Genomic DNA, 72089 nt, shown 5'->3' with positions numbered 1-72089 from the left:
TTAGATTGTATAATTTGTTTATGTGTGTAGATTGTAAGTGTATGCTATAGTGTAAGCTCTCTTGTACTGGCTCACCCTACACTACTGTAGGAGGCCGTTGTCCTTAAGGGATTTCAGGCTTTTCATATTTCATATATTAACAGAAAGTGTGACCAGATTTCTTAAATATCAAGCGCATAACAGTTTAACTTTAAAATAATAATCGGAAGAGGAACGGAAGCAAGAAGATAAATGAATGAATAAAATGGAGAGAAGTAGATGAACAAGGGGAGAAAATAAATGACAAAAAAGATGAAGTGAGAAGTGGGAAACAATAAGAGGAAGAAAATACAGAAAAAAAAATGCAGAAACTGATAAACATTTGAAGAAATTTAAAACTAAGGAAAACATCAAAATTAAAGAATGGAAGAAGAAATAAAACATCAAGGTGAAAAAGAGAAAGGAGAAGAAAAAGAAAAAGATAGAGGTGGAAAAGAAGAGAAAGGGAATGTTAGTATGGTTTGATAAGTGTGTCTAATGCACCCCCAACACTCTCCGGTTTGTCACACAGGCGCTCCACGCTAAACTTTTTGTCCTCTCATTCCCAGAACGAGGAGCTAGTGTTGCAATTCATAAAGTCCTTCTCCGCTTCCTTTAGATACGAATCTCCTTCGTTCCCCCGCCCCCCTCCACATATCCAGAACTCTCTCTGTCTCTCTCCATCTCTGCTTCCATTTTGCACTAAGTTTTATTTACCTTATTCCCTCCTCCACCTCTTGTTTATAACCGAAACTGTTGTGGATAGGAAGAGAACAGACTTGGAGGATCAAACTGCAGTGGAAATAAACGTGTTTCAGTCGTCTCCGGAGCCCCGTTGGTTACAGTGTTTGCGGATTCAAATTCGGTCTTTAATTATTCATTTTTAATTAAGATATAATTTAAGAATTTTAATTCACTCATGTTCTGTTTCATCAACACTGGTTAAATTAATACTAACCCTGGGTTTATTAACCTCAAGTTAAAATTATAACAATTCACTGCTGGCTAAAGCAGGGAGATGCACTATCACCTTTACATTTTAACTTCGCTCTAGAATATGCCATTAGGAAAGTTCAGGATAACAGAGAGGGTTTGGAATTGAACGGGTTACATCAGCTGCTTGTCTATGCGGATGACGTGAATATGTTAGGAGAAAATCCACAAACGATTAGGGAAGACGCGGAAATTCTACTTGAAGCAAGTAAAGCGATAGGATTGGAAGTAAATCCCGAAAAGACTGAGTATATGATTATGTCTCGTGACCAGAACATTGTACGAAATTGAACTATAAAAATTGGAGATTTATCCTTCAAAGAGGTGGAAAAATTCAAATAACTTGGAGCAACAGTAACAAATATAAATGACACTCGGGAGGAAATTAAACGCAGAATAAATATGGGAAATGCGTGTTATTATTCGGTTGAGAAACTTTTGTCATCTAGTCTGCTGTCAAAAAATCTGAAAGTTAGAATTTATAAAACAGTTATGTTATCGGTTGTCCTGTATGGTTGTGAAACTTGGACTTTGAGAGAATAACAGAGATTAAGGGTGTTTGAGAATAAGGTGCTTAGGAAATATTTGGGGCTAAGAGGGATGAAGTTACAGGAGAATGGAGAAAGTTACACAACGCAGAATTGCACCTATTGTATTCTTCACCTGACATAATTAGGAACATTAAATCCAGACGTTTGAGATGGGCAGGGCATGTAGCACGAAGGGGAGAATCCAGAAATGCATATAGAGTGTTAGTTGGTAGGCCGGAGGGAAAAATACATTTGGGGAGGCCGAGACGTAGATGGGAAGATAATATTAAAATGTATTTGAGGGAGGTGGGATATGATGGTACAGACTGGATTAATCTTGGTCAGGATAGGGACCAATGGCGGGCTTATGTGAGGGCGGCAATGAACCTGCGGGTTCCTTAAAAGCCAATAAGTAAGTAAGTAAAATTTTAACTCGTCCTTGAGGCTAATGCGTTACCAAGACTTTTCGGCAGAGAGTTAGCTATCACCAAAGCGCACAGAAGACATGGAGTAGACAAAAACAACTTGGAAGTGAAGCCGCGCTTGCGGATAGTAGCTATCACGATGCTACCAAAACATTAGCTCTCGCTTAGCATATGGATAGTTGATTGTGGTGTTACATCGTCGTTTTTATTCCTAGATCAACCAATTTTGAAGATGCCTACATGTGCTGCGTATGAAAGAAAACTACTGCAATAATTTTTCACAGCTAAATATGCTTGTGTGGAATGTACTTATTAGTAATGATTTAGCTAGGTTAGATTCGTATTGTTCAAGTATTAGTCTGATTAAGAGAAAGGATTATGGTGGGTTGCAAGAACGCATTTATTCCTTCGTTAGCCGATAACGGACCAATAAGTTCGAAAGACGCGTTGCAAGAAACATCTTCAGTGTTATTGGTCCGTTAAAGAATTCACTAACGTAGAGATCTTATTTCCCTCGTATAATAATATTCATTCCTCCGTTACACAGTCATCTTACGTTTATGTATTTTTTTCATCATAAAGTTACCTGTATGAGATTCAGGCATGCGATATTTTGTATAATAGATCTATATACACGATATTTTAATCATATTGCATATCGATGGCTAAAATACTCATATGATACCTCGTATCTGTATATTTGCAGGTAAACAAAAAAAACTTCAGAAATTATTTTCTCAAATTAAACAAACTTCTTATATATGTTTATACTTTACAAGATCTTCTATTCGAGAACAAAATATTAGTGCACTGTCTAATTTTGTGAACACAATAATAATGTAGTTAATCTAAATAATAATAATAATAGTAATAGTAATAATAAAAATAATAATAATAATAATAATAATAATAATAATAATAATAATAATGTATTTAACCTTAATTACCATTTTTGTAGATAGAGGTATCTCTTCTTAGCCAACGATATACGATATTTTGATTACTTATTTGTTTACTTATTCTTCGAAATAAAGACAACCTACATATAGAATGTATCGAGTCAGCTAATTCAGGTTCATGACTTACAGTATGTCGACATCTGATCACCAAATTTGAATAATAAGTTATTATTAAAGTAAGACCTAAATAATTACAATTAAATTGTGAAAAGGAGCAGATAAAATAAGGTTTAATGTCTTAATGGTTATCACGATTGGTTTAAACATGCACTAAAACCAGACGTAAGTGCAAGTTTGAACCAATAAATTATTGAGATTTGCGATAAAATAATGAGTCTAGGAAATTGTATATTTAGTATGTAGAACTACATTTGTTTATAGATCTTTCGTTATATTATTAAGTTTTGTACTTGTGAACTATATCAATAAAATCAATATCAATCAATACTTATTCTTCGAGTAGTGAAGTTATTTATTTATTTATTACAGACTCTAGTTCTTCGTCTGACGACGAGGTTATGTGCTCTGTAATCTGTATTTTTATTTTATATAAAATCAATGCACTTCTGCGTTATTTCTAATAAGAAATAGGCATAATTATGTTTCTCCCTGAAACTTCTGTTCCTGATTTCTTTCTGGTGTGTATTACTCCATATTTATTACATTTTTTTTTTCGTTGTTGGCAACTCTATAGCATCTAGCTACTGTGCTAACAGATGGAGATATTTGTCAACAATGTGACGCTGAAACGTGTGTTCTGGTTACTGCCCAGCGACAATCCTGATGTATTTTTATATTTGTGATAATTGGTTAATTAATATTAACCCGGCACACTTAAAATCACACTCACATTCATACAAACTTCCAGACTCTAGACACCCAGGGAATTCTTCTTCTTCAAGAAAAATTCACCGAGATCCTAGCCCGGGAATCGAAAACGGGACCTCCCGATATGGAAGCCACCATGCTGGCCAACAGACCACGGAGGCAGTCATTACAAATTTTGATAACAAATCAATGCATCATATCCTCTAGCAGCACTTTTTATTCAGTCACGTACTATTGCGTCACTTGTGAAATCCAAAGATGCTTGGTTAACGATCCAATAACTAGTGGCCCCTTAAATTCCTCTTCTGCAACCCGACAATCCACTAACTTTAAAGGTCCACTAACTAATGGAGGAATACATTATTTATAGGTCTGTTTTCTTGCAATCCAGCATAGTGTATAGATATTACTGTGATCATTTTTTTTATAATCACGGTAGTACAAAATCGAACTTAAGCTTTGCAGATTTAAGCATTTACGAGCGAAGCTAACCTAACTTAATCCAAGTTGGAAGTAAGCACTGGGTGCACCGTGTGCCGAGGTTTTTCTTCAAAGGAATGCAATAAAATATAAAGAAAAAAGGTGGAACTACAGTATGTCCCCATACTACACAATTCCTCGGCCTCATATCACTTACATAATCCCATCAACTAACCCATTAACCTTGTTACATACTTACTTTATTTATTGCTTATTTACTTACTTATTTATTTACTCACTTATTTACTCATTTATTTATTTACTCATTTATTTATTTATTTATTTACTCATTTATTTATTTATTTATTTATTTATTTACTCATTTATTTATTTATTTACTCATTTATTTATTTATTTATTTATTTATTTATTTATTTATTTACTCATTTATTTATTTATTTACTCATTTATTTATTTATTTATTTACTCATTTATTTATTTATTTATTTACTTATTTATTTATTTATTTACTCATTTATTTATTTATTTACTCATTTATTTATTTATTTACTCATTTATTTATTTATTTGTTTACTCATTTATCTATTTATTTATTTACTCATTTATCTATTTATTTATTTATTTACTCATTTATTTACTCATTTATTTATTTATTTACTCATTTATTTATTTATTTACTCATTTATTTATTTATTTACTTATTTACAGAGTGTCGAATTGAAACATATCCAGAAAAAATATCTATCACTCTCGATGCTAAGTCAGAATAGGAGTTCGCTTGCATGTCTTGGCCTCATGGGGAATAGAGAACGGGAACAAAAGACTGGATTGTTCCTCTTGAAGGCGAGACTGTTGAAGTTTGTGATGCGAACTGACGAAGAGATACTCAATTATACACTTTTATGCCTGTTTAGGTTAGGACATATTATACAATGAGTTTTTTGTGTCATTTTTATTTTAATCTGTGCGTTCTTTTGGAGAGTGGTTGGACCTAACTATAGATGAGAGGGGTAAAACCTGCAAAGTAGCACTTGTTTTAGGTACAAAGCACGTACGGTCAGACGACCCGTACATTGGATTTAAAAGATAATTATGATAATATAACATCTGTATGTATAATATTACTCAATAAATCCATCTACTTACTATTTATTTATTTATATTTATATTTATTATTGTTATTGTTATTATTATTATTGTTATTATTATGGGCGAATCCAGAAATGGATATAGAGTGTTAGTTGAGAGGCCTGAGGGAAAAAGACCTTTGGGGAGGCCGAGACGTAGATGGGAAGATAATATTAAAATGGATTTGAGGGAGGTGGGATATGATGATAGAGACTAGATTAATCTTGCTCAGGATAGGGACCACTGGCGGGCTTATGTGAGGGCGGCAATGAACCTCCGGTTTCCTAAAAACCCAGTAAGTATTATATTATTATTATTATTATTATTATTATTATTATTATTATTATTATTATTATTATTAAGAAATGGGGAAATTGCAGTCTAAGTTGTGTTAAAATAAATAATGAGGTGATAAAATAAAAAATATACAGAGACACTTCCTTTTTTTTTCCTGTCTGGCGAAGAAGGTCTTAAAACTCGAGGCAGGTGTTCTAATTATATCGGCAGCAAACTGAAGTTGACGCATCTCGTACCAGCAATTTCCCCTCCCAGTCTTATCCTCCAAGAGGCATAAAACGGGGCCCGAGCATATCAAGTTAGATTCTCCCCTCCCACTCTTTTTCCCACGTGTCATTTTAACAAGGTTTCACTCCTTCCTCAAAACCCTTCTTCTCCCACTCCATTCTTACATCTTATACTCCCCCTCCTTCCCTTTTCATTGTTGCCAAGTACTAAGATTTTATTATATTAACTTTTGTTAGTGCCGCATACATATATATATTCACGTGATGATACTCGTGTTATAATATGAGCAGAGCTTCGTGTATCCCTGCGCCTGCGGTTTGGAACTTGCCTAGGAATAGTTACAACTCGCAGGTAGATGGGGATGTGTCAGATTAGAAGGGAGGGTGTGGTAAGGAGGGCTCTCAGATTCGAGATAATCCATTGTGGGGATTTACTTTCTTTCGCAAACTCTTCTTGTATTGTTGTAAGTGAACAAACGTTGCAAATTTGCCACTCGGCGAGTAATATAATTAACGCTTGTAAAAAGAGAACCATACTGTTAATATATTGCTGCAGATTCTCATCTACACCACCGATAAGATAAGAGTATAACAGAATTACGCAACTCTCTATTTGGAAAGCTCTTTTCACTTTCTCATTATGAGTCACATTTATAGAAAGTACAGAAAGTTTTAATACAGTAGAAATAGATTTATAGTAATTTATGAGGCTCATTCTCAGTATTGCAACACAAGAAGAAATGCATCCTCCCTTTTAAGGGTATACGAGTATGTACATGAACGACCACAAATATTATCAGAAAATGCAGGCTCTAAATTTCTACAATTTTAAGAGGAAATGAACTCAAAATTGGACAAAAATTACAAGGTACCACAACAAGACTTATTAGAACTTAAATATCTGATAAAAGTATAAAAAGGTAATTAATCATATTTTTTAGAAAACACTTTTTACTTTAAATTAAATTTTAAAAAATTTGAAAATTTTCACACATATTATTCCACAACCATTACAGATAGAATTCTGATATTTTATACACTGATTTAACATGCATTTATGCAAAAGGTATACTACATGAATGCCCATTTCTTTGAAAATATAAAAAATAGGTCACAAAACATTGCCAATTTTAATATACTCATATTTTATATAGGACAAATAAAAAATTAATTGTATTAAAATAAACAGCTCTACATGTCTGAGAGTAGTCTACTTTTCATAAATAAGTGTGTATTACGTGAGGAAAAATACTAAAGATGTCAGAGAGACCTGAACAATGTTACGGTTATCAAATGATGTAACTGCAGAATTCGTTTTGTTTTTTTCATACTCTGATAAAACTGGTTTGAAAAATATTAATAGTAACCTTTTTTATACTTTTATCAAATATTTAAGTTCTGATAGGTCTTGTTGTGGTACCTCCTAAATTTGTCCAATTGTGAGTTCATTTTCTTATAAAACTTTAGAAATTTAGAGCCTGCATTTTCTGATAATATTTGTGGTCGTTCACGTACATATACCCTTAAAATAAGCAAGGTGTTATATAACAACCGGGTCAAATCACAGTTTTTTTAATGGTAGATTGTATAATAGTTTATTACAAAAATGTTCTGATATTTATAAACTGTATATTTTATTTTAAAGCTTTCTTCGATATTTGTGAACTTTATAATATTTTATTACAAAAGTTCCTTGACATTTGGCAACTACAATAATAAATTTTTTATCAGACGATAAACAACATTAAGATATATGGATCAGATGCGGAGACAAAGAGGAAGGCAGAAAACGGGAAAGACTGGAGAATGCTGGGTTTACAGTGAAAGACCTGTCCTTGGGCAGAACACTATGCGTGAATGAATGAATAATATATTATTACAAAAATTCCCCGATATTTATAAACTGAATAATATATTATTACAAAAATTCCCCGATATTTGTAAACTGAATAATATTTTATTACAAAAATTCCCTGATGGGCCTACTTGTAAATTTAATAATATTTCATTAAAAAAACGTCCTGATATTTGTAAACTGTATAAAATTGTATTATAAAAATTCCCCGATATTTGTAAACTGAAAATATTTTATTACAAAAATTTCCTGCTATTTGTAAACTGAAAATATTTTACTACAAAAATCCCCTGATATTTGTAAACTGAATAATATTTTATTACAAAAATTCCCTGACATTTGTACACTGTATAATATTTTATTACAAAAATTCCCTGATATTTGTAAACTGAAAATATTTTACTACAAAAATTCTCTGATATTTGTAAACTAAATAATATTTTATTACAGAAATTCCCTGATACTTGTAAATTGAATATACATAGATTTAAGACGGAAATAATAGAGATATTTTACAGAAAAATTTTCTAATTTATTTTTATTCTTTACTAATAATTGCAAATAATAATTATGATTAAATGGTTCTAACTACTTTATGCTTGCTGTATTGTTTACTATTTTGTTCTTTACTAATTATTATACTAATATAATTATTAACTTGTTCTACTTTCCTGTTTTTTTTACTAATTATAATTCATTCAAAGTTTTCTGTCCAAGGGCAGGCAGATCTTTTACTGGAAACCCATCATTCTCCAATCTGTCCTATTTTCTGCCTTTCTCTTTGTCTCTCGTATATCAACCATATATCTTAGTGTCGTCAATCATCTGATAACTTCTTCTACCCCGAACTCTTCTCCCGTTCACCATTCCTTCCGGTGCATCCTTCAGTAGGTAGTTTTTTTTTTCTCAGCCAGTGACCCAACCAATTCCTTTTCCTCTTCCTGATCAGTTTCAGCATTATTCTCTGTTCACTCACTCTTTCCAACACAGCTTCATTTTTTATTCTGTCTGTCCATTTCACACTCTCCATTTTTCCTCCATATCCACGTTTCAAATGCTTCTATTCGTTTTCCTTCACTTCATCGTAATGTTCATGTCTCTATCCCGTACAATGCCACATCCTCCACAAAGCACTATCTTTCTTAGTTCTTTTTCCTATTACTGATTACTAAATGGTTCTACGTTTTGTCTTTAGTACAGTTTGGTTTTATTTTTAAAGAAAATCATTGATTTTTGTAGCCTTCGTAATTGTTCGCAACTATTGAAAGTTAAGGCGAATCCCAAGAATTTTGGAAGGCCGGGATGAACATCGTATAGGTCTATTTTCAACTTACACTTCTTCCTCTTTTCTTCGCAGTTGATTGAATTTAATTAATTAAATAATTCACTTGTTAATTAAATTTACTCAAATTATTTTATTCAATTGAAAGGTCAACTTCGCAAAGCGAGATCTTACACATTTTCGTGTCCCACACTTTTTCTCAAATTATTATTAAGATTTATTCACTTCAGAAAAAATTTATTTTTTTTACCATCGGTGTGACCTAGGGGAATCACCTTGCCAAAATGTAATCTCGCTGTCATGAAAGACAAAACGGTTAATATTGCATCAGTAAGGGACATTAGGATTGAGTCTTACAAAACAAATATTTAAAAAAATATATTGATTTGTGTTTTTAATGTAAAAATATTCCTTTGATACTTACGAAATTATTAGTGAGAGAATTTTTACCTCTACATCTTCTTTGAGGTTCAGGAGCAATTTTCATTTAGGCCTGCTCCATAGTCTACATCATTATTGCATCACTTTTATCAAATTGACATTTTTCTTAAATTGACATTTTTCTCTAAACGACAATTTTGATGTTCAAAATGATCCATACGCATGAATTTTTAACAAAAACCAATTAAAATATTCGTATGTGTCCATGCATATAATATTATTTGAGAAATAATGTCGACAAATGTTAAGTATCTTGGAAATTAGTAGCTGGAAAAGTTATTGCTCGATACGTAAACTTAAATAAAAGAATATGAATAAATAAAAGACTAATTTAAAAAATTCATTGTGCCCAAACCAGCCTAAGATATCACGGATTTCTCAATGTTACAATATATACTATGAACCAGGGTCAGTACGAAAAAATACGAATTTACTTTTTAAATGTAATGTGCATGTAATATTTTGATTTTATCACTAATTTGTATAACTAAAATAACCGAGCGAGTTGGCTAATGCGTATCGCATGAGATTCGTATTCGGGAGGTCCGTGGTTCGATTCCCGGACCGACCAACAAGACTGTGGTTTTTCCGTGGACTTTTTCAATTACTTAGGCAAATTTCGGGTTGGAATTTTCATTGCCATGGTCCATTTTCCCTTCCCCTCTCGTGTAGAAAAAGAATTTAGATTTTGATATCATATCATTTATCTTTCTCATCTCATTCAATAGCCATATTCAGGTCAAGACGCATGTCTTCATCCGCTTACGGGAAGGGCCGACCTCTCTACAACCGTTCCTGAGTTCCCAGCCTTCCGTAATATCTATGCCAGGATTCATTCCTTAAGAGCACTTCCAAAGGCGCTTGGAAGGGCCGTTGGAATGGATCCTGTGCTGCTTGGTTACCTTGGCTGCGTGAACTTAGAGCGGGGGAGGGTAGGAGGCCCTCATTGGGTGATCGGATGAAGGTCACATGCGGCCGGTGGGCTGGTACACCCTCATCCTCATTCATTCCGTACACTTAGGGGTTCACAATAGGGATATCTTATGCGAATTTTTACCGCTAGATGGCAGGAGCGTTCCATGCGGCGCAAGATGTTGTAGGGCTATGTTATGTCATATGCTACAGTTGATTACGTTTTCCCGTTTGTTGGTTTCCTGTGCGTGTCAAAATTATATTTACAGTTATTTTGTGTAACCTAGTATAATTTAATATAATTCAATATTTTCTTACCTCATAATTTAATTTAATTTAATTTAATTTACAATAAATAATAACGTAAACCTGTATAATATTGAGCGATTCCCCGAGATGGGTGGGGAAATCTGCAGTTGCAGAATATAGATACGAGTAAATTGAATGTTCAAGAACCTAAACGAGAACTCTGAGAGCGAGGTGCACGAATAAAAAAAATAGGAACTACCGGGATCTCGAAGGTGAATATTGCCCTGTGTAATCATTAGTATTTAAGAACCGTACGCTAAAAACATGATCTGCAACCACCAATGTGTTTTTTTTTATAGGGAAGGGACTATCGAGATTGAATTCCTTGTATTTTTTTCTGTAGTTGCAGAAAGATCAAATGCAATTTTTAATAGAATGATATAATATGATCGCAGTAGTATCACGATTAGCCGTGCGTTTTGTAGGTTAAGGACATGCAGTTTTGAATACTATGTAGGATGATTCTGAAAATTTGAAGTTAAAACGTGGTTTTAATAATTAGGGTACAGTACATTAAAAACATTTTTCACGAAATGGGTTTCACTACGGATCGTCCTGGATAATAAACATCCCACTTTATCGAGAGTTTACTGCAGGCGTAAACTTCGGAGACTCCTACAACTACTGCATATAATCTAAGCTAACATAGTTCGCTGTCGAGGTTGCATATGTTTTTATTAATTTTTCTTTTTCCTCTTTCAAAATGAAACTGTAGTCAACAATTCCGTACTTGAAGTAGTTACGTTTATTTAATAGCTAGCACTTTCGAGGCGCAATTTAATTACTTATATTTTTAAGGTTTAAAGCATATATTCAGAATATTTCGGGACCTGATTGAAGACAAAGGCTTTCCCTGGTGTTTAGATATTGGAACATAACGAACATTTGCCATTTTAGTTGTTTTTAAGAGTATTTAATATACTAATACACTACGTATATCCTCAATGTTTATATATCGAAAAACAAATGCACACGCAAAGCGCATCCCTCAAAGTAATAATATATAATAATAATAATAATAATAATAATAATAATAATAATAATAATAATAATAATAATAATAATAATAATAATTTATTTTAGCTGACACAGTTAAGGCCGTAAGGCCTTCTCTTCCACTCAACCAGCAAAAAGTGTATATACATATGCATGAACTTACAAAGAAATCAACAATTTGATTTAGATGAGAGTTACATGTATACAAGAGTTATTTACGAATTAAACAACAAAATACTATGAACTATTAATTAAACACTGAAATAAACTGTGTAGTAGAATTAAACTAAAATACATAGAATGTTAATATATTTCAAATAATGTTAGATAATAGAAAGAGATTATTATGAGACAATTTTGAAAATACAGCACTATCAGGATGATGTCTAAAGAAAGAAGTAACAATGTAGTCAGTGATAGTTTAAATCAGTATGATTGGAGTGAAAAGCTAAGAAGGTTATCTTTTAAGCTGTTCTTAAAGGTGTTTGTTGTCTTGCAGCCCCTAATACTTTCCGACAAGGAATTCCATTGACGCGAGGTGGATATTGTAAAAGATGATGAATAACGAGATGTTCTATGAAGAGGTATACTTAGCGTGCCACAGATAAGTGATCTGGTATTTACGTCGTGGTTAGAGTATAGATAAGAGAAACGAGACGAAAGGTAATTTGGTGTTGAGGTGTGCAGAATTCGAAAGAGTAAAGACAAAGAGTGTAAAGTTCTACGTTCTTTAAGTCGGAGCCACGAAAGACTTGCGAAGGACGGTGATATGTGATCATATCGTCGGATGTTGCACATGTATCTTACGCACATATTCTGAGCTCGCTGTAACTTGACTGACAGTTCAGAACTTTGGTCACTCAACAAAACGTCATAATAATCGAAGTGCGGCATTACACGTACACGTGCGCTATCTGTTGGTGCTAGTTCAGGATATCCCTATAGGTCTGAGTATGGCCGACGTGCAAAGTGACGTCCTAACTCGCTCTCAGCCACCGTGACCTAACCTAACCTAACCCTAACCAAACTAAAATAAAAATAACTTCGAAACTAGGAATCCGATTAAGCTGAAAATTTGCACACACCTTATTCTTAATACAGCTAACGAACAGTTGAAAATTGAAATAAATCAGCTTATAAATTGGAAAAATTTCGAAACTCAGACTAACGTATAAAAATTTATTTCAAAGCTGCCTAAGATATGGTTCACAGATCCTGTCTTTTTCTTGCAGACTAACACAACCCTGATTAAAGGTTATAATTTATTCAGTGTTTGTTAAGACTTAGAGAGGGGAAAAAAATATTTCCGAGGTAGGCTCCCTTGTTTACCTGGATAGTCAGGAAAACCTCCTCGTTCGGGGTGTACAAATAGGCTATATATTAGACCAGGTCTATGTTCATCTTCTTAAAGATGAAAAAGGGAAGGGAAGTAGAGATATGCGACGGAAGAAGGGAGAGTAAAAATGGTCATCTTCGCCCTCGTGGTTCGCTGTATGTAATCTGCATAGCAAAATTATTAGCAGTTCCCGGTACAGTGGGAACTTATCTCAAGCACTCTAGCGGTAAAAGGGAGACTAATTGTAACTTACAGAATCCCTCAGTAAAATCCACCGCCACCACCCCCTCCCAGCTTTGCCTCATCCTCAAAACCTCCCTTCTACCGACGCCCTTTTATACGATTTTACGATTCCCGCGATAGCCTTTCATCCCTGCCAACCCCCGGCGCCGACTAAGTCTTGCTCACTCTCGACTGCCTATTCGGGAAGGAACTCTATCAATCTCAAGGAATTAATCTGCACCAATACAGCGCGACGGTGATTAGTTAGATAAGCTGTCTATTTTGACAACAACATAGCGTAGCTCAGGCGGTAACGCGTTTTTCCTGCTGATACGAGACTGTACTTCGATGTGGGTTCGATTCCCGCTTGGTAATCCTACACCCCATCTCGCCAGATATCATCTGGTCCAAATTTCCTTCATGCCGAGCATTCTAGTAGCTGATACAAAGTTGTTTAAATAAATGTTAAATGTTATATTTTATTTAACGACGCTCGCAACTGCAGAGGTTATATCAGCGTCGCCGGATGTGCCGGAATTTTGTCCCGCAGGAGTTCTTTTACATGCCAGTAAATCTACTGACATGAGCATGTCGCATTTAAGCACACTTAAATGCCATCTATCTGGCCCGGCATCGAACCCGCAACCTTGGGCATAGAAGGCCAGCGCTATACCAACTCGACAACCAGGTCGACTCGTTTAAATAAATACTTACGATGAAAGATGTCTTATCAGCCTATCATCACTAAATTTCGAATTTCTAGGATATTTCAATATTTTAATCTCTAATTTCTATTTCAATGTTGAGGTTAATTAATATATCTTTCCAGCTTTTAATAATAATAATAATAATAATAATAATAATAATAATAATAATAATAATAATAATAATAATAATAATAATTCAAATATCTTCGAGCAAAAGTAACAAATATAAATTTATTTTGTTTTATTAGGTTATTTTACGACGCTTTATCAACATCTAAGGTTATTTAGCTTCTGAATGAGATGGTGATAATGCCGGTGAAATGAGTCCGGGATCCAACACCGAAAGTTACCCAGCATTTGCTCATATTGGGTTGAGGGAAAACCCCGGAAAAAAACCTCAACAAGGTAACTTGTCCCGACCGGGAATCGAACCCGGGCCACCTGGTTTCGCAGCCAGACGCGCTAGCCGTTACTCCAAGGTGTGGACAACAAATATAAATGACACTCGGAAGGAAATTAAACGCAGAATAAATATGGTAAATGTCTGTTGTTATTCGATTGAGAAGCTTTTGTCATCCAGTCTGCTGTCAAAAAATCTGAAAGTTAGAATTTATAAAACAGTGATATTACCATATTACCGGTTTTTTTGTATGGTTGTGAAACTTGGAGTCTCACTTTGAGAGAGGAATAGAGAATAAGGTTCTTAGGAAAATATCTGGGTCTAAGAGGGATGAAGTTACTGGAGAATGGAGAAAGTTACACAACGCAGAACTCACGCATTGTATTCTTCACCTGACATAATTAAGAACATTAAATCCAGACGTTTGAGATGAGCAGGACATGTAGCACGTATGGGCGAATCCAGAAATGCATATAGAGTGTTGGTTGGGACACCGAAGGGAAAAAGACCTTTGGGGAGGCCGAGACGTAGATGGGAGGATAAAGTTCAAATGGATTTGAGGGAGGTGGAATGTGATGATAGAGTCTGGATTAATCTTGCATAGGATAGGGACCGATGGCGGGCTTATTTGAGGGCGGCAATGAACCTGCGGGTTCCTTAAGGGAACGCACAGGTGAAATTACTAAATCTTACAGTTTTCATTTTTTTTCTCAAAGACCAAGGACACTAGAATAAAATTATGTGACACGTTTCCTTATTAAGATTAAATACATGGCAGGAATTTTTTTCAACGTGATTTTCTTTAATTTTCGACGTGTGGAACCATTTATATATTAATTAAATTAATTTATATATAAATGGTTCCACACGTCGAAAATTAAAGAAAATCACGTTGAAAAAAATTCCTGCCCTTTATTGCATCTTCTGGTGTCCTTGGTCTTTGAGAAAAAAAATGAAAACTGTAAGATTTAGTAATTTCACCTGTGCGTTCCCTTAAAAGCCGTAAGTAGTAGTAGTAGTAGTAGTAGTAGTAGTAGTAGTAGTAGTAGTAGTAGTAGTAGTAGTAGTAGTAGTAGTAGTAGTAGTAGTAGTAGTAGTAGTAGTAGTAGTAGTAGTAGTAGTAATAACAATAATAATAATAACAATAATAGTAATGACCACCTGTGGGGTGTAGGAGTCAGCATGCTGGTCTCTTACGCAGAGAGACCGAGTTCGATTGTTGGTCGGGTTCAATTTTCTGGTTGAGGTTTCTCAGGGTTTTCCTTCAACCAAAGACAAATGCCAGGAAATTCGGGCCACAACATCCTTGAATATCACCGCCTTCATTCGTCACCAAAATTATATTCATAACAAATCAGTAATACATATACAGTCGCCAACTAGTACACAACAATAGAACCAGTCTCAACAATAGCACACAGGCCTTCGGATTTCATCCAAATTCGCGATATGACCAGAGATGTTAAAGCGAGTACAAAACAGCCAAATAATAATAATAATAATAATAATAATAATAATAATAATAATAATAATAATAATAAACACTAATAATTACCACTACCACTAATAGCAATTGACGGCAACATGGAGTAAAAATGCATTCAATTTTAAAAAATCACACTTATTGTATAATATATACTGTATAGAAATCTTGCAAACTGCAATTTTTGTTACTCAAAAAAGTAAAAGAATAATAATTAATTAAATATAGCAAAGAGAGTCACCTCAGTAAGTTGACAGGAAATGTAAACATTGCCGACATAGGAAAAGAGAAGTATAATTGGTATTCAACCAATGACAGAGGTCTCATTCCACTCTGGACTTGAAGTTCCCCCAACTTCAAGTCCAGAGTGGAATGAGACCTCTGTCATTGAAGCGTTCTATCCTCCCAACTTCAAGTCAAACGTGGAATGAGACCTCTGTCATTGGTTGAATAGCAATTATACTTTCTCTTCCTCTGTCGGCAATGTTTACTTCTCCTGTCAGACATTATTGGACGAAGTATAGATATGCTTCAAACTTAAGGGGAATCAAGCATAGCGTGTTTCAACGTATCCACTGCCAATCTCTTAATAAAAACTCGATTTTTTCCATAACCATTATAGATAGAGAAACTGTTATTCCAAATGATCTACTAGTTTTATTGATATCTCTTATTATTTCGACTTAATGCAGCTATATCTACCCCTTTCACCCTGTTTACTGTAGATCTACTTTCATTTGTTCACGCTTATATACGCTATAACAATTCAATTTTTGTAGTCATTTAACAGAAGAAATGTTTGCAATAGTACATTATGCAATGAGCCTATAATGATAGTAATTAAGAATCGAGTATGAATATTTATGAAACGAGCGCAAGCGAGTTTCATAATTTTCATACGAGCTTCTTAATTACCATTATAGGCGAGTTTCATACGACTTTTTATGCTCGACCATATTTCTAACTTGAAATTACCGGTATTCAGATGTATACATTTTATTTGTATCTGACAAGATTGGAAGTGACCTTGTTCTAGGTCGTGAATTGTGAGATGTGCGCAGACGCGAAAGTATTGATTTTTTCCGAGGAACAATAATGTCATTGACCTTGACGTAGTCCCGTTAAACTTGATAATATTATAATATTATAACCTTGATTATTGAATTCGACATTGAAAAACGAGACGACAAATTGAATTTATTTGAATATTATTTACAATTAACGCTAATTATTATAGTAACAGAGCATAACCTTCTGAGACAGTATTGGATTTCCAGCCTCCGTGACTTTTCGCTAATTCTCTTTCGATTGCATATCCGAGAATAATCGATACTTGCGGTTTTATAACGGTACAAAGCTGACTTGTCATTGGCTGAACACATGTAAGCTGAGTTATCATTGGCTGAAGACCTGTACTTTAATGAGTAGGTGTACTTTAATGACATGCATTAAAGGACTGCTACCAGGTGTATAATTAGTACATTTCGGCATGGTCGAGAATAAAATAATTTAATGTATTCATTCGCAAAACATTAAGCAGTGCTTATCAATTCTTAAATGTTACAGCTTGTAAAGTTAATGTTAATTTTATGAGCAACTTGTACTAAGCATCTAATACAAAACATTTTGATGCCCACATTACTGCATATGCAGGACATTTTCTTTAAGAATTTATCGCGCTACTATTCCTGTAATATTGATTGTTATTACCGAGCAAGGTTGTGTCAATTTCCACCTTTCATTCGTAGCCCAGAAATTATTGTTTTTCATGGTTTCCTAAGTCCCTTCAGGCGAATGATGGGATAGTAACAATTTCAAGGGCCAGAACCTGACTTCTTCCTAGTTCTCGTTAGCCTTTAATCATCAATCTTATTTTTAATCCTATCATCTCCCAGCAGTAGATCTGCCATCTGTTCAAAGCTGTACCTCATGGAAACGATGGTAAACCACTAATGTAGAAAAAGCTGGCAAATTATTATTATTATTATTATTATTATTATTATTATTATTATTATTATTATTATTATTATTACTGTGCCATAAGCAAACGATTGAGCTTGGGCAGTGCAGTACGTACCTCTGAGTGGGACGGTGAGTATTTTGGGGGCCGTGAAAAGATAACAGGCCACCGGGTTTTAATTTCGTCCGGATACGGAATATTTAGTAGTTCGGAACTGTAGCGCGAGAGGTCTCCTCAGCTTAACGGCTCCGAGATTTTCAGAGGGAGAAGGGAATTCACCTTGGCACACGGGACTGCAGAAATTTAAGAGCCAAGAATGACGCGTATTGGAATTTAATTGTTTGCATCGATTCTCAACTTATTTTCGGTACTTTATTAAATATTGACACAACATTTTGTTTCGATTTGACAACTGTTTGTTCTTAACTCTTAAATTGAGAGAAGTATCCTATTCATGCTATAAATTTAATAAAATAACAGGAAAGAAATTAGTAGGAAAATATTGTCTTTCTTCCATTGCAGACAGGATTACAGACAAAGAATACAGAAAATGATAATCATGAACAATACAGTATAATAAAAAAAATAACTGGTAACAATAATATTATTATACAGCAGAGAAACTGAAGAAACAATAAGCTATCGGCGTACCTCAGTCTATTGAGATGCTTGCCTGCCGATCTGAAGTTGCGTTCGGCTGCGAGTTCGATTCCCGCTTGGGCTATTTTTTTTCTGAGCTTTTTTCCAACCGTAAGGTGAATGTCAGGTAATTTATGACGAAACCTCGGCCTCATCACGCCAAATACCATCTCGCTATCACCAATTCCATCGACGCTAAAATATAACATATTAGATGATACAGCATGGTTAAATAACAAACTAAAAGTAAATAAATAAAATGAATATTGAGGAACAGACATTACTCACATGTTCTTGAACAATATTTATATCCTAGATAAATGAATTCATGGAATTGCTTGTTGAACAACTGTCAGGTTGAGCAACTTCGGCTTAACCCATGACATTGTAACTGTGCTGTTGCAAAATTGACAATTAGATAATATGTATTATTATTATTATTATTATTATTATTATTATTATTATTATTATTATTATTATTATTATTATTATTATCATCATCATCATCAGTTATCACTGTCATCATTGCTATCTCAGTTTCTCTTTCTTTTTTTTTTTCCTTGTATTAGCTCGATGAGAGCTCTATAGTGTTCTTTTGACCCTATTGGCCCTGTATAGGGCTTTAATTTAATTTGTATTATTTTCATCAGTGTTTGTATTTCTTTTTTGTATTTATATGTGCTATCTGGTAGGATGGAAGAGAAAGCCTTATGGCTTTAATCCTTTCATATTAAATAAATAAATAAATAAATAAATAAATTAATTAATTAATTAATTAATAATAATAATAATAATAATAATAAATGACTCTCATAATCTGAATTGAATCTTTTAGGACAAGATGGACAACTTCTTTGTAGAACTGTATATTGATTGAAAATGAAGTACAGAATTCTAATCAGAAACACAAAGAAATTTCGGAAATGCTTAGATTCTCCTTTTCTGAAGACACGAATATACTTTTTTATACTGATATAACTTATTTAGTTTTATAGCTCTGAACTATTTTCTTTTGATTTGATTTCTAATAGCTCTGACAACATAACATACTTCTGTTTAAGAAACAATTGAAAGACTGTCAGTTGCTTAGAAACAGTTTAAGATTTATTTACATTATAACTTAATAGTTAATCATACGTTTTTATTTTATCTATTCCGAAGGCTGTCTCAAGGCCTTCTGCACTGGAATTCCTTTGTGACGGTTCAGATATCGCAGAAATCTTATATTCAAGGAGCAATTGAAAAGCTGTCAGTTGCTTGGAGAGGAGTTAAGATTGCGAATGATTTATTCCGCCGTTGACTCGTCAAGAGGCGTTCACAAGCTGGTGTTAAGTATTCTAACCACGCCGAGGAGATGCCGTTCAAGAAAACCACAGCGCAACCGTCTCGTTCAGCACTTAACGAGTAGTAGATTCTGTTGGGGCCAGCGCCACATTTAATTAGACGGCGAGAACAGCAAATTGACGAAGTAAAAAAGTATAAAGACGCTGCCAACAAGATATTTCCCTTTTCTTTCTATCCACGAAGGTATAGTCCTCTGCCTAGCGAAAATGCACCTCGCAAGATGGCGCCAAGTCCATAAATGGTTCAGTCACTTAGTAGACGGTCTTCCACGAAAACCGAACGGGGTTCGATTATGGTCACGGTCAGTCACATGTATTGAACTATCTGTAACGATCTTAAAGAGTGGAATAACATATCCGTCTAACCATTTGTCGTTCTGAATATGAAGACAGACGCAACCTTCGTAACGGTGCGAGTTTAGGAATATTTCAACAACAAGGAATGAGTCGAAGCTAAATATTTCCTGAAAGGTCTATTTTTGCGTCATTAAAAGGAAAAGCAAAAACACTCCTCAAATTGGGTATAAGCCTATAGATTAAACCGAAACCAACTATCTATCATTATTTACAAACATTTAGGTAAACATAAATACACGCAAGCAATTATTGTATTATTGGTATGAATACATCTTACTTTGAGATACAATTTTATTATGACGAAGAAAAAGGGAAGGAATAGGAAGACGAAGAACGCAAGGAAAATTAAAAAGAAAGCAAGTAATAGGAAGAAGACAAAGGAATAGGACGAGACGAAGAAGAAGGTAATGACTAGAAAGAAGGCAAAGAATAGGTAGGAGGCAAGGAATAGGAAGAAGGCGGGGTATAAGAAGACGGAGAAGAATAGGACGAATCGGAGAAAAAGGTAAGGGATGGGAATAAGAAGGTAAATAATATGTAGAAGGCAAGGAATAGGAAGAAGAAAGCAAGAAATATGAAGAAGAAAGAAAGGAATAGGAAGAATGCGGGGCAAAGGAAAAAGGCAAGGAATAGGAGGAATCGAAGAAGAAAGCAAGAACTAGGAAGAAGAAAGCAGGGTATAGAATAAAGTCAAGGAATAGAACGAGTAGAAGAAGAAGGCAATGAATAGGAAGAAGAAAGCAAGAAATAGGAACAAGGCGAGGTATTGGAAGAAGGGAAGGATTTGAAAGAAGAAAGCAAGAAATAGGAAGAAGAATGCAAGGAATAGGAAGAATGTGGAGTATAGGAAAAAGGCAACAAATAGGCCGAAGAAAGCAAGAAATAGGAAGAAGGCGGGGAATAGAATAAAGTCAAGGAATAGAACGAGTCGAAGAAGGAGGCAAGGAATAGGAAGAAGAAAGCAAGAAATAGGAACAAGGAGAGGTATAGGAAGAAGGGAAGGATTAGAAAGAAGAAAACAATGGGAAAAAAGAGCAAGAAATATGAAGGAAAAAGTAAGGAATAAGAAGGAAAAAGCAAGGAATAGGAAGAAGAAAACAAGGAATAGGAAGAAGGCGCGGTATAGGAAGAAGACAAGGAATGGGATGAATCGAAGAAGAAAGCAAAAAATAGGAAGAAGAAAGCAACGACTATGAAGAAGGCGGGGTATAGGAAAAAGTCAAAGAATAGAACGAAGGTGGGATAAAGGAAGAAGGCAAGGAATAGGACGAGTCGAAGAAGAAGGAAGGGAATAGGAAGAAGAAATAAAGGAATAGGAACAAGGCGGGGTATAGGAAGAAGGCAAGGAATAGAAAGAAGAAAGCAAGTAAAAGGAAGAAAAGAGCAAGGAATAGGAAGAAAAAAGCAAGAAATAAGAAGAAAAAAGCAAGGAATAGGAAGAAGGCGCGGTATGGGAAAAAATAAAGAAATAGGAAGAAGGTGGGGTAAAGGAAGAAGGCAAGGAATAGGAAGAAGGTGGAGTAAAGGAAGAAGGGAAAGAATAGAACGAGTCGAAGAAGAAGGAAAGTAATAAGAAGAAGCAAGGAATAGGAACAAGGCGGTTTATAGGAAGAAGTGAAGGATTACAAAGAAGAAAGCAAGGAATAGGAAGAAAAGAGCAAGGAATAGGGAGAAGGCGCGGTATAGGAAGAAGACAAGGAATAGGACAAATCAAAGAAGAAAACAAGAAACATGAAGAAAGTAAGAAATAGGAAGAAGAAAGCAAGAAATAGGAAGAAGGCGGGATATAGGAAGAAGGCAAGGAATAGAGCGAGTCGAAGAAGAAAGCAAGAAACATGAAGAAAGCAAGAAATAGGAAGAAGAAAGCAAGAAATAGGAAGAAGGCGGAGTATAGGAAGAAGGCAAGGAATAGAGCGAATCGAAGAAGCAAAAAATAGGAAGAAGGCGGGATATAGAAAGAAGGCAAAGAATAAGACGAGTCGAAGAAAAAGGCAAGGAATAGAAAGAAGGAGACAAGTAATGGGAAGGAGATAGGAAATAGGACGATGAAGGCAGAAAAAAAGGGCGACGAAGAGAAGAAAGAGAATGAGGAAGAAGAATACTAGGCATAGGACGAAGAAAAAAACAAAAGGATGGGATAAAACAATGAAGAGTGCTATGGTTATGAAAAATATAGCAATGAAAAAGAGAACGAAAACAATGAAGAAGTGAAGGGAAAGAACGAAGGAAAGGAACAAGAAAATGGAAAAAAGAAGATCCTTTGGCGACGAACACGACAAAGAAAACATGGAAATAGGTATAAGATAAAGGAAAAGAGAATTAAGTTCAGGCAGAAATGTAAGTTGAATAAGAAGTTGTAACAGGGAGCTCAAGTTTAATTCAACTATACTGTACTGAAACGTCGTGTTATACAAGTACCATTTCCTGGGAACAGTTGAGATTTCGGTACTTCTGTCACAGAACTGAAAGGTTTTCCTTAAGAGTCATACAAGATGGAGGAGGCGGAGAAGGACCCGAAGGTTAATTAAATTTAATTAACATTATCACTTGAAAGCGTATACAGTATGTGTCGACGGTATAGGATTGCAATACAGCTCCTCTTACCCCGGCTAAACATCACAAACTTGGGGTGGCTATATGGGGCGGGGGAAGCTGGAAGGCAAGGGGTAACGTCTAACCTATCCAGTCCCTCAGCATAACTCGACCCAAACAATTCAAAAGCAAGTCCTATCCGATTACTACTTAAGTCTGTATGTGTATTAGCGCTCCTCTTGGTTCTTGGCTGTGGGGTGTTCGTTTTCTGAAATCTATCTTGTTTCCTCGTTTGATTAAATTCTTCAGGGAACCAAGGATAATTGATTTAGGGCAACTTTAACATAAATAAGAATGTCTCATTACCTAGGCTTAACAAGTGAGTTCAGAGCCCTCATTCCGCTCAGACAGTCTAACGTGGAAGAACGTCTTGCTGGAATACACCTACACAATTCTTTGTGGTCAATATGAATTACTTTGGTAATGGAGTGCAACTGAAAGTAGTCCCACAATTTTCAAATCATAGTAATAAAAGCATTAGGACCTTAACAGTAAATAGATATAGGGATTTAACTTTTAAGTGACATATTCAAAGGATCAATGGAAAAAGGAGTAGTGCTAATAATATATGATATTACTGTGAATATTAGGGATCTGAGAACAGAATAGATGCTGCTTTTGAGAGTGTATTAAAAGAGAGTGGGAAGATGGGCGATAGAATAGTAAGGGCGGTGGAATTAGAGAGGAAGAAGAGTGCGAAGAAGTGAGTGCAAGGAAGTAAGGGGCAGAAAAAGTGACAGAATAAGAATAGAGAAGAAAGTGTCAAATGTCAGAACAAATTGCAAGTAGTGTAGTAAGGTAGGCTTAGAAACAATGAACTAAAGTGAATGAATATGAGAACAAATGAGAACGAGAGAGAGAAAGAAAATAGTAATGGAAGCACACAAGAGAAGATGTGAACGAAAAGAAGGAATTACAGGAAGACGGGAGTGACGGTAAAGGTTACTGAGGAAGCGAAGATGAACGAAAGAAGGGATTAAAAGAAGCAAGGCAGATCAAGAGCAAAAGAGTTGGAAGTGCCAAGGAGACTGGAAGGAATGTGAGACATAAGAGTAAAAGCATGAAGACAGTAAGGGAAAACGGAAGGCAACAAGTGAAGCAAGAAGAAACGTGAACTAAAATCAGAGCAATGTTCAACAGAAAGAAAAGAATAAGTTCAAAAAACAAAGAAAATAAGAGCATGGTAGCAAATATGAGATAAATATGTAGAACAGACGGAAATAGGGATAGAATCACACACAAAAATAGTATACAAATATATAAAAAAAATAGGAACATCAAAAAGAAGGTACTAGAAATATGAGCTAACAACAGAGAGACAAACAGAAAAAAAGTAAAGAGAGTAACATGATGAAGGAAAGAAAGCAACAGGAGAGAAGGAAGCAACATAATTAATATTAATGGAAGAAAACAACAAGATTAAGGGAAAGAAAGCAATAGTTTTAATGGAAGAAAACCGTAGGATTAAGGAAAGAAAGCAACAGTATTAATGGAAGAAAATCATAGGATTAAGGAAAGAAAGCAACAGTATTAATGGAAGAAAACCATAGGATTAAGGGAAGAAAGCAAGACTATTAATGGAAGAAAAGTATAGAATTAAGGGAAGAAATCAACAATATTAATGGAAGAAAGCAACAAGATTAAGAGAAAAAAACAACAGTTTTAATGGAAGAAAACCATAGGATTAAGGAAAGAAAGCAACAGTATTAATGGAAGAAAACTATAGAATTAAGGGAAGAAAGCAACAGTATTAAGAGAAGAAAGAAAGAATATTAATAAAATAAAACGATGGCATTAAGGGAAGAAAGAAACAGAACTAAGGAAGAAAGCAACATGATTAAGGGGGGAGAGAAACAGAATTAAGGGAAAAGGAAATAGGATCAAGAGAAGAAAGCAACAGTATCTAGTGAAGGAAACATCGGGATGAAGAGAAGAAATCAACGGGATATGGGAAGAAAGTAAAAGGATTAAGGGAATAAAGCAGAAGGTCAAAGGAAGAAAGCAATGGGATAAAGGGAAGAAAGCAGAAAGATCAAGGGAAGAAAGTAATAGGATCAAGAGAAGAAAGCAGAAGGATCAAAGGAAGAAAGGAACAGGATCAAGGGAAGAAAACAGAAGGATCAAAGGAAGAAAGCAATGGGATCAAGGGAAGAAAGCAGAAGGATCAAAGGAAGAAAGTAATAGGATCAAGGGAAGAAAGCAGAAGGATCAAAGGAAGAAAGCAATGGGATCAAGGGAAGAAAGCAGAAGGATCAAAGGAAGAAAGTAATAGGATCAAGGGAAGAAAGCAGAAGGATCAAAGGAAGAAAGCAATGGGATCAAGGGAAGAAAGCAGAAGGATCAAAGGAAGAAAGTAATAGGATCAAGGGAAGAAAGCAGAAGGATCAAAGGAAGAAAGCAATGGGATCAAGGGAAGAAAGCAGAAGGATCAAAGGAAGAAAGGAACAGGATCAAGGGAAGAAAGCAGAAGGATCAAAGGAAGAAAGCAATGGGATCAAGGGAAGAAAGCAGAAGGATCAAAGGTAGAAAGGAACAGGATCAAGGGAAGAAAGCAGAATGATCAAAGGAAGAAAGGAACAGGATCAAGGGAAGAAAGCAGAAGGATCAAAGGAAGAAAGTAATAGGATCAAGAGAAGAAAGCAGAAGGATCAAAGGAAGAAAGTAATAGGATCAAGGGAAGAAAGCAGAAGGATCAAATGAAGAAAGTAATAGGATCAAGGGAAGAAAGTAAAAGGATCAAGGGAAGAAAGTAAAATGATCAAGGGAAGAAAGCAGAAGGATCAAAGGAAGAAAGCAATGGGATCAAGGGAAGAAAGCAGAAGGATCAAAGTAAGAAAGGAACAGGATCAAGGGAAGAAAGCAGAAGGATCAAAGGAAGAAAGTAATAGAATCAAGGGAAGAAAGCAGAAGGATCAAAGGAAGAAAGCAATGGGATCAAGGGAAGAAAGCAGAAGGATCAAAGAAAGAAAGGAACAGGATCAAGGGAAGAAAGCAGAAGGATCAAAGGAAGAAAGTAATAGGATCAAGGGAAGAAAGTAAAAGGATCAAGGGGAGAAAGCAGAATGATCAAAGGAAGAAAGCAATGGGATCAAGGGAAGAAAGCAGAAGGATCAAAGGAAGAAAGGAACAGGATCAAGGGAAGAAAGCAGAAGGATCAAAGGAAGAAAGTAATAGGATCAAGGGAAGAAAGCAGAAGGATCAAAGGAAGAAAGTAATAGGATCAAGGGAAGAAAGCAGAAGGATCAAAGGAAGAAAGTAATAGGATCAAGGGAAGAAAGCAGAAGGATCAAAGGAAGAAAGTAATAGGATCAAGGGAAGAAAGCAGAAGGATCAAAGGAAGAAAGCAATGGGATCAAAGGAAGAAAGCAGAAGGATCAAAGGAAGAAAGGAACAGGATCAAGGGAAGAAAGCAGAAGGATCAAAGGAAGAAAGTAATAGGATCAAGGGAAGAAAGTAAAAGGATCAAGGGAAGAAAGCAGAAGGATCAAAGGAAGAAAGCAATGGGATCAAGGGAAGAAAGCAGAAGGATCAAAGGAAGAAAGGATCAGGATCAAGGGAAGAAAGCAGAAGGATCAAAGGAAGAAAGTAATAGTATCAAGGGAAGAAAGCAGAAGGATCAAAGGAAGAAAGTAATAGGATCAAGGGAAGAAAGCAGAAGGATCAAAGGAAGAAAGTAATAGGATCAAGGGAAGAAAGCAGAAGGATCAAAGGAAGAAAGTAATAGGATTAAGGGAAGAAAGCAGAACGATCAAAGGAAGAAAGTAATAGGATCAAGGGAAGAAAGCAGAAGGATCAAAGGAAGAAAGCAATGGGATCAAGGGAAGAAAGCAGAAGGATCAAAGGAAGAAAGTAATAGGATCAAGGGAAGAAAGCAGAAGGATCAAAGGAAGAAAGGAACAGGATCAGGGGAAGAAAGTAAAAGGATCAAGGGAAGAAAGCAGAAGGACAAAGGGAGAAAGCAATGAGATCAAGGGAAGAAAGCAGATCAAGGGAAGAAAGCAGAAGGATCAAAGGGAGAAAGCAATGGGATCAAGGGAAGAAAGCAGATCAAGGGAAGAAAGCAGAAGGATCAAAGGAAGAAAGTAATAGGATCAAGGGAAGAAAGCAGAAGGATCAAAGGAAGAAATAATGGGATCAAGGGAAGAAAGCAGAAGGATCAAAGGAAGAAAGTAATAGGATCAAGGGAAGAAAGCAGAAGGATCAAAGGAAGAAAGGAACAGGATCAGGGGAAGAAAGAAAGAAAATCAAGCGAAGAAAGCAACAGGATCAAAAAGAGAAAGCAATAGGACTGAGGGAAGAAAAAATAGGGAAATTGAAAGTAAGAAAGGACGAGAAAATAAATATGGAAGACAGAGGAAGAAGGTGAATAGAAAGACAAAGAAAGCACAAGAAAAAAAATAGGTAGAAAGGAACAAAAAATTCAAGAAAAAGAAGATATAATCAGAAATAAATAATAATTGAGGAATTAAAAATGGAAAGAAAAGAATTAAAAATTTGAAGACGAAATGTAAGGTGGATTAAAGATAACGAGAACAAGGAAAGAGAAAATATAATCAGAAAAAAACTGGAAAAAAGATATAGGAAGAAGGAAACCAAATAACTAAAATTGTTCGAATAAAGCAGGAAAGCTAAAATTGAATGAAAAATGACAAAAAGTGTTCGGGACAAAAGCCTGTGGCGAGGCAAGAATGTCAATGCAGTATTAATAAATCAAATACCTGCTTTCCGAATCGCATTACGATGCCGTTAGATATAAGTTTAGAACATGACGATGCTGAAGTTCAGTTCAGATAATTAACCACGTTGGGGAGGAGATCGAGGGGAAGGGTGGGGGCGTAGTCCGAGTTCAAATATGCGGGTAATCAACCCACTCATTCATTAGGGCTACATATTGCGCATTTTAATCTCAACGGCTTCGCATCTTTCCAACGAAAAAAATACTAAATATGCAATCAGATAGCCATTCATTCCAGCAGGCACGTTGGCAGGTGAGAACACTCTCCTTCCCAGAAACAGAGTTCAAAACTTGGAGTTTCTAATTACGAGACACTAATACAACCTTTCCTTATTCCACTTATGAAGTGAAAGTCTTCGCTTCGCGCATAGCGTATGGTGTTAGTTGTAATTAAGATATGTATTTGTTTTAATTATGAGTTGCCTGGGCCCGGTCTTGATTTACAGGGGACCCATATATTTATCTGTTAGTTGCTACGGGTTACCATTTAGTATTTTATAACAGTAGTGCCCTCTCTTACGTGCCTGTTCAGAGACGGATGGGACAAATGTTCAGACTGTATCCAGAGGTACAAGCAAATATCATGGCCCACGACAAGCTGTAAATATAAAAAGAGCCTGCTGAAATGGCACATACGTCTTCATTACACATTTCACGCAATATGTTATATTTTTCTGACGGTTAGACTATTATTGTTAATGGAAATGAACTGGATTTAGAGACAACCTGTTGTCAATTGTTAAAAGATCTCAAAACATGGTTTGATAGCAATCTGCTTCACTCAAATGTTAATAAGACCGCATATATTCACTTTCACAATTCTCAATAGAAAAATTTGAAGGACATTAATATTTCTATTCAAGATCAACACTTACTTACTTACTTACTTATTGGCTTTTAAGGAACCCGGAGGTTCATTGCCGCCCTCACATAAGCCCGCCATTAGTCCCTGTCCTGAGCAAGATTAATCCATTCTCTATCATCATATCCCACCTCCCTCAAATCCATTTTAATATTATCTTCCCACCTACGTCTCGGCCTCCCAACTAACACTCTATATGCATTTCTGGATTCGCCCATACGTGCTACATGCCCTGCCCATCTCAAACGTCTGGATTTAATGTTCCTAGTTATGTCAGGTGAAGAATACAATGCGTTCAGTTCTGTGTTGTGTAACTTTCTCCATTCTCCTGTAACTTCATCCCTCTTAGCCCCAAATATTTTCCTAAGCACCTTATTCTCAAACACCCTTAATCTATGTTCCTCTCTCAAAGTGAGAGTCCAAGTTTCACAACCATACAGAACACCCGGTAATATAACTGTTTTATAAATTCTAACTTTCAGATTTTTTGACAGCAGACTGGATGATAAAAGTTTCTCAACCGAATAATAACAGGCATTTCCCATATTTATTCTGCTTTTCCTCCCGAGTGCCATTTATACTTCTTATTGTTGGTCCAAGACATTTGAACTTTTCTACCTTTCAAAGGACAAATTTCCAATTTTTATATTTCCATTTCGTAGTATGTTCTGGCCACGAGACATAATCATATACTTTGTCTTTTCGGGATTTACTTCCAAACCTATCTCTTTACTTGCTTCCAGTAAAATTCCCGTATTTTCCCTAATCATTTCTCCTAACATATTCACGTCATCCGCATAGACAAGCAGCTGATGTAACCCATTCAATTCCAAACCCTCTCTGTTATCCTGAACTTTCCTAATGGCATACTCTAGATCAAAGTTAAAAAGTAAAGGTGATAGTGCAACTCCTTGCTTTAGCCCACAGTGAATTGGAAAAGCATCAGATAGAAACTGACCTATACGAACTCTGCTGTACGTTTCACTGAGACACATTTTAATTAATCGAACTAGTTTCTTCGGAATACCAAATTCAGTAAGAATATCATATAAAACTTCTCTCTTAACCGAGTCATATGCCTTTTTGAAATCTATGAATAACTGATGTACTTATGTAAATGGGGAACTACTAAATTCTTGGGCGTTACATTTGATGATTGTTTGTCTTGGAGACACCATAGCACAAGTTTAATTTCTAAACTCAATAGCATTTGTTATCAAATCAGAATTTTGAGGACGATAATAAATCACGATGTATTAATGTCTTATTATTTCGCACACGTCGAGTCAAGGCTTTCATACGGTATTGGTTTTCGGGGATCTGGAACCATGCTGAATGATATATTTATTGCTCAAAAGCGTATTGTCAGATGCATAGCGGGCGTTGACAGTAGGAACTCTTGTAGGGAACACTTTTTACAATATAATATTCTTACTCTTTATGGTTTATATATTTTTAATGTTTTACAACTAATTTATAAAAATCTGTCTGATTTTCACCAAAATTGTGACTTCCATACCTACAATACTCGTAACAAAAATAGTTTAACTATTCCAGCACACCATCTTACAAACACTAGTAGAACCTATATGGTCTTTGGTATCAAAATCTATAATAGTTTGCCTAATGACATCAAATATACCAAAAATTCTCTCAAATTTAGGAATTATATAAAAAACGAAATTAATAAAATTGTGTCCCTACAATCTTGAGGATGCACGCATGGGCCCTCGAAATGAATAATGTTTTTTAAATATTTGACTTATTTTAAATTAAATTGTAATTGTATATATCTGACCATGTCTATGCATACATTATGCCTTCGACAATAAAGTTCTATCAATCAATCAATCAATCAATCAATCTAACTATCTATCTATCTATCTATCTATCTATCTATCTATCTATCTATCTATCTATCTATCTATCTATCTATCTATCTATCTATCTATCTATCTATCTATCTATCTATCTATCTATCTATCTATCTATCTATCTATCTATCTATCTATCCATCCATCCATCAATCTATCGATCCATCCATCTATCGATCCATCCATCCATCTTTCTATCCATCCATCTTTCTATCCATCCATCTTTCTATCCATCCATCTTTCTATCCATCCATCCATCCATCTTTCTATCCATCCATCCATCCATCCATCCATCCACCTATCTATAATGAAGGGAATAACGTGAAAAAGAACATAAAACCAGACCAGTTACTTCAGGGGACGTTCCCGAATTGCATGTGGGATCAGTGCAGGTCGAGAAAGAAAATACTGAATTGCATGCGGGGATTTCTGAACGCGCAACACTCCCGAGCGATGAGCGCGATTCACGCCCGAGCGCAACAGTGAATTGAAGCAGGAGGAGGTACCTTTGAAAATGTGCGAAAACATCGACCCCCGACTTCTAGAATATTATAGTCGCGACGCTGTTATTCCCGGCGTGACTCCTCCTCTTTGCTTACGTCTTAGGAAGTCAAGGCTCTATAAAGTCTAGGTAGGTAGTATCGTTCGCCTTTTTTTTCTTTCGTTGCCGAGCTACCAGACGAGGGATCTATTTCCCACACCGTTAAATATTATCATCTCGTAGCTTCTATGATAATAAATCAAACGCACTGTAATTCAGCAAATAATTGAGCAGCAAATAATGTCCTCGTGTCCTTTCTGCGAACGCAAACGAAAGAGCCAAAATGGCGGGCGATTATATTAATAATTTGTCGAGCCTTAGGAAATGCTTAACGACTTCATCAGCGAATCACAAAACGCACAGGTTTAAATGTAGCCGACCTGCAACGTGATTGGCTACCGGAAATTAGAGCGACGGGACTATAGGTATGTATGCATACGTGAATATAAACTTTAAATTCGTCCGTTATCTGTCTCTAAATGCGAGTTAGTACAATGGATCTCAGACGTTTTTGTGAAAACAAAGAGCCATATCTCCGTAACCGTTCGAAAACTGACCTATATTCATAGGAACTTTTTGACTCAGAATGACTTCAGAATTCACATCCCAAATTGTTTACCTTTCCTCGTGAATTACCCTGTATAGTAATAGGGGGAAAGCTCAAGTAAGTAAGCTGATCCGGACTTTACCGTTGGTCAGCGGGTTGCTTCAACCCAGTCAGGAGGACTGTCGTCACATATCTATTGACTTATTGACTATATTTCCTATTTGGCATTTAGGAAACGCTTTAATGCTAGGGTAGACCAGCATGGTGAAATGTTATTTCCTCCATTTGTGATTGAACAGTAATACGCTGTCAGTCGGTTCCCAGAGCCTCGTTTGTTAAAAACAGGCTGCACCACGGGAAGGTGAGGATGGGATTCGAGTAGGAGAGGTTATGGAATGCACTTCACTACTCCTTGCAACCCGACTAACAAAATGTATCAACAATAAAACTGTTACCATAGTAACCAAAATCATAGTGATTCTGAATAAAACTTGTCAATATGTGAAGTAAGATATAATTTACTGAACCCACCACAACTTACTTTTTAGAGTATTACATCATCCAAAAAAATTCTGTTACAGGTCTCTTATTCAGTTCTAGGGAATCAATTCCAATTTTTTTTCTTAAGTGGGGAAATAAATACAAAATAGGAAAAGAACTGACATTTTCAGAAAATTTTCAATTTTCAAAAAACCTCCAGTGGGAGGCAGTTAACAATTTAAAGTTTTTGCATGGAATTACTTCCATATAAAAATAACAATGAATTGTATATCAATATAATATACTACTGTTTTTCGTTGATTTTTTTTAATTTTGTTTGCAAATTTCTCATTTAAAGGTAAGGTAAAGGTATCCCCGTAACATGCCATGAAGGCACTTGGGGGGCATGGAGGTAGAGCCCTATGCTTTCCATGACCTCGGCTCTAGAATGAGGTGGTGTGGTCGGCACCACGCTCTGACCGCCTTTTACCCCCGGGAAAGACCCGGTACTCAATTTTACAGAATGCTGAGTGAACCTTGGAGCCGTTCTGAAAGTTTGGCAACGAGAAAAAATCCTGTCACCACCTGAGATCGAACCCCCGACCTTCCAGTCCGTAGCCAGCTGCTCTACCAACTGAGCTACCCGGCCGCCTTCTCATTTAAAAGGCACGGTTTAATTCTGTGGCCAGGGGGGAAAAGGTCTTAAGAAAAAATTTTATACTTTTCAGGAAAGCAGTAGAAAGAGTGAAATTTGTGTCAATTATAGAATTTTTTTAATTAAGAGATTTTTCCTGAATATTATTTGTTTATGTTTCTTTTAAAATAGGTAATGTTGTTGATTATTTTCAAAAATAGCCGCACTTAAGCCCTTTTAAGACTAGAACCCAAACTGAGTAGAAGGAACTATGTAAACATAAGACCTTTATTAGGAATGCAAAATGGGTCTTAAACAATTATAGAACTGTTTACTCTGGTGCTTAAAGTTTTAAAAGGAAAGGACATCAGTATGTGATAAAATGGCTAAAATACAAGTTAGACCTTTTTAATAGGGAAGTATGGAAAGTAAACATGTAATGGTTTGTAAGGAATAAAGTATTAAATATTCTTAAGTTCGGAATATGTATGATAAGAAGTTTCTTGTGATAAATTTTAACGTACCTTGTTAACATGTTTCGATCTATTTTCGGTCATCTTCGGAACTCGGTCGAAACATGTTAACAAGGTACGTTAAAATTTAACACAAGAAAGTTCTTATTATACATATTCCGAAGTGATACAGTGTTAAAAGTTGTGTAATCAAGATGTATATTCTTAAGCCCTTTATTCTGTGTGTGCTCGATTCAAAAAGTACTTAGGACATTTGGTAACGCTCTATAAATCCAGTCAGGAGTCTTATTTGACTTCAGCCGTTTTACCAGATTGTAGAGAATTGCTTCCTCTTTCAAAATATATCAAAATCTAATTTAAAAAAAGAAATGACTTAAGACCTTTTTCCTCCCGGCCACAGAATTTTACAATTAATTTAACGTATTATAGGAAATGTATGTTAGCCGAATATTTCTTCTGAATCCATGTATTCATATTATATATTATATTGTATAATCTATGTTTATTTTTGTTATTCTGTGTAAAATTTTCAAATTATAATATGAATCAGACTGTCAAATAAAAATAAAAATATAAGTAAGCTAAATAGTTATTTTTGTAATAAATTTACAATCATTAATGAATTTTAACTACTTTAACCAAGAGTGTACCCTTTTATACAATTTCAACCCCGAATACTGGCACAGATTTCGATTGTTGAAATAATTTTCATTTCTAAAAATAATGTTCAATGTATATATTAACTCGAGGAATATCACTTCTGTTGAAGTCATACAAAATTTTTTCAATATTCTTTTGAGAATATTAACTCCACATGTAGAAGAAAATTATTGGGGATAATCAGTATGGTTTTGGGCGCATAGATCGAATATTGATCAGACCTTTTGTATTCGACAGATATTGGAGAAGAAATGGGAGTATAAGGGTATAGTACATCAGTTATTCACAGATTTCAAAAAGGCATATGACTCAGTTAAGAGAGAAATTTTATATGACATTCTTATTGAATTTGGTATTCCCAAGAAACTAGTTCGATTAATTGAAATGTGTCTCAGTGAAAAGTACACCAGAGTCCGTATAGGCCAGTTTCTATCTGATGCTTTTCCAATTTACTGGGGGCTGAAGTAAGGATATGCATTATCACATTTAGCTTCAAAAATTTGGTCTGGAATATGCCCTTAGGAAAGTCCAGAATAATAGAGTTTGGAATTGAACGGGTTACATCGTCTGCTTGTGTATGCGGATGACGTGAATATGTTAGGAGAAAATCCAAAAAATATTAGGAAAAACACTGAAATTTTATTAGAAGCAAGTAAAGAGATAGGTTTGGAAGTAAATCCCGAAAAGACAAAGTATATGATTATGTCTCATGGCCAGAACATACTACGAAATGGAAATATAAAAATTGGAAATTTGTCCTTTGAAAGGTAGAAAAGTTCAAACGTCTTGGACCAACAATAAGAAGTATAAATGGCACTCGGGAGGAAAAGCAGAATAAATATGGGAAATGCCTGTTATTATTCGGTCTGCTGTCGAAAAAACTGAAAGTTAGAATTTATAAAACAGTTATATTACCGGTTGTTCTGTATGGTTGTGAAACTTGGACACTCACTTTGAGAGAGGAACAGAGATTAAGGGTGCTTGTGAGTAAGGTGCTTAGAAAAATATTTGGGGCTAAGAGGGATGAAGTTACAGGAGAATTGAGAAAGTTACACAACGTAGAACTACACGCATTGTATTCTTCACCTGACATAATTAGGAATATTAAATCCATACGATTGAGGCCGGAGAGAAAAAGACCTTTGGGGAGTCCGAGACGTAGATGGGAAGATAATATAAAAATTGATTTGAGAGAGGTGGGATATGATGGTAGAGACTGGATTAATCTTACTTAGGATAGGGATCGCTGGCGGGCTTCAGTTATGTTAGGGTGGCAATGAACCTTCGGGTTCCTTAAGAGCCATTTGTAAGTAAGTAAGTAAGTATATATATTAGCTTGAATCCTGACTTCCGGCGTCAAAATGCTCTGAACTTTCGGTTAACAACGCAATAGCAGAAGCAATGGCAATTTTAAATACCAGCTACGGTACATCTTCCCTAGATATAAATAGCAGACCTGTAGGCGGGAAGTTTAGCAGAGTCTATAGTGCAGGGAGATAAATAAATATATTATTTTCCCTTCCTCATAACCATAAAAATTAAAGTCCATTATCTGTGAGAATTATCTATGAGTAGTAATGCTACTACCGCAGTATTTTATCTCATTAAAAAACTTAAAACTTTGCGTCAAGTGCGGAACTGCGATTCTGGAACAGTAAATACTGCGTCTTTTTGACATTCCCCCGCAGCTGTGGTGCTGTACCGGCTGGTTGCCATAGTAATTAATACTGAGAAATGTTACTTTAGTGGCCTGACATCTCGGATGACACATGGCAGTCGCCAGAAACGTGAAAATATTTTTAGTCTTCCAGAATAATAACATTTCTTTTATTAAGTCTCTTCAAGCTGTAATTGTAATACCGTTTATAAAGCATTTCGTGGCTTTTAAAAATAGCCTTGAAGCGTTTTTCCAGCGGGCTTTTAATTTAGGTAAAATTAAAGGAGTAAATAATGATTAACGTCCGTAATGCATAGCGTTTTAAGACGTCCTTCTTATGGATATAAAAATACATCACACCTTAAATTCTTACAGTCTTACTAATAAACCGTGTATAGCTTTTATACTAGACTTATGCAAAGTTGAGACAGAAAACTTTACTAATAAACCATGCAGAAGCGATGGACGTATAAACAGCCTGTAACTATACAATGGGAATTGCTTTGCAGTAGTTATATACACGAAACCCCTTGTTTAAGCGTTGTATATAGAGAAAAAATGGCCGCCCCTCTAACAGCTGTTCGTATCGACTGTCATTCTATGATGATGGTTGCCTAGTAACCAAAGAAGGACAAACCAAAGAGCACAGAATAATATTACTGTAGCTTGCACTCTTTGACCAAAATATAGTATGGTAATCGATTAGAGCCAGTTGTACTATCGATACTTAACACGCCACACTAGAGCGCTCTACCGGATGCAATAGAGAACCTCAGATATTCTATTATCTTTCGTAACGAAGTAATGACGAAACTATGACGTAGCTGTGTAACAGTTGTACTGTTATACGCGACGTATGTAGTGATTATTAGTAAGGAATTTACACACGACTTATAAACGAGCTACTCATTGTATAAGACAGTTAAACGTCTGTATATAGAGTTTTTATTAGTAAGACCGTTACCATATAAATAAGTAATACAGTTATACACCCTCATTTAAGAGACAAACATTTAAGACAATACGAAATCTTTGTAGGTGAAATAATGACGGACACGCAATCCATGACGTGTCATTCCATGAGATGTGGGACATTTTGATCAAATTATGAGACATTCCGGCATTTTTATTTTAACCATTGCCTACACTATATACTTCCTATTTACAAGATATTTTGGAGGCAAACTGTTTTTATTATGAAACTATGTTTCAAGATATGATCATCAATTATTCCTGTTTGATTTTTAATGCAAATTTCATTTTTAAGGGTAGTGTTTTCTTATTTTATATCTTTCAGAACATGCAAGCAGTGATAGTAGGAGGAAGAAGAATAAAGTGCATAAGATTTGCTGATGATATGGCGTTGTTAGCAGCAGAAGAAATTATACTAAGGGATATGCTACTGGAGTTAAATGACAGCTGTGAGCAGTATGGAATGAAGATAAATGCCAACAAGACGAAGACCATAGTCATAGGAAAAAAAGTAAAGAAGGCAAACTTGCTAATTTTAAATGAGGCAGTAGAGTAAGTGGACAGCTTCAAATACTTGGGATGTACTATAAGCTGTAACATGAGCTGCTGCCAGGAAGTCAAAAGAAGTATAGCAATGACAAGGGAAGCGTTTAATAGAAAAAGGAGCATCTTCTGCGGACCTCTGGAGGAAGAACTATGGAAGTGAAGTGTAGCATTGTATGAGGAGGGCAGAAACATAGACATTACGACAAAGTGAAGAGAAGCGACTAGAAGTATTTGAAATGTGGCCAGTCAATCAGGAAGCCAGTGAATAAGGAACCCAGTCAATCAGGAACCCAGTCAATCACGAAGCCAGTCAATGAAAAAGCTAATAAATCAGGAAGCCAGTCAATCAGGAAGCCAGTCAATCAAGAAAGCCAGTGAATAAGAAAGCCAGTCAATCAGAAAGCTAATCAATCAGGAAGCCAGTCAATCAGGAAACCAGTGAATCTAGAAGCCAGTGAATCTAGAAGCCAGTGAATCTAGAAGCCAGTCAGTCAGAAAGCCAGTCAGTCAGGAAGCCAGTCAGTCAGGAAGCCAGTCAATCAGGAATCCAGTCAATCAAAAAGCCAGTCAATCAGGAAGCCAGTCAATCAGGAAGCCAGTCAATCAGGAAGCCAGTCAATCAGGAAGCCAGTCAATCAGGAAGCCAGTCAATCAAGAAGCCAGTGGATAAGAAAGTCAGTCAATCAAGAAAGCCAGTGAATAAGAAAGCCAGTCAATCAGGAAGCTAGTCAATCAGAAAGCTAATCAATCAGGAAGCCAGTCAATCAAAAGAAGCCAGTCAATCAGGAAGCCAGTCAATCAGGAAGCCTGTCAATCAAGAAAGCCAGTGAATAAGAAAGCCAGTCAATCAGAAAGCTAATCAATCAGGAAGCCAGCCAATCAGGAAGCCAGTTAATCTAGAAGCCAGTGAATAAGAAAGCCAGTCAATCACGAAGCTAGTCAATCAGGAAGCCAGTCAATCTGGAAGCCAGTCAATCTGGAAGCCAGTCAATCTGGAAGCCAGTCAATCTGGAAGCCAGTCAATCAAGAAAGCCAGTGTATAAGAACGCCAGTCAATCAGAAAGCTAATCAATCAGGAAGCCAGTCAATGAGGAAGCCAGTGAATAAGAAAGCCAGTCAATCAGGAAGCCAGTCAATCAGGAAGCCAGTCAATCAGGAAGCCAGTCAATCAGAAAGCTAATCAATCAGGAAGCCAGTCAATCAGAAAGCTAATCAATCAGGAAGCCAGTCAATCAAGAAGCCATTGAATAAGAAATCCAATCAATCAGGAAGCTAGTGAATAATAAAGCCAGTCAATCAGGAAGCCAGTCAATCAAGAAAGCCAGTGAATAAGAAAGCCAGTGTATCAGGAAGCCATAGAATAAGAAAGCCAGTGAATAAGAAAGCCAGTGTATCAAGAAGCCAGTGAATAAGAAAGCCAGTGAATAAAAAACCCAGTCCATCAGAAAGCCAATCAATCAGAAAGCTTGTTATTCAGAAATTTTAATTGGTTTATTTTACAACGCTTCAGCAACTGCTATGGTTATCTATCGCCTGAGTAAAATGAAGGTGATAATGCCAACGTATCTATCGCCTGAGTGAAGTGAAGGTGATAATACCAACGAAAATAGTCCAGAGTCCATAGTCGAAAGTTACCCAGCATTTGCTCTTAATGAGCTGAAGAAAAGCCCAGGAAGGAAACCTGGCGAACCTACACAAAGTAACTTGTCCTAACCAGGATTTGATCCCGGACGCTCATTTCACGGTCAGACATTCTAATCGTTACTCCACAGCAGTGGACGACAATCAGAAAGCCAAGTAATCCGAAAGTCAAGCAATCGGGAAGTCAGTGAATCTGTTAGATTGTCAAGCACATCTACAATAATTGAATGAGGCATGAAGGATGTCAGTCAACCATGAGGCAGGTACGTAGTGAATCAATCAGTGAGATAGGCAACTAACAGGCAAGTCACATATTAATTCATGAGAAAAATAAACAAAACGCTATTTAGTAAATCATAAATCAATGATTCAATCAACAAGTCATACATCCATCCAGTCAAAATCATCTACTCAACAGCCAGTCATTTCTGAAGACAGTCCACTTCTCAGTTACTTATCACGCTAATTTCCTTTTGTTGCTACGTCTACCAAATCTGTTTTTATAAAGTTGGATGAATCGGTGTTAGCACAATTACCGAATTCTGAGTGGTTAAATGGCCTGGCCTGATGTTACTCTCTCTCTCCTCTGAACAAAGATCACGGGCGGGGGTCTCCCATGCGAGAACACACACATTTACACACTTTGTTAAATCTCGAAGGGTCATATTAAAGCAAAATGCCTTTCCAGGTACTTAATCTTACTTTGCAACTAACAAACGCGCGGATTGCTGAGGATGGAGGGGGGTCGCAGGCGGCTCTGGTTTAGAGATATTCTAGTTAGACCAAACAGATCTATCTCTTGCGCTCTCTCTCTCTTGCTTATAATACTAAGCCCTAATTACAGTACGAAGATCTACCGCTCCGCCATGCCGTTACAAAGAGGGTGTGTGTATGTGATAACCTAACATCTACTGCGACCCTTTCCCCCTTACCTCCCTCACACTCTTTCCCCCCTTCCTCTGAAACAGTAAGTGTAATTTGTCTATAATAATATTCGTATTAATGATGAAAAGTTGGTAAAAGAGAACCCGGGGCCCATTTCCCTTCATCTTTCTGTTACCCTTAAGAATCTCCATCTACCCTGTTAGATTTCAGTCGTATATTATTATTAAAGTAAGCTTTTATTTGTATCTGCAATATCCATAAGTCCTCTTTTATTTCAGTGTATAAAATTATTAACATCAAGTAATTAAGAGTTTTTCTTCTATAAAGTGAATATCTTTCCTTATTATTTTATCCCCTTCAAGCACTGAGTTCGTTGATCTACTTCACTCACATGTTTGTTGGCAGAAAATGGCATGGTAAAATATGGTATACTGTAGTAAGGTGAGATATATGATGTATTAAGATAAGATATCGTATGGTTATGTATGATTAGCTGAGGTGAGATAAGATATGGTAAGGTGAAGTAAGGTAAGATATAGTAATGTGAAGTAAGATAAGATATACATATATTAAGGTGAGATAAGATATGGTAAGGTGAAGTAAAGTAAGAGATGGTAAGATGAAGTAAGGTAAGATATTATACATATAGTAAGGTGAGGTAAGGTGAAATGAAATAAGATACGATAATGTAAAGTGAAGTAAGATATGGTAAGGTGAGGTAAGATATGGTAAGGTGAAATGAAATAAGATACGATAAGGTAAAGTAAAGTGAAGTAAGATATGGTAAGGTGAGATAAGATATGGTAAGGTGAAATGAAATAAGATACGATAAGGTAAAGTGAAGTAAGATATGGTACGGTGAGGTAAGATATGGTAAGGTGAAATGAAATAAGATACGATAAGGTAAAGTAAAATGAAGTAAGATATGGTAAGGTGAGGTAAGATATGGTAAGGTGAGGTAAGATATGGTAAGGTGAAATGAAATAAGATACGATAAGGTAAAGTAAAGTGAAGTAAGATATAGTAAGGTGTTTTAAGATATGGTAAGGTGAAATGGAATAAGATACGGTAAGGTAAGGTAAAGTAAAGTGAAGTAAGATATGGTAAGGTGAGGTAAGATATGGTAAAGTGAAATGAAATAAGATACGATAAGGTAAAGTGAAGTAAGATATGGTAAGGTGAGGTAAGATATGATAAGGTGAAATGAAATAAGATACGATAAGGTAAAATAAAGTGAAGTAAGATATGGTAAGGTGAGGTAAGATATGGTAAGGTAAGGTGAGGTAAGATATGGTAAGGTGAAGTAAAATAAGATATTATACATATAGTAAGATGAGGTAAGATACAGCATGATCAGAGATAAAATATGGTAACGTGAAGTAAGATAAGATATTATACATATAGTAAGGTGAGGTAAAACATGGTAAGATAAGTTGAGATAAAATATGGTAACGTGAAGTAACAAGATTTTATACCTATAGTAAGGTGAGGTAAAATATGGTACGGTAAGTTGAGATAAATATGGTAAGGTGAAGTAAGATAAGATATTATACATATAGTAAGGTGAGGTAAATATGGTAAGGTGAAATGAAACAAAATACGATAAAGTGAAATTAAATAAGATACGATAAGGTACAGTAAAACAAAGTGAAGTAAGATATGTTAAGGTGAGGTAAGATAGGATATGATAAGGTGAGGTAAGATATTGTACAATGTGTTAAGATAAGATACGGTACGCCTATTGTAAAGTAAAACGCAGTAGTCTATGTAGTCAAATAAGATAAAATACGGCATGGTAAATTATTAAGCCTACTCTAACAGAACTTGTAGCCTAATTCTGAATCGTAGGGAGCCAAAGAGAACTTACACCATGATCAGAGAGACAATTAAATATAGGCAGTACTTTTTTTGCAAGAGAACATACGAAACTATGATGGAACATGAAAGTCAATGACAAGCTAAAGCAACAAGAAAACATACAATGTATCTCAGCGCTATGAAATAGAAATAATTATTTTACTTGTATTCGTTTATTCTTATTTGTTTTAATCAATATGTTTTTATATTTATTTCACTTAGGCCCTATGTGTTTATTTACTTATGTATGCATATATTTATTCAATTAATTATATATTTATTTAGTTATTTACTTATTTCATTTATTCATTACTTACTGGCTTTTAAGGAACCCGGAGGTTCATTGCCGCCCTCACATAAGCCCCTATCCTGAGCAAGATTAGTCCAGTCTCTATCATCAACACTGCAGGTTTTGGACCCAAAATATATAATGAATTAATTAGAGCTTACCATGAGCTAAATACACTTAATACACACAGATTTAAGAAACAAATCAGATTAATTATTCAACTGTTTAAGCTAATTGAGTTAAAAATTGATACTATAATATTTGTGTACTTTTGTATTTTCTATTTGTATATAGACCCTATTATTACATGCTGTATTATTTTACTATTTATTAATGTTATTGTGCTCAATGAACACTCTTAATTTTGTGATATATTTTGTATAACTGATTCTGAACTGCGCCCGAGCACGAGCTTCTGCTCTTTCGGGCTGCAATGCCTAATGTAGCTCAAGTGTAAAGTATTAAATAAATAAATAAATAAGTAAATAAAACGAATAAAATATCCCACCTCCCTCAAATCCATTTTAATATTATCTTCCAATCTACGTCTCTGCCTCCCTAAAGGTCTTTTTCCCTCCGGCTTCCCAACTAACACTCTATATGCCCATACGTGCTACATGCCTGCCCATCTGAAACGTCTGGATTTAATGTTCCTAATTATGTCAGGTGAAGAAGAATACAATGCGTGCAGTTCTGCGTTGTGTAACTTTCTCCATTCTCCTGTAACTTCAACCCTCTTAGTCCCAAATATTTTCCTAAGCACCTTATTCTCAAACACCCTTAACCTATGTTCCTCTCTCAAAGTGAGAGTCCAAGTTTCACAACCATAAAGAACAACCGGTAATATAACCGTTTTATAAATTAATTAATTTCTTTATTTACGTATTTATAACATTTTAATCATTATTTGTTAATTTATTATTAATTCAGTATTCATTTATTTATTATTTAAGGTAATTTATTTTATCGACTCATTATTATTATTATTTTTAATGTATTTATCTACTTAGAACGTGCAGTGAAGTGCAACGTTACAGTAGGCGATCATACCTAACGCGATGAATAGCCAATAGCCCCATTAAAACTCAACACAACCACTTCTCTAAGACCAGAAACGTACTACAAACTTGTATCATTCTCTTACCAGAAATCGAATCAGAGTTAGGGAATGTCTACTGTTAAACCACTGAATCACAATACGGATTCTATCTCTCTCTCTCTCTCTCTCTCTCTCGCTCGCTCGCTCGCGCTCGCACACACACATACACACACTCACTATATTTCCTTCTAAATAATTTTAGACTGGCATATTACTTGATATGGACGAAGAGTCTGAAGGGAAAACAAAACGGATGGGCGGCTTTGAGATATTCCAACTGTGTAAAATCCCTACACAACTCAATAGTGGATTTAAAAACTGAGACTGGGGGAAACGCTGTCGACTCCGATATTCGTAGTGGGATGTAACCCAGTACAGCACAGATCGATAATCATTTGATCCCTTGACTCTGGAGGGAAGACGGTTTTGGTTTATTCCACTTCTTTTGCTCTCCCTGAAGACTTAAGTTTAAAATCCGTACCGGTATATCTGTTCATTGGAATAACATCCGACATTCTGCTTGAATATCTCCTTCCGAAGATAACTTACAGACAGGCATATTTATGCTGCACAAATATCCCAAGATTATACTAGAAAAATATAAAGAAATGAAGAAGACACTTGTCTTTAAGAGATCAAACTTTTTCATAATGAAAAACTCACACGACAGATAAGTTAAACTATTATTCATACATCAGGTTTTTAACTTTTAGGTTTATATGTTTGATTAAAAATTTCAATAAGCAAAGGAAGGCAGATATGCATTTTATGGCTTCAAATAAATATATTCGCCTAACCGAAGCAAAAAATAAATTGTTTCATAAGGTAGGTCTATACATTTTTATTAGTTACAGGTTCTGCTTACTATTATAGGCCCACCCTCATCGGATTGAAATTTCTGTTTTATACGTATTTTATTATCATTTTTCATCCCGAGATAATTAATAACAAAAAATAAAAACTAACGTTTGTTTCCTGTTTTTCTTAAAATGAAGTTCAGGTCCCATTTAATTTTCATTTGTCTTTACTTACGTAAACAATGTTGCACAATGGGACCAAAACAAAATTTTAAGAATGAATTATGGTTTGATTCCAAAACCTGCTATTTTGCTGAAAAACCGATTTTGACATAACATAATATACATATATCTTTAATTGTGAATCCAATCGTCAAGTTATTTTTTGCAAATTCCTGCTATTTGTCACTGAGAATGATATTTGAGAGTATGATTATTTTTTTCCAAAACTTTCTTGTATTATGTTTTTTCAGACCAAAACCTACTATCTTATATGTAATTTATAAACTATGAAGATTTTAGTACATTAAGTATATAGACTGGTATAAAATATCGTTTTGATAAGAATAAACACATATTTTTCAGAATTGGTTCGTTTATTTTAAAGCCCCCTTCTTGCAAAAATAACTGAAAGTGAAATAGCTAGTTTTGGAAAAAAAATCATATATTGAAGGAATTATCCTTGCACAAAAATATATGCTCCCTAGATCAGAATTATATACTTTAATTATTTAAATACAATTTCAATTAAGAAACGTGTTAAACGAATTATACTTATAGAAAAATTGACGTCCCGTGTACAAAATGATCATACTTAAAAAACGTTTCTAATAAACCATGCATAAACGATGGATGTATAAGCAGTGTGTAACTACACATGTGAATTGCTTTGCTCCCTATAGTTATACACACGAAGCTCCCTGTTTAATCGTTGTATACAGAGGAAAAAATGGCTGCGTCTCTAACAGCTGTTCGTATCGATTGTCATTTTATGATTATAGTTGCCTTGTAACCACAGAACAAGAAATGAAAGAGCACAAAACAATTAGAATAATATTGGTGTAGCTATACTCTTTGATCAAAACAAAGCGTGGTAATCGACCAGTCCAAAGTTTACTATCGATACTTAGCGCGGCACACTAACGCATACTATCGGATGCAATAAAGAATCTCAGTTATTCTGTTATCTTTCGTAATAAAATAATGACGAAACTATGACGTAGCTGTGTAACAGTTTTATTGATATACATGACTTATATAGTGATTAATCAGGGCTTTACATACGACTTATAAACGAGCTATTCACTGAATAAGGCAGTTAAACGTCTTGATATGAATAAGATCGTAATTATTTAACCACTTCAAAGTTTCATCTGGTTGGTATTACTGAGATACCTATTGTCAATTGTTTTCTAATATTATAGCAGTAGGCCATGACCGACCGGGTATATAAAGATTACAGCTCTTCGAGCCTTGAGACATATTGAAGAAGCTGCTTTGCTAACAATCCAGTATGAAACGTTAAGTAATTTACTAATATATAGAACTGTTATCAAGAAGTAACGCTTATCAAGATTTCATTTATACACACACAACATAATAAGTGCATGATTGAATTAACAGCCCCACTTACCTTTTCCCAATGACCGAATGAGTTGCATTCCTTGTGCACTTCAACTGAAAAACAAGAAACATTAAATATTATACTTTCTCATTACGACTTTCGTGACGACGCAATACTTTTATAATATCACGAGTCATATCATCCTTTATATTCCCAAAAGGTAAGATATTTGACGTCATTTATAAATAATTGTAATATTTAAGCACATTTTATTTTGCACAATTCCATATAAAATAAAATTATCTATAGTATTTTTTTATTTCAGTAGGTTATTTTACGACGCTTTATCAACAGCATAGATTATTTAGCGTCTGAATGAGATGAAGGTGATAATACCGGTGAAATGAGTCCGGGGTCCAGCACCGAAAGTTACCCAGCATTTGCTCATACTGGGTTGAGGGAAAACCTCAACCAGGTAACTTGCTCCAACCGGGAATCGAACCCGGGCCACCTGGTTTCGTGGCCAGACGCGCTAACCGTTACTTCACAGGTGTGGACATCTATAGCAATTTCAGACCTCGAGTGACATTTATTAGGACTATTTCGTGAATAAAATAAAAATGTAAATAATATATCCCTAAAATTCGTTCACAAAATGTTAATAATTGTATATTTATTTATAGTTAGAAATAAATTTACGTTTATTTTATTTTATTTTATATTTTTTATTGATCTAATTATTGTATTATTGCAATGGTATTATTGTATATTATAAATCACTGCCACCGGGTGTATACCCAATTGTAGTGTTAATAAATACAGGGACATCATTTTATTTTTACTAACATTTTTAATATTAACTTGCCTATACCTCTGGATCAACGCAGTTTGCTACTCCCTTCCACGACTGGAGTTCGATGATACTGGCGTAATATACAAACAAATCACTTTACTAGGTATAGGAGGGAAGAAAAGTAGTTCATCCATTTACGTAAAGTAGGAAATATTGCGCGTTTGAGTTTGATCATTTTCATTAGGTTTTTGTTTAATCAAAATACAGTACTGTATTAACAATGCGTGTTTTTACTCTCGAAGTGAGCTGTCCATGTGGACGTATTCATTATGCAGTGTATATTATACCGTCTACAGCACATTAGCGTACAATATAGAGAATGAAGTTAAATTGAAAAATAATCATGATATGGCTATTTAAACACATTTTTTTTTAAATGGTGGACGTTTATTTCGATTCAGTCTTCAGTTCTTTTGTGCATATTATCGCACTATAGACTATTGTACCTAATTTCAAGTACCAGTTTTGTCCTTCGTACTAGTAACTCATGTTGAAATAATTCTGTACCTACTTTATAAAAGAGTACCTTACGTACTGTAAATTCAATCTTCACTTCTCCCCGATCCGAAAAGATAAAATTACTCAGACATACTATCTCCTGTCCGCCCAAGGGGTTTTGTCGTAGGGTCGTAGAAAGGGGGGAAATCACGTGACAGTTAATTACATAACGAGGCCCTTTCATTTAAATTATTTTAAATAGTTGTATAATATTACGTAGACGTCCAATCCCTAACAGAAATTAATGTTTTCAGAAAAGAGCTAAGACAGCCCAGCCACTAGCTGGCGAATAAATGCTGGTGGGGGGAAACCGGAATGCGACGTAGGCAAATGGACGACAGTACCTGTCCGAAAATGATTCAATATTGAAAGCTCTTTCGTCACTGGAAAACGCGAACATATTTTTGGAACGTACTAATATGACTGTATATGCGGTCTTGGATCTGTGTGGAGGACGGTTTAACTTCATTAGTAGAAGGGGTGGGAGTGAAGTACATTCAAAAACTCAGGTACAATAAAAATTGAAGTAAAAATAAAATGATGTCCCTGTACATACATACACATACATTACCTATTCAGACATTGTGAAGTTGAAATAGACAAATAGCGATTACTGCAATAAACAAATTATTCAGTAATGCCAATTGAGAAAAGCAGAATACAGGTTTAATAATTTTACTTACATGTATTGCGCTTTTCTCTGGTTATTACAACAGAAAAACATTTTCATTATCTGCTGAAATCATACTTTAATTTAAACATTTTATAGTATAATTGCAAATAACCTGATTAATACATTAATTAAATGAACAATTGTTATGAAGGAGTAAGGAGTGACATTTTCTTTAGATACAATGGACATGGAATTAGAAGATGAAGATATAGATGTAGAAGTAGGATTTCGCACTTTATTTAGTACAATGGATTCATGCTCATCGAGTTATAGAAAACAGTTGGCGACACTGACTAAACAAAAGAACGACCATGAGATAAACTGATATTGACAAATCGAATTGCAAAAATTATCGCGACGTATGACTATGATTGGTTGGAATTCAGAATTTCATTACACTTCATTGGTCGAAAATGAAATCACATCATATAAACGAAATAGTCGACACTAATCTCACTAGACGTTTTGATTTATCTAGAGAAAATCAAAATTCGAGTGGGATTTAATTGACAATAACACGATTAGAAGAAAGTATATAAAGATGAGAAGAAATAAAGTACTCCAGTACAATAAAATATTAATTGACTTACTGAAGTTCTATTTCTCTAATGTTAACTTCATCAATATGTTTGAAAGGAACTGCCATTTTCAGTTGACTATCTATACGGTAAACAAATGACGAACGCAAAACTTGTTTTATAGTACTGTGAAGAATTTGCAGTTTGAACAGGATATATTTTATTTCGTTTGCAAGGCATAACAAATGCCACAAGTATTTGCGTGACACGTCCTTCACAATAGCCCACAGATAACCATATCAGTTGATAAATCGTCATAAAATAACCAACTAAAAATTTAAACTTTCTATCTATTTTTTCTCAAAAGTGATTCTTTTTTATATTAATGTTATTGCATCAAACTTCTCCATTACTAAAAACCTGTCAAAAATTTGTATTGACTAATGTTTTTTTTTTTTTTTTTTTTTTTTTTTTTTTTTTTTTTGAATGTCAAAGTTTGCCGGGATTGAATCTAGAATCTTTCAAAACGAAGCTATCTGCTAACAACTACGATCGTCCCATAATATGACAGACTTTTGGAACATATTGTATAAATATTTGACCATTCATGTTTTGAGGTTAGGTGGCTCCGGAACGCATATTGAATTGGACGCGACATTATCCATCATTTGTTCCTTTATGTCACAGTCTATTTCTCCAACTGCCCCCCCTGTATTTATATAGCAAGGAGAAGACTAGGGGAGGGGCGGGGAAGGAAGGGATTCGACCCGGGGAGAGAGACAAATGTGAATCGCAATATCCGTACCCGATATATTCCAGTCACAAGTCTGTGGAGCGGTGCGCTATCTATTCAAGGCTTTGGGCTCGGAGAAGTTGAGAATCGTACATAATATATAGATGTACAATAAGGGCTCTATGGTATACGCTTGTGCCATATTCTTGCTAGATCCAGTAAGACTACCGAAACCGTGGATGGAATATGAAAACCTTTTATACGTCACATCACGTAAATTTTGTTAGCAAACACGCCGAAATCTGAAGATTCAGGTATTAAAGCAAGAGAACATCCTATTGGCCCACATTCTTCAAGACCCAAGATTATCGTATTCTCCCGTCAATCAACGAAAAATGTAAGGGTGTGTCACTAATTCAGAAGGGTTTACAATTTCGTAAATTAAAATTTCCCTAAACATAGAACAGGCACAGCCACGAAGCTCAATACGTAGTAAATATGCATCCATAGATAGTTGCTAACCATTAGGATCGCTACTATCGCCTCATTACAGACAATGCAAAATAGTACCTGCACAATCTATTGTTCCTAGCACCCTCACAACTCAAGCTTCATGACTGTATATACTAGACTGGAACAGGTAAGATCCTGGCCATATGTAAATTTCACCTAAATCCAGAACTATTTAGCATTACCTAGAAGGCACCACCAGGAGGCGGTTCTGTCCTCCTAAAATTGTTTCTATATTCCTTTCGTCAGTGATTTCTCATTTACTTATTTAAAAAGTTGGTAATTCAACAGAAGATCTAGACCAAAGGAGGCATCATTTTTCTTTAACAATTACATACTACGAATAATAGAGAGCACTATGGTACACTGGACTGCAAAATAAATGCAGAGTCAAGTCGCTATCGATTTGAAATATTATCGTGTTACGAGGTCTTCGCTTAGGAAACAACAGAAAGAGATACACAGAAGGCATTGCATATAAACTCTATTATTGCCCTGTTATCATTCCATCATTCACCTTGTTCGTGTATGTATTCAATAAAAATAAAATATCAGTAAAACTTTAAGCCTATATTTATTTCTATAATAAAATTATCGCATTTTTTTTTGTTAATAGGCCTATGAAACGTAACTGGCCGCATATATCGATTGTAACAATGACATCATCCATGGGTAATAAGGAAGGCAGTGGAATACCATATAAACTGCAGTTTCACTATTTTCATGCAGTATTCTTATTAATGTTGTAAAACAAAAGTATAATTATAAATAATTTAAAATCAATTCATACTAAATAATAACGTGAATATAAAAGTCGTATTTACACGTTTTCTAAAAAACTTAATCTCAATAAAATAGCTTTCCACCCGACTGTGTTTGCTAAAGTCTTCGAAAAACGACATAATTTCGTATTGGCATTTCTTTTGAAGCCCAGTGTACTAAGCACGTGGTTTTACTTTCCGGCACGCAATATTTTCCACAGAATAATCTAGAGGCAGGATATACTCTCGATTACAGAAAAAAAGAGTCTATACGTCAGGAATGAGAGATTTTAAGTGTATTAAAAATAGACTAATACAGAACAAACTGGTGTTTCCATTTAGAGCGAATTCTTCAAGCCGAATTCCAATACAATCATACTGGTACAAACCAAAGGGAAAAAGAAGAATTGGAAGACCTAAAAAACGCTGGCAAGAACAGCTATAAATCTTGGAGACGGAACGGATTAAAGGGCCCATTTCATGAATCTTATTATTATTATTATTATTATTATTATTATTATTATTGTTATTATTATTATTATTATTATCATTATTATTATTATTATTATTATTATTATCGCCTTTTATTTGCGGATGATATCAAAATCTTTCGTAAAATTAATAGTTTGGCTGATTGTCAAATTCTTCAGACTGATATTAATTCAATTGCACTATGGTCTGTTGAAAATAAAATTAAAATTTATTAATCAATCCAAAACTTCTGTCATTTCCTTCTCACAGAAAACTACCTCCCTAAAATTTAATTACTCTCTTAGTAATATCATAATTACTAGGAAATATTGTATTAGAGATCTTGGTGTCTTACTTGATTCTTAATTATATTTCCTTGACCATGTGCAATATATTTATACCCATTCATTAAGAATGCTTGGTCTAATTAGATCTATAACTTATTCTTTTTCTACTTCTGTGTGTCTATTAATTTTATACTATACGCTGGTTAGATCCAAGCTTGAATATGCATGTGTTGTATGGAACTCCATTACTTCCGCTGACTCTGCCAAACTGGAGAATATTCAAAGAAAATTTATTCCCTTGCGTTCCTTTACATTTTTACCTAATTCTGATAATTATAATTATGAGATTAACTGCAAATATTTCCATTGCTGTAGTTTATTTGCCAGACGTCAAGGCCTTGATTTTTTTTTAGTCAATAAGGGTGATATTCATTGTGAATCCTTCTTAAACAATATCGGTCTTCGTATTCCTGCTAAGCGTTTAAGATTTCATACATTTTTTTTATAATAGAAATTCTAAATCTGTCTCTTCGATCTGCAGATTTATAAAATATCAAATTTGCATGGACTGAACTTGGATCCATTTAATATGTAGTATATACTTTTTGGTCGTGGGAGAAGAAATTTTCTCATGAAATTTCGGCCAATGTATGGGACCAGTGCCCACCCAGCATCGTGATGCACTTGGGGAGCTACAATAGGTAGCGAAATCCGGTTGCGAATGCCAGCTATAACGGCTGGGGGGATCATCGTGCTAACCACACGATACCTCCATTCTGGTCGGATGATCGTCCACCTCTGCTTCGGCATGTGGACGTGAGGCCAGCAGCCGACTGGTCGGTCTAGGTCCTTCACGGGCTGTACCGCCACGGATTATTATTATTATTATTATTATTATTATTATTATTATTATTATTATTATTATATACTTTTTGGAGGTTTATGTCAGTTATTAATTTATATCTTTTTTAAATATGCATTATAATAACCTATTATTATCGTTATCTTCTATATCATCTGCATTACATTCATTTATATGACTCCATCCTTTCATTTTCAATTATTATTTTTATCATTATTTTAAATAATTATTCCTATGTACTTTTATTGTAGTGTATAATATCATTGTTAATGTTTTTGTAATGAATTGTCTTGTGCTGAACTGTTATTGGGCCCTGGCTGTTGTACAGCTCATTAAATATTAGTAAATAAATAATTATTATTACTCTTATTGTTATTATTACTATTATTATTATTATTATTATTATTATTATTATTATTATTATTTCTAAAACATGCGTTATCTCTTTCTCTAGGAAGACAACTACATTGAAGTTCAACTATTCGCTATCGAATGCCGCCATAATCAGGAAGGACTGTATAAAGGATCTCGGTATATATCTTGATTCTAAATTGTACTTTCATGACCATGTTAATCACTTATTTAATCATTCACTAAGAATGCTTGGTCTCATTAGGTCTATTACTTATTCCTTTTCCTCTCCTGATACACTACTTACATTATATTATGCTTTAGTAAGGTCTAAATTAGAATATGCATCTGTTGCGTGGAACTCTATTACGTCTACTGATTCAGCTAAACTAGAAAATATTCAAAGAAAATTCATTTCTCTTTGTGCGTTCAGATTCGTACCCAACTCCTCTTCTTTAAATTATGAACTGTCTAGTAAATATTTTAACTGTACCAGTCTGTATTCGAGACGTCAGGATATTGATTACACTTTCTTTAATAATGCTATTAATGGTGTAATTCATTGTGATTCTTTTATACATAACACCTACCTTAGAATTCCCGTGAAAGGTTTTCGTGGTCAAAGAATTTTCTTCACTAAATTATTTAAATCCCTTTCTCCAATAGCCAGATGTATTAAAAGTGCCAATTTGCAAGATCTGATTTGATTTTACTTATGCATGATATTCCTTACTTGTTATTTAATATCTTTTATTATTTGTTAGATATTGCCATTTAGTTTGTTGCATTTGGTGAATGGTTAACGTTGACCATTATATTGATTGTATTTGATCTCACTGCCATTTTCTGTCATTCATTCTCATAATCATTTGTTTTGTTTTTTTTATTTTGTGCTAAACTGTAATTGGCCTTGTGCTGTTGTTTTGCACATTAATATTTGAAATAAATAAATAAATAAATAAAATAAATAAATTATTATTATTATTATTCCAGACTTGGTTAGTTATGAGATCAAGATGTTTGTTAAAATGTTAATTCTTTCTTCTAACTCATAAATATTTTAATATTTTAGTGTAGTGTGTATTTAAAAATACGTATGTCAGTATTGTTACCTAATTCAGCACTTGAAATATAAATACAGTATAATCCTATGCGAATGGCAAGATGTATAATTGAAATATGAAACACGTAAATCAAATCCCTTGAATATTTGAAAAATTACTAAGATCGGCCCCATTCAGACGGTAGGAACTTTCTCGAAGGGGGCATATTTATTCAAATCAATTTCGTACTGACAGATGTGCACGCACAGTTCGATTATTTCCCGTGCACAAGTTTAATTTCGTTAAATACTTCGTAAACAATGGATGTTAATACGTTTCTGGTTCTGTATTTATATGGCAAAATACAAAATACAGAACAGGAAACGTATTCACATACATTGTCTACCAAGTATTTAATGAGAAACGTAAGCACGGGAAAAAATCGAACCGCGTGTGGTTCGGTTCGAATAAATGTCCGGTTAGATGAATTTCCGTACCTTCTGAACGGAGCCTTACAGACACAAGTCCAGATTTTCAAGAAGTCTATGCACGTTGGAAAACTTTATAAACATTGCAAATAGAGCACACTTCAACATCAATAAAAATATTTACACTTCGGTTTCAAATAATTCCTACCTTCAACGTAGCGTGGGCAAAGTAACGAACATGGGAAGCAAATTAAGTTGATATTTAGTCTTTAAGCACACTTGTCACAAATAATATAAAAAACAATAACACAAAATAAACACCGAATAATTAATCGCTTAAAATTGACACAGAAAGAAATGCGATCCACTAATTACAACACAATTATTCAAAACGTATTGCTTTCGCGCGACCAACTCTACCTACAAGGCCACGAACTACTGACAAGAACTAAGAACGAGTTCAGTGATCACAAGAAAGGTAGACAGCGTTGGCCAATAGCTGGCAATCGGAAAGCGTCTCCGAGATTCATATGCACTTGGAGAGGCGGGAATAGGAAGCTAACATCATATCCTAGTTCCTTAGCTGCATCAGCTGTTCCTCAAGGATATATCATGTAAAAAAAAAAAGAGCTTCGTACGTTTTGTGTAGTTAGGAGTAAACTATTAAAGATACCAATGTCCAGTAAAATACCTAGGTATTATCTTTTTTAAGTGGGTTATTTTATGACGCTTTATCAACATCTAGGTTATTTAGCGTCTGAATGAGATGAAGGTGATAATGCTGGTGAAATGAGTCCGGGGTCCAACACCGAAAGTTACCCAACATTTGCTCATATTGGGTTGAGGGAAAACGCCGGAAAAAAACCTCAACCAGGTAACTTGCCCCAACCGGGAATCGAACCCGGGCCACCTAGTTTCGCGGCCAGATGCGCTAGCCGTTACTCCACAGGTGTGGACACCTAGGCATTATTATAGATCAACATTTACGATGGGATTATCATATATAAATTATTTGTGTCTTAAACTACGTATTTTATGCAAAAAATAACATTAAGACAAATATAGTTGGGTTTAGTTTATTCCGTCCTACAATATGGCATTATAGGATGGGGTGGGGCAATGAAGTCTTCACTCATGCCATTAATATTATTGCAGAGGAGAATAATAAAAATATGTATTATGAAAAAAATAGATTATCATACACGCCTCATACACAAAGAATTCAATATACTGAATAATAAACCAATAAACATATATACCCTATTAAAATTCTACCAAAAAAATAGATGGATGGATGGATGAATGGATGGATAGATAGATACATAGATAGATAGACAGACAGGCAGACAGACAGACAGACAGACAGACAGACAGATAGATAGACAGATAGATAGATAGATAGATAGATAGATAGATAGATAGATAGATAGATAGATAGATAGATAGATAGATAGATAGATAGATAGATAGATAGATAGATAGATAGATAGATAGATAGATAGATAGATAGATAGATAGATAGATAGATAGATAGATAGATAGATAGATGAATTACTTGTCAGTAAGTTTATTACGCACAATATACTTAACTTTATTTCAGTCGGTAATTATGTATGGAATTATAGGATGGGGTAGCTTATTTAAATCCAATTTTAATCCACTTTATTTATTACAGAAGAAAATAATTAAAATATGTCTTCGTAAACCTATCGATTTTTCATCTCAATAATTGGTTTTAGACTTTAATGTTCTTAAAATAAGACAAATTTATTATATTGTATCCATAAAATTTATATATAAAAGTCGAAATAATTTTGAATTGTATTCTCATAGTTCTTAAACAAAAGGTATGAATTCTTTAAGATTTTTTAAACCAAAATGCAACACTGCTACAGTATTTAATCATAGTAGTAATTTAGGCTCAATAATATATAACAAATTTACATTTAAATATCCTAATCTTGTCAATTCTATTAGTTCTAGTATTCAATTTAAAAAGCTATGTATGGATTTTGTAAAAATTGAAAAATTGTAAATTTAAATTTACATATTCTTATTGCGTAGTAGACATAAGACAAATTGTATCACATACTTCTTAATTTAAATTCAGGAATCCGCCCCTGAGCACGAGTTCTACTCTTTCAGGGGTGAGCTAAAGTTGTTTCTGTTTATATTATATTTTTATATTACAATTATTATCAACAGTAATCTCACTAGAGATTTTGATTTATCTAGAGAAAATCAAAACTCGAGTGGAATTTAATTGACTATTACACTATTAGAAGAAAGTATATAAAGGTTAGAAGTAACAAAGTACTCCAATACAATAAAATATTAATTGGCTTACGAAAATACAATTGTCTCCAAATGTATTCTTGTACCATCTCAATATTACGCTAGATGGCAGTAGTGTTTTATGATTATGTTTTCTTGTTATCAGTTGTGTCAACTATGGAATCTTCATTGAACTCTGTGGACGGTTACTAGTCAAGAAGGCTTTGTTGATTCAGTTTCATTTTTATTAAAACATTTGCATTCCACTTCAATCATCCGGATCCCAGTAATCAACGTCACTTGACAGATGATTTTCAATAAATCTTAGTATTAAACAATTTGTGATACGTGACTATCCATAATATCATACAGCAAAAGCTATGATAAACATAACCTAAATAATATAAACAAGTGTTAGAAAAGTTTTAATTAGGGATGATGAAATAAACAAGAAACGTTTTAATTAACGATGATAAAATAAAAAATAAACATGAATAATAAAAAAAAACAATTATTGAAAGTACAATTTTCAAATTTGAATGTTTTAGTGGTTGGTGGTTCAGTTGATATATTGGACGTGTGCGTAAAAGAAGTGAACTCGTTGATGTACATGGTGTATCCATCAACTTATTCAGGATTTTCGAATGGTGCTCTTCATATATGACCAGTGATCTTTATTAATTCTTATTCTTGAATGTCAATGCGAGTATATATTTGAAAGTGCTGTTGTATCGACTGGAGTGGTTTGTAATTTTCTGTTTTTTTTTTTTTTTTTTTTTTGACGTCCAGACCAGTGCAGTTTTAAATGTAGGCAAACAAAGAAACAAATGCTAGGGTAGTGATAAAAATAAACAAATGCTAGGGACGCGATAAAATTAAACAAATGCTAGGGACGCGATAAAATTGTGCGATAAGCACCCATGTTTGGTTGAAAGACGTCTTTCCGTACCGTTTTATTGGTCAAAAGTAGTGTGACGTAGTAAAAGTGTAATAGTCAAAATAAATAAATACAATAAATAAATAAAATATGTTGAAAACTATCATTTTAATTAATGGTACACGTTTCATACACCTATCTTGGGTAGAACTTGTTAAATAATCTATTAAAAATATCGCATCGGACTGCTGCTTTCCTTATCAATAACTTGCCAAACTTTGACCGTTGTGTAATCTGTATTTTCCATAGGCCTACTTGGTATTATATCATAACTCCCATACGAAAGACAATCATCAACGGCGGTGGTGCTGAAGCAAATGGTCTCCTTGCAAGACATCACCGTCACCGCTGTGATGCTTGGTTGTGTTATGCTGCGTTATAAAATTTGGTTCGCCGGCGAAGAGGCCCGAGTGCGGAGGGATGGGAGGGTTTGTTTCTGAAGGCTTTTGTCATATTTCGCGTGTCATCCCGTGCTACTAGAGGACCCCACTGCTACATACTGTATATTCTGTCTCTTGTACTGCGTACGTATATCTGGCGACGAGCGGCTTTCTGTAATTATTGTTACTGTAATTACACTGTGGATTAATTATCCAGCTTCTACACGCTCTTTTCCTGCTTTGCAAAAGATGTCAGTGCAGTAGTGTCTTTCCACAGGGTGACTGCGAAAGAAACACTCACAACTGTAACGTGTCTCCACACAACGGACGTGAAAGTGATGTTGACAGCAAAGAACAGAAGAATGCAATTCTGTGTTATCTTATTACTACTTGTATATAAATTATTTTGTGTGAGATCGTGCGTATTTACTTGTTTTCCGCACAGAACCAATACGCGGTAAGTGTGAAATACCACATTCAGTATTCCCAATGTAACACACATAACAATTTCCCTCTTCTTACCGCTTAAACGCGACATTCATTTTACTGCTTTAGGCTTTTAACATATTATTTTTAGAGACGTTTAACATAGTAATAATTATAAATTGGAAACTTACCACTGCAATTTCACCTAAATTGCAATGTTAATTATTGTTTTTAAATATTTGCAAAAATTAAGTAATGTCTACTACTCCACGAAACTTATTGCATTCCTGATACAAGTAACATTAAGGAAGCCGTGAAAAAATCAACAAGATTCCAGATGCCGATGTTATTACTGCAATATGTTATATAAATAATATTGTTAAAATATTAAAATGAAAAATAAATCATTACATAACTTTACCGTTTGTTTTAAGTTCGCATTTATAGACTGGGGGAAAAAAAAGACAGACGTATATCACGGCCTGCTGGAGTATAGTAAACACAGAAAACATTTTACAGCAACAATGTTGAAGAAAGATGTTTTGGTGTTCCGAAGTTGGCGTCATTAAACAGAAACCAACATGGAGATTTCATTGCAACTAATTAGAAATTCGTCTTTCAGGTACAGTGGATAACAGTTATATTTGTACAGCTGTATTTAATATTTAAAACAACGTTTTTTCTGCAGAAATAAATATTGTATTCTTCTGTTTTATGTTGCATTATAAATTATTTACATACTTATCAATAATAACATATAAAATAATTTTTCAAATACTTTAACATAACAACTTCCTCTATTTAAACAAATAGACAGCCTTTTCCCTGCAACATTCTTATTTTGTACAGTTACAAAAATAAATTATAAATGTTTCTTTGTTTTTACATTTATGGCACAGACGGGAAGTTCTAATGCTTTGTTGAATAGCCTCTAGCCTTCAATACAGCTCTGCACCTTCTTTGCATTGACTGTACAAACCTAAGACAAGTGGCAGGTTTAATTTCTTCCCACGTCTTCAAAATAACTTCGTTTAGATCTTCTTTAGATTTTACTTTACATTTACGAACTCTTCTCTTGAGAATTGGCCATAGATGCTCAATAGGATTAAGGTCCGCGGATTGGGCAGGTGTTCTAAGCTGTTTAGGAACATTCCAGATGAGCCACAGTTTGTTAATTTCTCTGTATGTTTGGGGTCGTTATCTTGCTGAAACATGTAAGATGCTGATAGTCCCATTTTTTCCACACTTTGTTTGACATTATTTTTTAAAATGTTCAAATAACCCCATTTGTTTAAGTTGTCATCAATGAAATAATCGTACCCATTGCTTTTGATGACATACACCCCCATAATTTAATTGATCCACCTCCGTGCTTGACTGTTGGTAAAGTATTCTCCACATTATCGGCCGTATTGGCTTTCCTCCACACAGTCTGTATTCCATCAGATCCAAATAGATTTATTTTAGTCTCATCACACCAAATCACAGTATTCCAGAAGGTTTGAGGTTTGTCCTGGTGCTCTTTAGCAAATGCCAGTCTTGCTGCACGATTCTTTTTACTTACACATGGCCTTTTTCTTGGGATTCTGCCGCGATACCCACGCTGCCATAGTACTCGTCGAACGGTCTGACTGGATACCTTCTTACCCGATGCCTGTTGCAACATCTGCACAATTTCTGGTGCAGTTACACGTGGGTTCACTTTAACTTTGTTAACAATGAAACGTTTTTCTCTCTCATTCAGGAACGATTCTCTACTTCTTCTCGGAATATTCTTAATGGAACCATTATATTTGAACTTATTTACTATATAACTTACTGTTGAGTGATGTTTTCTCACAATATTACCAATTTTCCTGAGTGAATAGCCCCTCAAAGCAAGACTGATTATCGTATGTTTAAGTTCTGTGCTTAGCTCCTTCCCTTTCTTCATGTTGGACACGACTGATATAATACATAACAGACAACATCGGAACTCCCCCACCTCAATAGGTACGGAAACCCAGTTAACCATCTATGTACACAGTAAATGTAACGTATCTCTGTAAAGTGTATAAATAAGAGTGTTGCATGATATGTTGCCTTGTTGTGATGCATTTACTTCCCACTGTTTATAAATAACAATGTCATCATTTTGTTACATTGTACCTGTTTAGTATAAGGATTTTAATAGTATATTAAAATATTTTAAAGTTTAAATCAATTTATAAGACAAACCAAGTTATTTCTTTACAAAATTTCAGCCTGTACAAATATAACTGTTATCCACTGTATGTAATAAACGATCTTCGCACAAAATAATGTACGATACACGAGCGGTATGTTTGTTTTCATGTTCTCGGAAATTAAAAAAGCTCAACTACGTTTCGCTTTTTCAATCTTTTCCTCGACCATGAAAACGTCAACATACCGCTCTTGTAACGTATATTACTATTTTATATTCTAATGTAGGCTATTTCATTTTTTGTTTTTATTTCGTTATTCGTTTCATTATTTAATTATACGTTTTCATTATTTAAAAGATGCTGTAAGTATAAAATTATAATTTTTTTCTGAACCATCTTTAACACGCTATATATTAAATTCTATCGTTTGACAGGGAGGTAGAGCCGACATGATCTTTGTTATTCAACATTAGGTAATAAATGGTTTTATTCTTTCCTTCCTTCTTTATTTCTTCCTTCCTTTCTTTCTTTCTTTCTTTCTTTCTTTCTTTCTTTCCCGCTTTCCTTATTTTTTTCTTTCTTTGTTTCCCTCCTTCTTTCTTTCTTTCTATTATTTATTTTTTCACTCTTCTTTCCTACTTTTTCCTTCCTTCGTTCCCCTTTCTTTCCTACTTTTTTCCTTCTTTCTTTCCTTCTCTTATTTATTTCTTTTTCCCTCTTTCCTTCTCACTTTCTTTCCTTCTGTCTTTTTTCCTTCTTTCTTTCTCTTTTTTCCCTCTTTTATTTCTTTCTTTCCTTTCCTTTTTCCTTCTTCCTTTCTTTCTTTCTTTCTTTCTTTCTTTCTCTGTTTTCCCTTTTATTTCTTCTTTCCCTTTTTTATTTTTCCCCTTCTTTCTTTCTCTCTTTCTTTCTTTCTTTCTTTCTTTCTCTTATTTATTTCTTTTCATTTTCTTGCTTTCTTCTCTTCTTTATTCCTTTCTTTTCCTCTTACTTTCTTTCCTTCCTTCTTTCTTCCTTTCTCTCTTTTTCCCTTCTTTTCTATCTTTCTTTCCCTCTCTCTTTCTTTCCTTCTTTCTCTTTCTTATATTTTTTCTTTCCTTTTTCTTTCTTTCTTCCTTTCTTCCTTTCTCTCTCTTTTTCTCTTCTTTTCTTTCTTTCTTTCCCTCTTTCTTTCTTTCCTTCTTTCTTTTTCTTATATTTTCTTTCTTTCTTCCCTTCTCTTTTTTCCCTTCTTTTCTTTCTTTCTTTCTTTCTTTCTTTCTTTCTTTCTATCCTTCTTTCTCTTCCTTATATTCTTTTCTTTCCTTTTAACCTTCTTTCTTTCTTTCTCTTATTTCTTTCTTTATTTCTTTCTTCTTTTATATCTTTCTTTCTCTCTTTCCTTCTTCCGTTCTTTTATTTCTTTCGTTTTTTCTTTCTTTTTTTTTCCTTTTTCCTTTCTTTCTTCATTTATTTCTCCGTTTTAACTCTCCTGTAGTAAGTGCCGACTTACGCCGTATCTGTGATTCAAATGTTGACGCGCTGCCCATCCTATCCAGTGGCACGGGTTCGGTCCCCAGTTAGGTCGTGATGGAATCTGTGGTGGACAAAGCAGTCGTTGCAGAGGGTTTTTCTTGGGTAATCCTGTTTCCTTCCATCATTCGATCAACATTCCCCACCTCCCCCTCATTTCATCTATCATATGCAGTAGTAGAAATATGCTGGGTGAAGTCTTTGTGTAGTACGAGATTCCTATGCTGATACTATAGGAAGGACTACTAGTATGCGGATGGGACCTAGATTTAACAGGGGGTGATGCAAGACGACTCACCTGTCAGCGTCGGACTTACGAACGCAGCCAGAGCCTCCTGTCGAACTTGGACAATCATCGGCACACAATGAACTAAAGCATAAGTGTATAGACCCGTACCGGTCCAAAACACGTAAAATCAAACTTACAGACTACTGAGGGATACCGTCAAGACATCTACACAGAGCGAGTCTCTCTGGATGTGGGATCGGCAAAACGTAGGACCTCCACAAATACAACACAAAACAATCACAACACAACGGACAACCATCAGTTCCGTAGACGGAAAATAAATTTGCCTACGCCAGGAATCGAACGACGGACAGCTTGGATTGCCAGCGTCAAAGCTACCTACAGTAAGAACCACTAAGACTGGCCAGTAAATGATCACAGAAGTACGCCTAACTTCATGAATAGAGGCGTGAATGTGTCCATAAATTAATCATCGTAAGTTGGAATCAAATAAAGTATATTACTATTTAAACAAATGACAGGCGTTAGCGCGTCTGCCTGCTGCTTCGGAGTTTCGCTCGAACATGGGTTCCATTCTCGTTTGAACTGATTACCTGAGAGAGGTTTTTTTCTGAGATTCTCTCCAACTGTAAGGCGAATGTCAGGCTATCACATAGTGAATCCTCGGTCTCATCCCGCCAAATATCATCTCCCATTACCAATTTCTGAAATCTGACTAGTGTAATATGTAGCTAGTCAGCGATGTATGAAATGGAGGGGAAAAGGAACAGGCCACTCTATCACATTATCTCCTGGGGTAGTTACCTCATAAATGGTGCCTTCTTGGTGTTACTTGTGAGTTCAGACCTGTCCAGACAAAACAACAATCACCAATGCTATCGACGCTAAATAACCCAGTAGTTGATAAAACGTCGTTAAATCAATTACACACACAATCAAAAATACGAGTAACATTATTTGGTAACTACTAGATTATATTTACACGTAAAATATCACACTTTAAAGCAAATTTCGCATATAATTAATTATTACAGATTGTAATTTTATTGACTATGTCACTTTTACTACGTCATACTACTTTTGACTAATGAAACGGTACGGAACGACGTCTTTAAACCAAGCCTACTATTTTTATCACCTCCCTAGCCATTTGTTTGCTTTTATTTGCCAACATTGTACTTTCAATAATTGTGCCTTTTAAAATGATTTGTGTTTATTTCATCATAATTAATTAAAACGATTCTATCATTTATCTTGTTTATATTACTCGTATTTAGGTTATGTTATAGTAGTGGTCGTCAGTACTCGCTGAAATGTGCAAAGGATAAGCGGTGCAGTCCCGTGTGCACGTCGTGCAGCAGGAAGAGGTACAGAGCATATCCGCTAGCAGCTACGAGTGCACCATGGTGCATTGTGTTTTCCGCGGGTAAGAGACGCTAGCCCCAGGGTGCTCTGCGCTGAGGACCTCTGGTTATAGCTTCTGCTGTATGAGATTATGGATAGTCACGTGTCGGAGATAGTTTAATATAAGTATTGATACCTAAAATGAAATGCATCTGTTTTAATAAAAATGAAATTGAATCAACAAAGCCTTTTTGACTATAATCGTTCATAGAGTTTAATGAAGATTGTATGATTAGCACAACTGGTAACAAGAGAACAGCTCATCATAACACACTACTGCCATCTAGCGGAATATTTGTAATGATGAGATGGTACAATAATACGTTTTCAAGACAGTTTAGTATTTTAATAAGTCAATTAATATTTTATTGTATTCGAGTACTTCTTTTCTTTTAATCTTGATCTACTTTCTTCTAATCGTGTGATAGTCAATTAAATCCCACTCGAATTTTGATTCTCTCTAGATAAATCAAAACCTCCAGTGATAAAATATTCCATCTTGAATCTTGCGTACACTAAAATAAATTATTATTATTTAATCATATGCAATTTTTATAACTCCGACTCTTTATCTCTGTGTGGATAACGTACCCGTTTTTTAAACTTGATGTGAGTCGTTCGATTCCAGGAGTAATAAGAAAAATATCTCCATTCAACGGGGCTAAATGTTTCTGCCTTTGACTTGAAGTGAGTTGCATCTACAAAACTCCTATCCTACGTATTACGTACGATGTGCTGCTGATCCCATGGCCAGACAGGTCCACAATATGAATATGCCTGCTGTTGGTCAAATGAAATCTGCTCTCCTGGTTAGTCTAATAGAAAGAAAAAACCTCTGTGGTTTGTAAGACGCCATAACAAGGAGATAAAACGGAGAAGAAAACATTTTGTGAATTGTGTTATATTAAACAAATTTTTAAGTAGATTCTTATAGTTGTACGTACATTGTGTATTTTTTTTATTTTATTATCGGCAGGGCGGAAAAGAGTTCAATTTTTTAAATCTCAACATATGAATTCATGGATGGAAACATGGATACGTTATAAAATAAAGTATTTTAGACTCGATATTGAGAACTGGTACTGTCTAATGGAATGACATTTACTGGCATATTTTATTTTTCCTGGATATTGTATTAATATTTTTGTCCTAGAATATGCCATTAGGAAAGTCCAGGAAATCAGAGAGGGTTTGGAATTGAACGGGTTAGGCCTACATCAGCTTTTTGTTTATGTGAATGACGTGAATGTATTTTTTAGTTGGTTATTTAACGACGCTGTATCAACTACGAGATCATTTAGCGTCGATGAGATGGTGATAGCGAGATAGTATTTGGCGAGATGAGGTATAGGATTCGCCACAGATTACCTGACATTCACCTTACGGTTGAGGAAAACCTCGGAAAAAACCCAACAAGGTAATCAGCGCAAGCGGGGATCGAACCCGCGCCCGAGTGCAACTTCAGACCGGCAGGCAAGCGCCTTAACCGACTGAGCCACGCCGGTGGCTGACGTGAAAATGTTAGGAGAAAATCCACAAACGATAAGGGAAAACACGGAAATTTTATTTGAAGCAAGTAAGGAGATAGGTTTGGAAGTAAATCCAGAAAAGACAAAGTATATGATTACGTCTCGTGGCCAAAACATAGTACGAAATGGAAATATAAGCATTATAAGTTTATCCTTTGAAAAGGTGGAAAAATTTAAGTACCTTGGAGCAAAAGTAGGTATTTCTACAACTAGTGCAAAAAGCCAAAAAGCGTTTCATTAATTTAAACTAAATCAAGTTATGGTCCAATTTAATAATTTAAGTAAGTCCTGGGGTATTGCATAACTTCATACAGACTATTTCTATCACGGACGGTTTTAGTCTAGTGGAGAGATTGCCTGTTTCTCATGCAGTTGGTCGATATCCAATACACAGCTGTACTCAGAAAATTACACACCGCAGAATCAGACATGTAAATTATTTTTAGTAAGTCTTGAAATTTTTAATAACCAATTAAACCAATTGAATTTGAACTCTAAATATGTCAGCAATCCTGCAGGCCATGGCCTTCGTGTAATAGCCTATTGTTTATTGTAGTGTGTGTTGTGTTTTATTCTGAAATGCAATTAGTTTTCAAAACTGACGAAAGATGGATTTTGGAAAATAGGAAAATTATGTAGGAAAACTAACGCTTCACTGAAAATTACTATTTTTCTGAAAATCCTTGTATGCCAAGCTTCAAAATGACGGACCATTCATTAAAATCCGTTCAGCCGTTTTCCCGTAATTTCCATTACCAATTCAAATTATATATATATATATATATATATATATATATATATATATAGATTTGAATTCTCAGAATTTGCACTGCCGACAACAGCTGTTTCTTTTTTTTTTATTGGGTTATTTTACGACGCTGTATCAACATCTAGGTTATTTAGCGTCTGAATGAAATGAAGGTGATAATGGCGGTGAAATGAGTCCGGGGTCCAGCACCGAAAGTTACCCAGCATTTGCTCGTATTGGGTTGAGGGAAAACCCCGGAAAAAATCTCAACCAGATAACTTGCCCCGACCGGGATTCGAATCCGGGCCACTTGGTTTCACGGCCAGACGTGCTGACCGTTACTCCACAGGTGTGGACCACAGCTGTTTCTGCTGCCAACATAACAGTTAGAAAATTACTACCAGTTGTAGTATTTCTCAGTATCGAAATTCGAAACGAAGTTTACAAAAGAAAATTCAACCTTCATACTAGAAAATCACCATAATCCACTATGTAGTAATGGGGGAACATGGTTAGGTTTCACTCTTACGGTATTACATATATATATATATATATTATTTTAATGTACCGAAGTACGTATGATATTTCCATGCAGATATTCTGCGTCATCATACGATGAAAGAGTAATGAAACGGAGAAAAATTCTCTCCGGCATCGGGATTTGAACCCGGGTTTTCAGCTCTACGTGCTGATGCTTTATCCACTAAGCCACACCGGATACCCATCCCGGTGTCGGACAGAATCGTCTCAGTTTAAGTTCCATCGTATGATGACGCAGAACATCTGCATGAAAATATCATTTACTTCGGTACATTAAAATAATATATAGTTATTTTATTTTATTGGGTTATTTTACGACGCTGTGTCAACATATAGGTTATTTAGCGTCTGAATGATATGAAGGCGATAATGCCGGTGAAATGAGTCCGGGGTCCAGCACCGAAAGTTACCCAGCATTTGCTCGTATTGGGTTGAGGGAAAACCACGGAAAAAACCTCAATCAGGTAACTTGCCCCGACCGGGATTCGAACCCGGGCCACCTGGTTTCGCAGCCAGACGCGCTGACCGTTACTCCACAGGTGTGGACTAAAATAATATATATGATATGCGTAAAGCACTTCGTGATTTAAGACGGCGCTTATTCCGTCGGATCCCGGCCAACTAGTCACTCATAACGAGTGCACCTCAGCACAAGTGTGAACTTCAGCCCTACGTTCGTAGACATCTATGACGTAGTGCAGAGGGCGGCAACTAGATGGAACCCAAGAGTTGAAACTTAAACTGAGACGATTCTGTCCGACACCGGGATGGGTATCCGGTGTGGCTTAGTGGATAAAGCATCAGCACGTAGAGCTGAAAACCCGGATTAAAATCCCGGTGCCGGAGAGAATTTTTCTCCGTTCCATTACTGTTTCATCTTACTGTATTAAGTAAGCTGATCCGAAATGCTGTACTGGTATAGGAAGGGCTTGGAACTTGGCTCCGGGCCCGTGGGACCTATCAGGCTACTCTCGTGCAAATGGGACCTGGTTCTATCAGGGACAGGCAGGATGCCCCACCTGTCAGTGTTGGCTGTTCAGAAAGGGCTTGGGACTCCGGGCATGGAGAGATTGTTTCGAAAATTTCGCTAGGAAGCCCAGAATAATAATTGTTCCTCTAGCACTCTACCAATAATGAGCAGACTCAATACCGAGTTAATATTTTTCTTTATAATGTAGAATGTTAAGTAAATAAATATTCTTTTCGTGACCTATTAAGTTCCATGATTCTACAGTTACAGAAATGTACGTTATTCCTTACAATAAATTAGCATTTCACATCTATCGAGTGTCACATATGATTAATAAACTTTTTAGACACCCTATTCCGTGACACCATCCTACTGAAACATGTTTTCTGTATTAGACATGTCTTCCCTTGTTTTGCAGTCTGTCCCTCTCTCTTTTCCTCTATTCGTCAACCCTCTTCGTTCTCTCTTCCTACTCTTCCATTTCCTGTTCTTTTGACCTCCCTCTCCCCACCCCTTCATTTACACACACATAGGCGGTGGCATATTACTGACAAGGTTGGGACCAGTGCGTAGTGTTTAATTCTCTTTGCTTACATCGTATTATTAAATGGGTTTTGACATTAAAGATTATACTCATAACACATTGTATTAAAATTCAAGGAACACTTTTGCACATCGCAGAAGTACGCATAAATTTCAGCTCAAGTCTTAGAGCGCAAGTGTAACTATGGCAACAGACACAAATCTATATATATAATTTGAACTGGTAATGGAAATTACGGGAAAACGGCTGAACGGATTTTAATAAATGGCCCCTCATTTTGAAGCTTGGAACCCAAAGTTTTTCGGAAAAGTAGTAGTTTTGAGTGACATGTCAATTTTCCTACACAATTTTCCTATTTTCAAAAATCCATCTGTTGTCAGTTTTGAGAACTAATTTTATCGAATCACGGCCGACTTGATTGACTTTCAGAACAAAACACACACTACAATAAACAATAGGCTATTACACGAAGGCCATGACCTGCAGGATTCCCGACATATTTAGGGCTCAATTCAATTTGTTATTAAAAACTGATTCTGCAGTGTATAATTTTCTGAGTACAGCTGTGTATTGGATATTCAAATCTACGAAACTTGAGGTGGTTTGATGACATTATTATCATTAGAAATTAAATATTATTATAGTTAATATCATGATGCATATATTTTTCATTAATTGTATATAATATTGATGCTATATTGATGACATGAAAGTGAAACATTTTGAGGTTATGTAAGTAAATGTAGAGAATATCTTAATTTAGATCTTCATTTCTATAATTTACTGAGTGGCTGCTATATATAACTACAGAACTTAAGTAAGATAATAATATTGTTATTAAAAATCAAATATTTGTATACTTATTAGTCCAGTGGGGTTGGGTCTTTTTCTATATACTTAATGGCGGTGTAGTGTAGATATTGATATGTGTCATTGTCTTCAGTATTGGTTCGGGAGAGCGCAAAAATTACAGTTCCTAAGGAAAGATAAAAAGGTATTACTTACTGATAAAATAAGAGGCCTAGAAAATTTTGTAGTCTCCAGATAATTTCAGCAAGATCTCTTAGTAGGATAAAATGATTTTACGCTCTACATTTCAAGTTCTACATGCAGCAGCTATACGAAAATGCTATTGTTCGAAAGCTTAGCAAACCTGACATTTTTTTAACTTTTGCCTACAATCCACAATTACCTGAAATAGCTACTGCTATCGTCCTGACATTGATACTTGCGCTTTCGCGTTGAAACTCAAAAACTGAAGTTGGATAGGTTCAAGAAAAAGTATTTGTCCTAAAAAATCCATTCAGAAGGAGTATGTTTCAATATTATGGAAGCAAATAACTATCAAAAAGACAAGTATTCTTCATTGAAAATAAATCTGAAAAATGTTTATTTGAACGTCTAACGAACTTAGTTTGCAGCAGCATTTGCTGTACAAGCCACTAGTTGACTTAGATTTGAAAGAACCCCCAACTCCTGATTGAAAGACAGTGTTATGTCAGCTGGAACATGATGTTGTCAACATGTTTCGCAGTATATACCATAAGTAATGAGATACGTACAGTAAATAGCAATTAGATAGATTGGTAAGCAAATAGATAAGAAGGCAGACAGGCAGAAAGACATATTAACAGATGATGGATGGATAGTTCAATAGGTATGGAAGTAGTTAAGTACATTAGTGGACAGTTCAAGGTATGGACAGATGCAAGGATGGGCGAATTAGCCGACAGACTGATGGACGGATGGATACGTAGGAGTAATTCGATAAGTAGTTACATAATATTACTATTTAATACGAGAAAAAATTCATACCGGCACCGGGAATGGAACCCAGGGCCTCTCAGCTCTGCGCCGGTACGAATTTTTCTCGTATTAAATAGTAATAATACATAGTGGCTACTTCATAGTAGCCGTGTAGTATTCAATGAGGTGGGCGAGACCTCATACAAAATGAATATGCGATGTAGTTACATAGATTTGATTGCTGGACGGATGGACGTAAAAAAATCTTTCTTCTTAACTTTCACAATAAACTGTCTAGCCTTTATTAATCAGTTAATCTTTTAGTATTTTGATTTTTATTGTATTGTAAATTTAATATTAATTGTATTTATAATTTTATTCTTAATATTGTAGTTGTAATCTCGTGGTAGAGGGGAAAAGAAGGCCTGGTGGCCTTATCTCTACAAGGTTCAATAAATAAATACTAAATACAAAAATAAATAAAGACACGAGATGTGCAAATGCCAACAGACGGATGAATATGGATATTTAAATCACTACAATGCGCGGTATGCATACATGATGAGTGTATGAGTGTACTGAGGTTAAGAATATCTACTCTACTGAAAGAATCGGGAGGTATAATAATAATAATAATAATAATAATAATAATAATAATAATAATAATAATAATAATAAAATAATGTTTAAAGCCAGAAACATATTCAGTCATTCATAGTGTTCTGCCCAAGGGCAGCTCTTTCACTGCAAACACATCATCTCCAGTCTTTCCTATTTTCTACCTTCCTCTTTCTCTCCTATATGATCCATATATCTTAATGTCGTCTTTCATCTGATATCTTCTCTGCCCCAAACTCTTCTCCCGTTCACCATTCTTTCCAGTGCATCCTTCAGAAGGCTGTTTCTTCTCAACCAGTGACCCAGACAATTCCTTTTCCTCTTTCTGATCAGTTTCAGCATCATTCTTTCTTCACCCACTCTTTACAACACAGCTTCGTTTCTTATTATGTCTGTCCATTTCACACGTTCCATTCTTCTCCATATCCACATTCCAAATGTTTCTAGTCGCTTCTCTTCACTTCGTCGTAATGTCCATGTTGCTGCCCCATACAATGCTACACTCCACACAAAGTACTTCAGTAGTCTCTTCCTTAGTTCTCTCTCCAGAGGTCCGCAGCAGATGCTGCTTTTTCTATTAAAAGCTTCCTTTGCCATTGCTATTCTCCTTTTGACTTCCTGGCAGCAGCTTATCTTACTGTTACTTCTTTTGTTTCTAACAACTTTTTACTATCCATGATATAAGGTGCGCTGGAAAGTTTTACTGGCCTGATGTAAAAATAGACATCTGAAGGCTGCGTTAAACGTGTGTCACTTTTAGATATTGTAGCCTCAATGCGTGTTTGAAAATTGTTGATATTGGAAGGAAAATATGTTAGACCTAAGCTATTTTTTTTTTTCGTTGTTGGTAACTCTATAGCATCTATTAGTGCGTTAGGTTGTGCTCACAGATGGAGTTACTTGTCAACAATGTGACGCTGAAACGTGTGTTCAGGTTACTGCCCAGCGACAGTCCTGATGTATTTTATATTTGTGATGATTGGTTAATTAATATTAACTCGGCACACTCAAAATCACACTCACATTCAAACAAATTTCCAGACTCTAGACACCCAGTGAATTTTTCTTCTCTAAGAAAAATTCACCGAGAGCCGAGCCCGGGAGTCGAACCCGGCCTAAGCTTTGTTTTCGAAATACTAAGGTCATTATAACAGAAATAATTCATCTATCGGATTTGAAGAAAGTATATTTATGAAATGAATAATTATAAAATGCAATTATGATCATTATTACTACCTAATACATGTAATTTATTGTATTTAAAATGTTTCAGTTAATATACAGGCTGGGGTAACTTTGTGCCAAACTTTTTTTTTCTTTTTTTCCCTCCCCCCCCCATAAGTGGTCAGAAAATGGTTAGAAATTATGCAAAGGTTCCTGGAAAACGCAATTACATTAATTGTTCACAGAGAACTTAGAAAGGTGTCTCAAGAAAGCTTACCTGGACCAGAATGGAAGCAAATAACAGAAGAAACATTTAAAAACAACTTGCCAGGAGATGACTTGACTAGAGTATTCTATGTCAGTCTGATAACCCCAAGGAGAGACTAGCATCCAACATCAGACGGAGCCGTGCTGCTGTATCGAGAGAGATTATTGAAGAATACCTGAATAATTTCTGGTAGTAATTGATGGGTTGTCTGACTAGAAGATCACACCAGAGGACCTGATTGAAAGACTCGAGGAAAACGTTCACCATCTCTTGATGATGAAGCATGAACATTGAAAAAAATTCTCCCCGAGACAACTGTTCGGAACAACCACTTGCGATGAATTTTCTATTGGAGAATAGCCTATGCCAGGCATGCCAAAAACCCTGCACATTGTGCACTTGTCTCTATGCGATGTGCAGTTCCTATTCCCCTACCTGGAGGGAGTGAATCGGCTTGGAGGGGAACGCGACAGGGCTGTACATTACCTGCAGTAGCAGAACAGCTTTGGTTTCAGTAACACAGATCAGTACGGATGCTCATTGAGCTGTGATTGTGAATGCGTTATGAAAAATAAAGTAAGGAGTCCACAGATATAACGAAGAAGAGAAATCACGAATCAAGTAACATAATGTTTTAATGTTTTCCTCAGCCAACAGTAATTATTTTAAAATGAAAGGCTTTCATCAGCCCATGTTGACCTAATAGTGATGTGAGAATTTAAATCAGATTAGTAAAGTTCTCAAAATATGATATTCGCCAGCTCTTATTTCTTAATCAGTACTCTCACGGCACGACAAACGTGACGATATCGTTGTTTTGGAGTCTGTACTGACACAGCCATCAAAGGTTACACAACTTACAACTTTTATTTGATAAGCTGATAATGTGATGAGAATATTGAGTGAGGAATACATGTGAAGCTCTTGAGGTTGTAAGGGAACGAAGAAAGCAACTATCTGTAAGGCGGAAAAATTTTCTGGAAAAATATATAATGGCGAATTTTCCATCTCACTTACTATATTATGTTAATATACTTACGTTAATAAATCTTTAAACTATTCATATTCATATTCTTTATTTGCCTGAAGGTACAAGAATACAAGAGACCTCGTCAATGTGATAATATAAAAATAATGTGTCAATATTTAAAATATTAAAAGAGTAAAAATAATAAAATTTAACTAAAACACTACATCATTTTCAAAAAATTCATTCACATTATAAAAGGGATTATTTTGTAGCCATCTCTTAATCTGAAATTTAAATTGTGTTTCGTTAAGTGCCTTTATATTTGTAGGTATCTTATTATATACTTTTATTGTAGTAATTACATAGCTGACATAAAGAAAATGTCCTCGCTTCACAGCTTATGAACTACTCTTTTAACTCATTTCAGTAACGCTCCCAACTTGCTGATACTTGCTCTCAACGTTTTCCAAATAAACTATGTGTAAATTTAAACTCAAGCTTAATTTATCCAATTTATTAATAATAACGTGAATTTATATTAGCATATAGTAAGGAAATGATTCCAGTGTAAAAGCCTCACAATGTCCTATTGCATGTAATTGGGAGTAAAATATTTTCTTTAAGGGGAGGCAGAGGTGAAATTTTCGAACAAGCTGAAGAAAAAACGAAAATTTGGTTTTTTTCATTTTTATTATCTTTATTTTCATATTCCGATGTTAGTTTTTGATTTTGTTCCCTTTTAAAAGTATGAAATTAAAACCAAGATAACTGTATTACTATATTATTCCAATAATAAACTAATACCTATCATTATTTATATACCTTTTCTGAACATATAAATAAAAAGAAATATTGAAAATTTC

The sequence above is a fragment of the Periplaneta americana genome, chromosome 6 (assembly GCF_040183065.1).
Source record: "Periplaneta americana isolate PAMFEO1 chromosome 6, P.americana_PAMFEO1_priV1, whole genome shotgun sequence".
NCBI lineage: Eukaryota > Metazoa > Arthropoda > Insecta > Blattodea > Blattidae > Periplaneta > Periplaneta americana.
The sequence above is the reverse complement of the archived record's forward strand: the minus strand, read 5'-3'. Positions refer to the sequence as shown.